The sequence below is a fragment of the Ornithorhynchus anatinus genome, chromosome 2, assembly GCF_004115215.2.
Source record: "Ornithorhynchus anatinus isolate Pmale09 chromosome 2, mOrnAna1.pri.v4, whole genome shotgun sequence".
Classification (NCBI taxonomy): domain Eukaryota; kingdom Metazoa; phylum Chordata; class Mammalia; order Monotremata; family Ornithorhynchidae; genus Ornithorhynchus; species Ornithorhynchus anatinus.
This window is the reverse complement of record NC_041729.1, coordinates 6,586,625-6,645,277: the sequence shown is the minus strand read 5'-3', so window position 1 is coordinate 6,645,277 and position 58,653 is coordinate 6,586,625. Positions and strand designations below refer to the sequence as shown.

The following is a 58,653-nucleotide window of genomic DNA, read 5'->3' as shown; positions in this document are numbered from 1 at the left end:
AGACAGTCCCTACCCTAGGAAAAGCAGTATGGGAGAAGTGGATAGAGCACGGGCCTGGGAGTCAGAACGTCATCATCTCAATAATAATAATTATGGTATTTGTTAAGCGCTTACTATGTGCCAAGCTCTGTTCTAAGTGCTTGGGAAAGGACAATTCAGCGACAGAGATAATCCCTACCCTACGAGAAGCAGCATGGCGGACTGGATGGGGCACAGGCCTGGGAGTCAGGAGGTCATCATCTCAACTGCATATATCTTCATTACCCTATTTATTTTGCTAATGAGGTGTTCATCACCCTGATTCTATTTATTTGCTATTGTTTTAATGAGATGTTCTTCCCCTTGATTCTATTTATTGCCATTGTTCTTGTCTGTCTCCCCCAATTCGACTGTAAGCCCGTCAAAGGGCAGGGACTGTCTCTATCTGTTACCGATTTGTACATTCCAAGCGCTTAGTACAGTGCTCTGCACATAGCATTCAATAAATACTATTGAATGAATAACAATTATGGTATTTGTTAAGCGCTTACTATGTGCCAAGCACTGTTCTAAGCACTTGAGAAAGGACAATTCAGCGACAGAGATAATAGAGACAATCCCTACCCTACGAGAAGCAGCATGGATAGTGGATAGAGCACAGGCCTGGGAGTCAGATGGTCATAATAATAATAATAATTATGGTATTTGTTAATTGCTTTCTATGTGCCAAGGACTGGGGTAGATACAAGGTTATCAGATTGTCCCACGTGGGGCTCGCAGTCTTTATCCCCATTTTACAGATGAGGTCACTGAGGCCCAGAGAAGTGAAGTGACTTACCCAAGGTCACAAAGCTGACAAAAGGCAGAGCGGGGATTAGAACCCATGACCTCTGACTCCCAAGCCCGGGCTCTTTCCACTAAGCCACGCTGCTTCTAAACCAAGCACTTAGTATAGCATTAATACTCATTAGCGTAGTGCTTTGCACACAGTAAATGCGCAATAAATATGATCAAATAAACCAAATAAGGATGAGGAAGAACAGGTAATTCCCATTTTACAGATGGGGAAACTGGCACTTTTGTTGAATTCATTCATTCGATCGTATTTATTGACCGCTGAACAAGTGCAAAGCACTGTACTAAGCACTTGAGAGAGTTCATCAACAGGCACATTCCCTGCCCACAAGGAGCTGAGTCTAGAGGGGGAAAGAGACATTAGTATACACTAATTAATTTCAGATATACACATAAGTGCTAAGGGGCTGGAAGGGAGGATGAATGAAGGGGGCAAGTCAGGGCAATATAGGAGTGGGAGAAGAGGAAGATTAAGTCACGGAAGGCTTCTTGGAGGAGGTGGGCCTTCAGTAAGGCTTTGAAGTGGGGGGAGAGCAATTATCTGTCTGATATGAAGAGGGAGGGCGTTCCAGACCAGAGGCAGGATGTGGGCCTGAGGTCGGCGGGGAGATAGACGAGATGGCGAGCTAGATGAGATGACTGAGGTACAGCGAGGAGGTTAGCATTAGAGGAACAAAGCGTGCGGGCTGGGTAGCGGTAGGAAAAGTAGGGAGGTGAGGTAAGAGGGGGCAAGGTGAACTGACTGCTTTAAAGCCAATGGGGAGGAGTTTTTCTGTTTGATGCGGAGGTGGGAGGGCAACCGCTGGAGTTTTTTTGAAGAGTGGGGAAACGTGGTCTGAAAGAAAATGATTCCGGCAGCAGAGTGGAGCGTGGTCTGGAGTGGTGAGAGACAGGAGGCGGGGTGGTCAGCCAGGAGGCTGACGGAGTAATCAAGGCGTGATAGGCTAGACACAGAGAAATGAAGTGACTTGCTCAAGGTCACTCAGGACTTTAGAAGCAGGAACCCACGTTCTCTGTATCCCAGGCCTAGAGTCTTTCCTTTAGGTCACGCTGGCTCTCTTTTTCATGGTTGACTCGTTCTGCAAAATACGCCCTCGAACATATGTCTGATCGTGTGATCAGCTTCACATTTCCATGTAGATTTTTTTAAATGGGTCACTGCGTGACCTTGGGCAAGTCACTCAACTTCTCTGGGCCTCAGCTACCTCATCTGTAAAATGGGGAATGATGCTGTGAGTCCCAGGTGGGACATGGACTGTGTCCACCGTGATTAGCTTGTATCTCCCCCAGCGGTTAGAACAGTGCTTGACACATAGTTAAGCGCATAACAAATACCATCCTCATCATTATTATTAAAGTAATAATAATAATGTTGGTATTTGTTAAGCGCTTACTATGTGCAGAGCACTGTTCTAAGCGCTGGGGTAGATACAGAGTAGTCAGGTTGTCCCACATGAGGCTCACAGTTAATCCCCATTTTACAGATGAGGGAACTGAGGCACAGAGAAGTGAAGTGACTTGCCCACAGTCACACAGCTGACAAGTGGCAGAGCCGGGAGTCGAACCCATGACCTCTGACTCCGAAACCCAGGCTCTTTTCCACTGAGCCACGCTGCTTCCCATGTGCTTACTATGTGCCAGGCACTGTAATAATAATGTTGGTATTTGTTAAGCACTATGTGCCGAGCACTGTTCTAAGCGCCGGGGTAGATAAGGGGTAATCAGGTTGTCCCACGTGAGGCTCAGAGTTAATCCCCATTTTACAGATGGGGTAACTGAGGCACAGAAGTGACTTGCCCACAGTCATACAGCTGACAAGTGGCAGAACTGGGATTCAAACTCACGACCTCTGACTCCCAAGCCCGGGCTCTTTTCACTGAGCCACACTGCTTCTCTACTAAGCACTGGGGTAGATACAAGCCAATCAGTCCATGTCCCATCCGGGACTCACAGTCAATCTAAATTTTACAGATGAGGGAACTGAGACCCAGAGGAGTTAAGTGATTTGCCCAAGGCCACACAGCAGACAAGTGGTGGAGCCAGGATTAGAACCCAGGTCCTTCTGACTCCCCGGCCCAGGATCTATCCACGCCACTTAAGTATGTTGAGAAGTCAGAGAAGATGTTTGCCTTTGGTTTCCATTTCACCAACATCCTTCAGAGAGTTTGAGAAGCAATGAAATAAGAGTAAAATCAAAAGAGTTTTACACTCTCTCCCACCATCAAAAGTGAAATTCACCATCTTGGAGAGATTCCTGTTAATGCGTATTTCCTAATGGAATTCCTGCAGTAAGATGATGCACTCCTGGTGAATATAAACTGAGAATCAACACAACAAAAAATGCGGAAATAGCAGATCAGACACTCCCCGAGGAATGATGATAAATAATAAGGAAGAGGGAAGATACAAGCACTTTCATCCTTCCTAAATTTACCTTCTTCAAGGTTATAAACATGGATGCCCAGCAGTGTATCCTACTCTGAGATAAACACAAAAATCAGCAATTTAGTTAGAGCTAGAGTGACTTGAACAATAGACTTCTGGGTTTTCCCGGTTTAGATAATCCACATGAATTGTATGATGAGTCGATAAAATCTCACTTTACCTCACACAAATGCATTTCCATAAAGCACTGAAATAAGGTAGAGCATGACTACTGCCCCGGGGCCTTGTTTGAAGCCCCAGAGGAACTGAGGTCCTTTCCAATCCATTCCCTTCCTCATATAGATTTTTTCTCAGCCTGCATAGGTGACACAGAAGAGTCAAGTGCATCCTTACCCCTCCAACCAGCTGGGCTCCTTTTCCTTTAAACAAAGGATGAGAATTGTTATTGAGGGAATTAAGCAGTCCTTTCTTCACTTGCCAAGATAATTCTTAGAACTCTTTTTCAAATCACTTCCCCAAGCTGGGTGGGAAACACATCCCTCATTTTCTGTCACATTCAATTTCTGATTCCTGAAACCACTAATTCCAACAAAGGAGATGAGGAGAGGGCAAAATACCTGGTCATAGCAAATTCTTCCATTTCAGGAATGGTTCTTGGGGTCCAGGGATTTTTTCCTTACAAAGATGTGAAGCTCCCAGGGTGGATAAACCTAAATCAAGGTGGAAACACATGGGAAACCAAGGAAAACTCTCCACCCTCTTCCTTTCTGCTCAAGATGGCTTACACTAAATCTTCCGTAACCGCAGAGATTAAAGCAGCAGCATGGTGAGAAGCAGCAGCAGAGAAGCAACACGGTGTAGTAGACAGAGCCCACGCCTGGGAATCAGAGGGTGGTGACTTCTAATTATGACTCCGCCACTTGTCTGCTGTGTGACACTGGGCAAGTCACTTCACTTCTCTAGGCCTGTAAAATGGGGGTTGAGAATGTGAGCCCCACGTGGGACAGGGACTGTGTCCAACTCAATTTGCTTGTATTCACCCGAGTGCCTAGTACAGTGCCTGGCACATAGTAAGCGCTTAATATGCATTCATTCATTCGTATTTATTGAGCGCTTACTGTGTGCAGAGCACCAAGTCCTTGGAAAGTACAATTCGGCAACAGATAGAGACAATCCTTACCCAACAACGGGCTCACAGCCTAGAAGCGGGGAAACAGACAACAAAGCAGAACAAGTAAAAGGCATCAGTAGCATAATACCATAATAGTACCATTATATTATTATTAATAATACATAAAATGCCTTCCCTGTGTTAGGGTGAGCTGGAAATGTGATCTTGTGAAAGCTGGAGGGGATGAAAAATGGGTGCAAACAGGTCCCGATTTATTGGAAGGGAACATGAGCAGCTGGACCTTAGCACAGGAGAACCCAACTTACCCCATTAAATTTCAAAATGTATATAGGGAGGTGGCACTTAATAACACATAAGGCCAACAAGTGGCAGCTTTTCTCTGGAGTTTTTCCTGACATCTGATCCAGCAGTGGTACTGAAATCCAATTTCTCCCATTGTACTTTAGCTAGCAGACTCGGGGGAATAGCCATCACAGAAAGGTTCATGGCCTAGCGTCTAGAGCCCAGGCCTGGGAGTCAGGAGGTCATGGGTTCTAATCCTGGCTCCACCACTTGTTTGCTGTGTGACCTTGGGCAAATCACTTCTCTGGGCCTCAGTTACCTCATCTGTAAAATGGGGATGAAGACCATGAGCTCCATGTTGGACACGAACTGGATCCAACCCAACTTGCTTGTATCCACACCAGCCCTTAATAGAGAGAAGCAGCATGCATGGCTTAGTGGAAAGAGCCCGGGCTTGAGAGTCAGAGGACATGGGTTCTAATCCCGGCTCCGCCACTTGTCTGCTGTGTGACCTTGGGCAAGCCACCAACTTCTCGGTGCCTCAGTGACCTCATCTGTAAAATGGGGATGAAGACTGTGAGCCCCATGTGGGACAACCTGCTTATCTTTTATCTACCCCCAGTGCTTAGAATAGTGCATGGCACATAGTAAGCGCTTAACAGATACTATCATTATTATACAGTACCTGGTACATAGAAAGCGCTTACGCTCATTGTGGACAGGGAATGTCACTGTTTATTGTTATACTGTACCTTTCCCAAGCTTTCAGTAAAGTGCTCTGCACACAAAGTGCTCAATAAATAACAAATGAATGAAAGAAATACCACAATATTATTACTATTAGAAGCAAAGACAATGGGACCTTTACCCTCTTTAAGTGAATCCTTTACCATAGTCCAAGAGAAGCTAAAGAGCACCTTAAATTATAATCACTCACAATTTTATGGTACATGACCTCACCTCCTTACTAGCTCTTGAATCAGAACAGCCCAAAGGTCCAAATAAACACAGAAAAAGACATGAGACCCAATCGAAATATATTAAAAACTCAAGACAATTTTGGAGGAAGGAAGGGGGGAAAGGGTTCAATCCCCCATCGTTTCACCTTCACAGGAAAGTGTTGCCTGAAGTAGCGAAACTAAACAGTTGGACAAATAAAATAACCACTAGAAAGAAGAGGAGAAAGAGCAACTCCTCCATCCAGGAAGCAGTGAGCAAATCTATCTCTGAAACAGGGTAACTCAACAGATTGGATAAATAAAATAAAAACCAGTAGAGAGAAAAGGAGAAAAATCAACTCCCCCCTTCAAGAAGTAAGCAAATCCATCCCTGAAACAGGGTAACTCAACAGGGTGGATAACGAAAATAAAAACTAGTAGAGCAAAAAGAAGAAAGGAGAAGCTCCCCCTCCAGGAAGCATTGAGCAAATCTATCCCTGAAACAGGGTAAACTGAACAGGTTGGGTAACCAAAATAAAAACTAGTAGAGAGAAAAGGAAAAAAATCAACTCCCCCTTCAGGAAGCAGTGAGCAAATCTATCCCTGAAACAGGGTAACTCAACAGGTTGGATAACTAACATAAAAGCTAGTAGAGAGAAAAAGAAAAAAGATCCACTCTTCCTTCCAGGAAGCAGTGGGCAAATCTACCCCTGAAAAAGGGTAACTCTACAGGTTGGATAACTAAATAAAAACCAGTAGAGAGAAAAGGAAAAAAATCAACTCCCCTCCTTCAAGATGAGATAAGCAAATCTACCCGTGAAACAGGGTAACTCAACAGGGTGGATAATAATAATAATAATGTTGGTATTTGTGAAGCGCTTACTATGCGCAGAGTACTGTTCTAAGTGCTGGGGTAGATACAGGGCAATCAGGTTGTCCCACGTGAGGCTCACAATCTTCATCCCCATTTTACAGATGAGGGAACTGAGGCACAGAGAAGTTAAGTGACTCGCCCACACTCACACAGCTGACAAGTGGCAGAGTCGGCATTCGAACCCATGACCTCTGACTCACAAGCCCGGGCTCTTTCCACTGAGCCACGTTGGATAACTAAAATAAAAACTATTAGAGCACAAGGAGAAAGGAGAAGCTCCCCACTCCAGGAAGCAGTGAGCAAATCTATCCCTGAAACAGGGTAAACTGAACAGGTTGGGTAACTAAAAGCAGTGAGCAAATCTATCCCTGAAACAGGGTAAGTCAACAGGTTGGATAACTAAAATAAAAACTAGCAGAGAGAAAAAGAAACAGATCAACTCCTCCCTCCAGGAAGCAGTGAGCGAATCTATCCCTGAAACTGGGTAACAACATGTTGGATAACTAAAATAAAAGCTAGAAGAGAGAAAAAGAAAAAGATCAACTCTTCCTTCCAGGAAGCAGTGAGTAAATCTATCCCTGAAACAGGGTAACTCAACAGGTTGGATAACTAAAACAAAAGCTAATAGAGAGAAAAAGAAAAAGATCAACTCTTCCTTCCAGGAAGCAGTGAGCAAATCTACCCCTGAAATATGGTAAAACTAAACAGGTTGGGTAACTAAAATCAAAGCTAGTAAAGAGAAAAAGATCAACTCTTCCTTCCAGGAAGCAGTGAGTAAATCTACCCCTGAAATAGGGTAAAACTGCACAGGTTGGGTAATTAAAATCAAAGCTAGTGGAAAGGCTCAGTGGAAAGAGCCCGGGCTTTGGAGTCAGAGGTCATGAGTTCAAATCCCGGCTCTGCCACTTGCCAGCTGTGTGACTGTGGGCAAGTCGCTTCACTTCTCTGTGCCTCAGTTACCTCATCTGTAAAATGGGGATGAAGACTGTGAGCCCCACGTGGGGCAACCTGATTCCCCTGTGTCTACCCCAGTGCTTAGAACAGTGCTCTGCACATAGTAAGCGCTTAACAAATACCATCATTATTAAAAAGATCAACTCTTCCTTCCAGGAAGCAGTTGAGCAGACCTGCCTCTGCAACAGGCCCTCACCAAAAGCTCTCTCAAAAATGGAGGAAAAAACCACCTCCTATCAACCTGCCCTCATCACGCCCCGCCCGCCCCATCATCCTCACGTCACTTCCGGCCCGATGAGGTTCTGGCCGAGGCGAAGATGGCTTCTGATTGGTTGAGAGCTAACACGTGACCCTTCCCCGCCGGGCCCTCGCGCCGCCGCGGGCTGGGCCTCGGGGTCGTCAAGATGGCGGCCCCTGAGAGCGGTGGAGTGTGCGGCCTCCTCAGGCGGGGATGGCGGCTGGCGGGCTCCCGCCTCGGCTTCTTGCCTCCTGGGCGCGGAGGGAACCGGGCCGCGCCGGCAGGACGGCTTTTCTCCACCGAGAAGCGGGAGGCGGACACTCACTTCGGGTTCCAGACGGTCTCCGAGGCGGAGAAGGGGGGCAAAGGTGAAGGGGAAAGCGGGGAGGGAGGGAGGCCTGCAGACCACGGCTCCTCAGGCACTGCACTAAGCGCTGGGCTTGCAAAACAATGAGTTGGACCCAGCCCCTATCCTCCATCAGCCCGCAGCCTTCACCCCCATTTTGCAGATGAGGTGACTGAGGCCCACGGAAGAAACGACTTGCCCAAGGTCAGGCAGCAGACAAGTGAAGGCGCCGGGATTAGTCGAGGATAGACAATGAGGGGCACACCCCTTCATTCAGTCGTATTTATTGAGCGCTTACTGTGTGCAGATCATAAGGTTGGTATTTGTTAAGCGCTTACTAGGTGCAGAGCACTGTTCTAAGCGCTGGGGGAGATACAGGGTCATCAGGTTGTCCCACCTGGGGCTCCCAGTCTTCATCCCCGTTTGACAGATGAGGGAACTGAGGCCCAGAGAAGTGAAGTGACTCGCCCAAAGTCACACAGCTGAGCCGGGATTCGAACCCATGACCTCTGACTCCCAAGCCCGGGCTCTTGCCAGTAAGCCACGCTGCAGAGCACTGTGCTAAGCGCTTGGAATGGACGCTTGGGCAACAGAGACAATCCCTGCCCAACAGTGGGCTTACAGTCTAAACGGGGGAGACAGGCAACAAAACAATAATGTTGGTATTTGTTAAGCGCTTACTATGTGCAGAGCACTGTTCGAAGTGCTGGGGGAGGTACAGGGTCATCAGGTTGTCCCACGTGAGGCTCACAGTTAATCCCCATTTTACAGATGAGGTAACTGAGGCACAGAGAAGTTAAGTGACCTGCCTGCAAGTAAGTAGGCATCAATACCATCAAAATAAATAGAATCATAGATATATACACACCCACCCCTTCACCCTTTGGGGTTGGACTGAAGCCTTTAATAATAATGATGTTGGTATTTGTTAAGCGCTTACTATGTGCCAAGCACTGTTCTGAGCACTGGGGGAAGATACAAGGTAATTAGATTGTCCCACACAGGGCTCACAGTCTTAAATCCCCATTTGACAGATGAGGATTACAGATGATGTCAGCTGTGCCTCTTTGGGCAAGTCACTTCACTTCTCTGTGCCTCAGTTTGCCCATGAGAAGCAGTGTGGCTCAGTGGAAAGAGCCCGGGCTTTAGAGTCAGAGGTCATGAGTTCGAATCCCAGCTCTGCCACTTGTCAGCTGTGTGACTGTGGGCAAGTCACTTCACTTCTCTGTGCCTCAGTTACCTCATCTGTAGAATGGGGATTAAGACTGTGAGCCCCATGTGGGACAACCTGATGACCCTGTGTCTACCCCAGCGCTTAGAACAGTGCTCTGCACGTAGTAAGCGCTTAACAAATACCAACATTATTTTACAGATGAGGGAACTGAGGCACAGAGAAGTGAACCGACTTGCCCAAAGAGGCACAGCTGACAAGGGGCAGAGCCGGGATTAGAACCCACGACCTCTAACTCCCAAGCCTGAGCTCTTTCCACAAAGCCATGTTACTTCTCATGTGTAACTGTTAAAAATGTGACTTTCTATTTCCATCCCGTGAGCCTGACAACAAGGAATGTGGCTGTTTGTTATTCTGTTGTACTCTCCCAAGTGCTTAGCGCAGTGCTCTGCACAGAGTAATAGTAATTCATAATTATAGTACTTGTTAAGCACTTACAATGTGCCAAGCACTTACCAAGCACTAGGATAGGTACAGGTTAGGTTGGACACAGTCCCTGTCCCACATGGGACTCAGTCTCTCTCAATCCCCATTTTGCAAATGAGGTAACTGAGGCCCAGAGAAGTGAAGTGATTTGCCCCAGGTCACACAGCAGACAAGGGGCAGAGTTAGGATGAGAACCCAGGACCTTCTGACTCCCAGGCCTGTGCTCTTTCCACTTGGCCATGCTGCTTCTGTGTGCATGTCTATGTGTAATTTATTTGTGAACATTAATGTCCGTCTTCCCCTCTAGACTGAGCTCATTGTGTGCAGGGAACATGTCTACCAACTCTGTTATATTGTACTCTTTTGAATGTTCAGTACAGTGCTCTTCACATAGTAAGCGCTCAATAAGTACGATTGATTGAGATTCCCCCTCCTTCTGCAAGGCAGGAATCATCCCGGAGTTCTGGACAGGGGAAAATCCTGGGCTTGGGGAGCCTGCCATACTGGAAGTTCTTTGCAGGCAGGGGACGTGTCTGCCAACTCTGTTGTATTGTACTCTCCCCAGTGCATGGTATAGTGTTCTGCACACAGTAATTGCTCAATAGATACCACTGATTGATTGAGTCTCATTTGGATTGTGCCATGGCAAGATCAGAACTGAGGAGCGGCCTAGTCATCAGGTTGCAGGTGGACACTTCCTTGCCCAGGCAGGTGGTGTAGGAGAATTGAAAGGACTTAGGGTTTCCCGCATTGAAAACAAGGGTTTGTGGTGCTGGTCGAGGTGGCTTTAGTAATTGTGGGCACTTGGTTCCCAGCAAATAACGATACGTTGAACGTATAAAGTATGTGTCTCCTGAAGGGCTTAAAATGTGTCACATTCATTGATGGTAAGCCGTAAAGTAACCCTGGGAGGGAAATCAACTGGGGAAAACTAAGACACAGAGAGGTTAAGGGTGATATGCAGTTTGAAGTCACCAGCTTGCCTAGGCTGGGATCTTCACTGGTCTTTGTTTTAGCCCTCATTCATTCAGTCGTATTTATTGAGCGCTTACTGTGGGCAGAACCCCTTTAATACACCCTAGTTTTGGGTGTTTTTTTAATGGTATTTGTTAAGCACTTACTATGTGTCAGGCAGTGTACTAAGTGGTGGGGTAGGTAGAAGATAATCAGGTTGGACACAGTCCATGTCCCACATAGGGCTCACAGTCTTAATCCCCATTTTCCAGATGAGGTGACCGAGGCCCAGGGAAGTCTTCTTGTCTGTGAGCCCACTGTCAGGTAGGTATTGTCTCTCTCTGTTGCCGAATTGTACTTTGCAAGTGTTTAGTACAATGCTCTGCACACAGTAAGCGCTCAATAAATACGATTGAATGAAGTGACTTGTCCAAGGTCACATGGTAGACAAGTGGTGCAGCCGGGATTAGTTGAGGATAGGGAATGAGGGGCACAACCACCCTTCCACCCCTTGGGGAAGGACTGAAGCCTTTACAGATGTGACTTTCATCTGTGCATTTCCCTGTCATCCCCAGGTCCTATACCTTACTCACTAGCTCCTACTTCCAGCTTGGAGAGAGCTGAACTAAAGTTGCAGCTAGTTAGAAATGATCCCCAAGCCATTTGCAATAGATTTTAAAAAATTGGATTCCAGGTCCTCTACTTCCATCTCATGGGTCGGAAAAGGTGAATCTAGATATTGTTAGAGGGTTTTTAAAAATTCTAATTGCGAATACCACGGACTGCCTGAAAAACAAACAAATGGGTTTTGGAGCAAATTAAGCCAAAATGGTCTTTGGAAGGCCAAGTGACTCAACTTAGATTAGCATATTTTGAACACATAATCAGGAGGACTAATTTTCTAGAGAAGACACTAATGCTACGAAAAGTCCAGGGAAAAGATAGAAGAGGCAGACGGGCAGCTAGATGGATAGAGATCATAACAGCGTGAAGCAGTGTGGCTCAGTGGGGAGAGTATGGACCTGGGAGTCAGCGGTCATGGGTTTGAATTCCGGATCTGCCACTTGTCAGCTGTGTGACTGTAGGCAAGTCACTTAACTTCTCTGTGTCTGTTCCCTCATCTGTAAAATGGGGATTAAGACTGTGAGCCCCACGTGGGACATCCTGATTCCCCTGTGTCTACCCCAGCGCTTAGAACAGTGCTCGGCACATAGTAAGCGCTTGACAAATACCAACATTAATTAATAACGATAACGGAAGAACCGGTAGAAAGGTTTTGGATTATGGCAGAAGACGGGACGTTCTGGAAAAAATATATCCGTAGTCACTATGAATCGGAAATGACTCAACGACACTTGAAAATAATAATCATTCTGATATTCCTTAGCAATGGGCTACTACTTGGCCTAATGGCGAGAGCATGGGCCTGGGAGTCAGAGGACCTGAATTCCAATTCCACTGCACCATTTTGTCTGCTCAGGCAAGTCACTTAACTTCTCTGTGCCTCAGTTTCCTCAGCTGTAAAGTGGGGAATAAATGCCTGTTCTCTCTCCCCTTAGTCTGTGAACCCTATATGAGATTGTTGATTTTCTCCTAAACCTCTGCTCTGGCTTCTGTACTGGAACTTGGAAAGTTGTGGCTATTTAATGGTTCCATAAGTAGAAAAAAAACCAGACCATCCAGACTGGAAGCTTGTTGTGGGCAGGGAATGTCACTCTTTCTTGTTGTATTGTACTTTCCCAAGTGCTTAGTACAATGATCTGCACATAGTAAGTCCTCAATGATACAGTAGAATGAATGATTGAAGAAAGTTGATCCCTACCTGTTAGACTGAGCAAATGCAACACATGGGTAATATATGATGTGCCCCGTCAAATGCAGTTAAATAAATGGAAAAAAAAATGGGCCCAAGAGACCTGGGATGAGAACTGTTGAATGTGATCTGCTTCCAGGCATGAATTATTTTAAAAAGTTGCAACAGACAGATTGGTCACTGGGTAGGGTACGGTCCTATCTGCTCCTCTGGGGCAGATCCTGTCCTCATAGAGCCCTAAGTGGACTCAGTGTAGAGGGAGTCATCAGCCTGCCAAGCTGTCGCTGGATCAATCCATCAATCCTATTTGTTGAGCGCCTACTGTGTGCAGAGCAGTATACCGAGTGCCTAGAAGAATCTAGGAGAGCTACTAGACAGGATCCCTACCCACAAGGAGCATAAAAATCTAGTGGGCAAGGAATGAGTTTAGGCTGGATGTGCAAGGAAGTTCCCGATTGCCACACCGAAAGTTCGTGTGGGCCGGGCATGGACTCCAGAACTCCTCGGGCTTGGGTCAGATCTGTGGCCCCTTCCGAATTCTACCTGCAAACCCATCCCCCAGATTTCCCGTCCCGATAGCGCTAGGCTCCCCGACTGGCTCCCCTAACCAGTGACAAATGCGGGCAGCCCTGTGGCCACGCTGCTGACCTGGCTCAGCCTCGCCTTCAGGGAATAGAGGTGTTTGGAGAGGCAGGTTTCCCTCGACCTTTCCAAAGGGACCCCTCCGGGATAACAGTTGTGACCAACTTGGCGGTTTGGCTCGCCGTCCTCAGTGTACCAGGTGTTTGAGAGCGTGGCTAAGAAGTATGACGTGATGAACGACTCGATGAGCCTGGGAATCCACCGGATCTGGAAGGACCTGCTGCTGCAGCAAATGAGGCCTCATCCAGGGACCCAGCTGCTCGATGTGGCTGGGGGCACAGGTAAGAGACCCTCTCTCATTCTGCCTGTTCGGGGTTGAAACTGCAGAACCTCACCGGGAGGGTGCCGGTTCTGGCTTTGAGGTGGTAGCTCGGAGTACAAGAATCCTTGCCATTTTCATAGTATTCATTCAGTTGTATTTCTTGAGCACTTAACTGTGTGCAAAGCACCGAACTAAGTGCTTGGGGAAGAGTAGAATAGAACAATAAACAGACACATTCCCTGCCCACAATGAGTTTACAGTACCATGCCCTGCACACAGTAAGCACTCAGTAAATACAATCGATTGATTTGGAGTTAGTAATTCTGGTTCAAAGAGAGGTGGAGTCTCATCTGCCCATCTTTTTTTTTTTTTTAAGGTCTTGTTAAGCACGTATTATGTGCCAGGCACTAAGGTAGGTACAAGCTAATCCAGTTGGACACAATCCCTAGCCCACATGGGGCTCACAGTCTTAATACCCATTTTACAGATGAGGGAACTGAAGGACCGGTAAAGTGATTTGCCAAGGCCCCACAGCAGAAAGATGGTGGAGCCGGGATTAGAACCCAAGTGCTTCTGACTCCCAGGCCCAGGTTCTAGTCACTAGGCAATGCTGCTTCTCAGTACCTAAACATATTTATTCTGTCAGTCATTCAGTCATATTTATTGAGCACTTAACTGTGTGCAGAGCACTGTACTAAATGCTTGGGAGAGTACAATATAAAAGTAAATGAACACATTCTTCACCTACAGAGTAAAGGACTTTTAAACTACTTTTTTAAAGGACTTTTAAACCTTTACAGAGTAAAGATTTTTAAAGTACTTTTAGCACAAGGAAAACAAAAGCACATTTTAGGGTCGAGGCCTTCCCCGACAAAGCCCTCATTTCCCCAGCTTGCTGTCCCTTCTGGGTCCATACGCTTGGATCCTGCCCTTTGGGCATTTGATATTTGCCCCACTCCCAACCCCTTGGCATTTATGGACAGATCTCTAAGATATGTATTATACATGACTTATATTAACATCTGTCTCCGCCTCGTTATGGGCAGGGAAAGTATCTGCTAATTCTGTTCATTGTACTCTCTTAGTACAGTGCTCTGAACATAGCAAATGCTCAGTAAAAATTGATTGAGGTTATTTCAGGAATTTCAAGTACCCTCATCTGCTGTCCTAAACTACTTCCTTCTTGTACCTCTCCCATCCTGGTTGACAGCATCACCTTCCTGTCTGTCCCGCAACCTCACAACCTTGAGGTCGTCTTTGACACATCTCTGACTTTCGTCACCCAAATGGAGTCCATCTCTAAAACCTCTTGGCTTTTTTCTCCCCAGTATTTCCTGGATTTGCCCTTCCCTCTCCATCCTTTCTGGCCACCACCCTGGTTTTAAACCTTTGTCACCTCCCAGCTGGATGACTCTATCAATCTCCTTTTCCATCTCCCTGCTCCAGGCTTCTCCCCTTTCCCATCTGTTGTCCCCCCGGCCGCTGCCTGGATCATCTTTCCGGAGTGCCTCTTACTGCATCACCCCTGCCTCAAACACTTCCAATGACTCCTCGCCTCTTTGCGCATCAAAACAAATTCCCGACATTGGAGCCAAGCCTCTCAACTTCCTTACCTTTTCATTCTCACCTGTTGGTCAATCGGTAATATTTATCGCACTCCTCATAAGTCCGCAGCACAAGCACCTGGGAGATTTGGAAGACACACTCCCTTCAAGGAGCTTACAGTCAAGCAAGGGATAATAGTTGCCAAAAGGAGGAAGAAGGAATTGGAAAGATTGATATGTGGATGAATTAAGTGCTTAACACAGTAGAGCCTTTAAGTGTATGGTCTCGAACATATGTGGGACAGGAGTGCTACAGGTGGTTGGGAATGCAGAAGAGCATAGTTGGGAAGATGCGACCTGGGGGAAAGAAGCAGCACTGTGTGTGTGTTTTTATGGTATTTCTAAGTGCTTACTATGTGCCATGCACTGTACTAAGCGCTGGATTAGATACAAGTTAATCAGTTTGGACACAGTCCCTGTCCCGCATGGGGCTCCCGGTCTTAATCTCCATTTTACAGAAGAGGTAACTGAGCCCCAGAGAAGTGAAGTGACTTGCTCAAGGTCATACCGCAGACAAGCGTAGGAGCCAGTCCTTCTGTCTCCTAGGCCCGTGCTCTTGCCGCTAGTCCATGCCGCTTCTTACTAAATGTGTCTGACACAGAGTAAGCACTAAATTGAACCATCAATAGTATTATCCCCCTCTGGACTGTAAGCTCATTGTGCATAGGGAATGTGTCTACCAACTATTATTTTGTACTCTCCCAAGAGCTTAATACAGTGCTCTGCACACTGTAAATGATCAATAAATACAATATATTATTGAGTGCTTGTTGTGTACTAAGCACTTGGGCGAATACAGTAGAGTTGGTGGACGCTATTCCTAGCCTCAAGGGCTTACAAAATATTATTTGGAGACAGAGTGGACAGCAGCCTTGTCAAGCAGCGTGGCTTACTGGAAAGAGCACGGGCTTTGGAGTCAGAGGTCATGGGTTCGAATCCCAGCTCTGCCACTTGCCAGCTGTGTGACTTTGGGCAAGTCACTTAACTTCTCGGTGCCTCAGTTCCCTCATCTGTAAAATGGGGATTAAGACTGTGAGCCCCCCGTGGGACAACCTGATTCTCCTGTGTCTACCCCAGCACTTAGAACAGTGCTCGGCACATAGTAAGCGCTTAACAAATACCCACATTATTATTATTATTATTATCTTATTTTGCATTCTTCACACCTCTCTAGCTAACCTCCTGAATGTATCCCACTCTCAACTCTTCAATCTCTGCTCCAGACCACAGTGCCTTTCCTCCTGCATGGAACTCCTTTCTTCCTTCCTCCCATAACCACCAAACCAGGTCCTTCCCCACCTTTAAAGTCCTCCTAAAAACTCCTCTACCAGAAGTTATTCCCAGTTCCCTATTCGTATCATCCGAGTAGGACAGAGACTTAGCAACCATAGTTTAGAGGCTTTAATAGTAATTGCAGAACTGTACTAAACACTGGGGTGGATACGAGCAAATCAGGTTGGACACAGTCCCTGTCCCGCATGGGGCTCACAGTCTCCATACATGAGACTCACAGGCTTTAAACCTGTGATGAATTTGTTTTAGGGTTCAGTAGATACTCACAATTTTGATTCCTTCCCCTTCCTTTTGCTTTTCCAGGAGACATTGCCTTTCGATTCATTAATTATATTCGCTCTCAGCAACGGCAGCAGCAGCGAGAGAAACTGAAGGCCCAGCAAAACTTATCCTGGGCAGAAATTGCCAAGAGTTACCAGGGTGTGGCCCATGACCCTCTGGGGGGCTCCCAAGTGGTGGTCTGCGACATTAACAAGGAAATGCTAAAGGTTGGCAAGGAGAAAGCCCAGACCCTGGGCTACGGAAAAGGTAGGTCCCAGGGGAGGTGAATGATCGGCAAAAGAACCGGACAGAATGAAAGGAGAATGTTGGATTTCGTGTGTTCATTGTCCCCAAATGGCTGTCCTTGGAGTTTCGGGTAGGGAAGGAATCAATCGATCAGTGGTATTTATCGAATGCTTACTATGTGCAGAGCACTGTGCCGAGTACTTGGGAGAGGAGAAGAGAATTCGCACACAGGTCCCCCGCCCGAAATGAGTTTAGCAGGGCCAAAGAGTGGTCGACACTGCCCCCTGTAGGTCTCATAAGGAAGCGTGGTTCCCAGGGATGGTCCCCTGGGAATTCATTCGATCATATTTATTATGCACTTACTGTGTGTAGAGCCCTGTATTAAGCACTTGGGAAAGTACAGTACAAAAGTCATCAGTGGTAAGCTCTGCCCACAACGAACTCACCATCTAGAGGGGACTCCAACCTATCACTGGGCTGATTTCAGGCCATCCAAAATCCAGGACTGTGTCCTCTCCCCCTGATTCGGCCTGGAGATTCCAGCTTGCAGGTAGTGTGGAAGCAGCCTGGCCTAGTGGACAGAGCACAGGCCTGGGAATCAGAAGGACCCAGGTTCCAGTCCCGGCTCCTCCACTCGTCTGCTGGGTGACCTTGAGTAAGTCACTTCACTTCTCTTGGCTCAGTTACGTCATCTGTAGAACGGACATGAAGACCGTGAGCCCCATGTGGGATGGGGACTGTGTCCAACCTAATTAGCTTGTATCTACCCAGCTGAGGACAGTGCTTGGCACGTAATAAGCGCTTAACAGATACCGTCATTATTATTATTATTATTAAGGGGATGAGACTTCTAGGTTCGATGTCTCACGGCATTTCCTGCTTGTGGTTCCCATCACTTTGCAGCCGGTTTTGTCACCCCCATCTTTCCTCTGCCTACCCTCCCTCCCTGCCCTTTCCTGTGGGTGAAGCTGCCTGGGCAAACCTCTAGACCCGGCGCCTCACTTTAGCCTTAGCCAGCCCACTTGAACCCCAAGATGAGGGACTCTTTTGTTACCCATCAGCACGGATCCAAAGACAGCCACCAGTGTATGTAGACAAAGAAACAGTGTTTCTTTGCTCCTATTTAGTAGTCATGGTTTTCCTGATTGAAAAGCTCAACTGCAAGGAATGAGATTCCTGCCAGACTCGTCCCTTCCCAAATATCCAGAGTGTTGGTATCACTGATCACATGCCACTTCTGTATTCTCACCGGAGCCAAGGACTCTTCCTTTTGGCACCAAGCTGCTCGCAGCTCTCTCCTCAGTTTCTCTTGTGAATCTGCCTCAGATCTATGGATTTAATCCTGCCCAGCCGCCATCTCAAACCTCCACTGTGGGCCCATGTCAAGCTTCTACCCCCAGCCCACCACAACAGTGAATGGATTGAGGGGAACCAGTGAACAATAGAGAAGAGGTTGGCCTAGTCGATAGAGTCAGAAGGATCTGCGTTCTAAAATCTGAGGACTTGATCTCCTTTCTGTGCTTTGCAGAATCCGTAGAACACTGGGTACCTTAAAAAAAAAAAAAAAAAGGAAAATTCAAGCTCTTTTTTTGATTGTATTAAGTGTTTACTATGTTCCAAGCACTGTGCTAAATGCTGGGGTAGTTACAATGTGATCAGGTTGGACACAGTCCCTGTCCCACAGTGTAAGTGCAAGGAAGAACGGGTGTTGAATCCCCATTTTACTGATGAGGAATAGAGGAGTGAAGTGACTTGCCCAAGGGCACACAACAGGCAAGTGGCGGATCCAGGATTCGAACACAGTTCTGACTTCTGGGCCCGCGCCCTTTCCTCGGTCTTGTCTATCTCCCGGCCGATCCCTTGCCCACATCCTGCCTCTGGCCTGGAACTCCCTCCCTCCTCAAATCTAACAGACAATGACTCCCCCCCTCTTCAAAGCCATATTGAAGGCCCATCTCCTCCAAGAGGCCTTCCCTGACTCAGCCCCTCCTTTCTTCTTCTCTCACTCCCTTCTGCGGCTCCCTGACTTACTTATTCATCCCCACCCTCAGCCCCACAGCACTTACGTCCATATCTGACTTCATTAATTTCTCTTAATGTCTGTCTCCCCTTCTAAACTCATTATGGGTAGAGAGTATGTTCTGCTTATTATTGTGTCGTACTTTCCCAAGCACTTAGTTCAGTGCTCTGCACACAGTAAGCGCTCAGTAAATACAATTGAATGAATTTCCAGGGGAGCATGCTGCTTTTGGGCGGAGAAGCTATGAGCCGTCCCATAGGGAGGTGTTTCCCAAGTCACGGCAGTGGACGAGGCTTTGGATATGTGGGTTCTGTTGGATTGATGAGCATCACAGGCAGGAGAGGCGCTTCCCCAAGGGGTCTGAGACAGGGACCTCTGCCCCTGAGGCTGGACTGTATGTGGGAGGACCAGCCGCTGTACTTGACCTGCAAGAGGCCCGAGTTGGACCTTTCTTGAGGGGAGGAAAAATGCTTTGGCAACAGCCGGCTCGACCCCTGGCAGGCGGAAACAGCATGGCTAGCGGGTAGAACCCGGGCCTGGGAGTTGGAAGGTCATGGGTTCTCATCCGGGCTCCGCCACTTGTCTGATTTGTGACCTTGGACAAGTCACTTCACTTCTCTGGGCAATGGGGATTGAGACTATGAGCCCCACAGTCTGAATGAAACGGCACGCAGGGCTTTCGGAGCGGAGCCAGGAACGGTTGTGTTCCCTTTCAGGCCTAGCTTGGGTAGTAGGCGACGCTGAAGAACTGCCCTTCGATGATGACAAGTTCGATGTTTACACCATCGCCTTTGGAATCCGGAACGTCACCCACATGGACCGGGTGAGGAGGGAAGGTTGGCTTCGGAGCAGCTCGCGGGCTGGGAGGCCGTGCTGTCTTAGGTTTCAAGGGCTTCGAAGCCTCGGACTGAGAAGGGGGACAAGCATTTCCTGGAGGCTTGATCCTGATAGGTGGGGAGGAGGTGAAAAATGGACAGCAAAGCTCTCCGCAGCCGGACAGCCCAAGGACAGTCATCAAGTTTCGATTTTGAGGCATTCTCCTAGCTCCTGCTGCCGCTGGGTCTTTGTGTCTGTAGAAGTCATTGGTCTCCATCCCTGCTTCCCCCTTTAAACTGTGAGTCGGTCGGCCAGTCTTTTTTTGGATCACTTACTGTGTGTAGAGCACTGTACTAAGCACTTGGGAGAGTCCAAACTCCTGTATCCAACCCTATTCGCTTGTATCCACCCCAGTACTTAGTACTGTGCCTGGCACATAGTAAGCACTCAACAAACGCCATTATTATTATTATTGTAGTGTCTGTCTCCCCTCTAGAATGTAAGCTCCCTGTGGGCAGGGAACCTTTCTGCCAACTCTGTTGTACTCTCCCAAATGCTTAGTACAGTTCTCCAAATCCAGTAAATGTTCATTGATTTAGAGGTGGGTGAGGATTAGCTTCAAAGAGCTAGTTGGTCAGGAAGCTGCCATTTTGGGGCTTTGAAGCTTGAATGATGACTGAGAGAGTTTTGTGTGTGGTATTAAGTACTTACTCTGTGTCAAGCACTGTTCTAAGCGCTGGGATAGATGCAAGTTTGTTAGATGGGACACAATCCCTGTCCCCCATGCGGCTCAAAGTCTAAGTAGGAGGGAAGAGGATTTAGTTCCCATTTTATAGTAGAGGGAATTGAGGGCCAGAGGAGTGAAGCGACTTGTTCAGGGTCACACAGCAAGCCATTGGCAGAGCCAGGATTAGAACCCAGGTCTTCGAACTCCCGAGCCTGTGCTCTTTCAACTAGGCCTCACTGCTTTGCCGATTACCGCGATGGATGGGTCACCTAGGGACGGGCTGTGGAGCTGCATCCAGAGCTCCGTGCAGGCCCACTGAAGGACCGTCTAGTTCCACCCTCTCGGAAGTAGACGGGAAGCTCGTCGTGGGCTGGGAATGTATCTGCTAATTCTCTTGCATTGTACTCTCCCAAGCACTTAGTATGGTTCTCTGCACACAGTGAGCACTCGATAATATGCCACCTGGGTTGTCGATGATGATGGGGCATGAGGGTATCTACTTGACAATGTCTTCTTACCTTCCCTTTCTCCCAGGCACTGGAGGAAGCCTATCGGGTCTTGAGACCAGGAGGAAGGTTCCTTTGCCTGGAGTTTAGCCAAGTCACCAACCCCCTCGTTGCCAGGTTAGCTGCCAATTTCTAATCGGGCTTTGTCCCTCGTTGTCCTGTTAGAGAAGCATTCATTCATTCAGTCTTATTCAGCGCCTACTGTGTGCAGAGCACTGTACTAAGCGCTTAAACAGCACCGTTCTGCTTCCCATACTGCTCTCTTACTGGTTCTGTCTGTCCTTCCATTCAGGCTCTACGACCTATATAGCTTCCAGGTCATTCCAGTTCTGGGGGAAGTCATTGCCGGGGACTGGAAGTCCTATCAGTACCTCGTGGAGAGCATCCGGCGTTTCCCGGCTCAGGTAAGTAACTTTCCCCTCCTGAGGAGAAACGAGGCCCGGGTTTAGCTCGGCTCTTCTAACGCTGTCTCCTCCACCTCAGGAAGAGTTCAAGGAGATGATCGAAGATGCCGGTTTTCGGAAGGTGACGTACCGGAGCCTCACGTCCGGCATCGTGGCCATTCACTCGGGCTTCAAACTGTGATCCTTCCCGGCCCTTACAGATGCAGCCCACCTCTCCTTTTGGAAAATCAGCACCCGTGGGAGGACCAGGCAGTTTCAGGAGAGCCCAGCGGGATTTTCTCCCTCTATGGAATTTGGGCTACGGAACTCGGGTGGGAAGGGGTGGAGGAGCTGAGGGTGTTCTCTCCTCCCCACGGCTTCAGGCAATGAACGACTGAAGGCAGTTGGCCTTTGGTCCCACAGGAGACTTATTTTGTATGGAACCTTCTGTCAGTTAATCTCCCTTGAAAGGCGCCCCATGAGAGGGTGGGGAAGCCACCGGAGGAGGACAGATAAGGACTCGATATGGAAGGAGAAAGGGAAGGGAAGCCCAAGGATACAATTTTAGGAGTTAATTTGGGGCCCCAGCGACCTTCTCTTTCTTGGCTCAAGGGATGGTTGCTGGCTTTTGTTGTTTTTAATAGAATTAAATATACTGAATATTTGTCTTTGTCTTTATATTTGAAAAAAATCCTATATTCCTCCTGCCCTTCTTCCCTTTGCATTGAGTGAAAAAAGTGCTTTCACGTATGGCCTAGTTGATAGAGCCTGGGCATGGGAGTCAGAAGGACCTGGGTTCTAATCCCGGATCTACCACTTTTCTGCTGGGTGACCTCACAAGTCACTTTCCCTCTCTGTGCCTCAGTGACATCATCTGTAAAATGGGGATTAAGACTGTGGGGCCCATGTGGGACAGGGACCATATCCAACTCGATTAGCTTGCTTAATAGAGTACCTGACATGTAGCTGCTCATTGCGGACAGGGACTGCAGATCTACCCCAGTGCTTAGTACGGTGCCTGGTACAGAGTAAGCACTCGGCAAATACTATTAAAAACCAAAACCAAAAAAATCCTTCTTAGCTCCTGGACCCCTGGCGAACAGGGCTGCGCATGTTTTTTCCCAGTGGGCCACCCTTTCTCCTCAGACATTTTGTCCCTGGGCTCCTGGGCAGGAAGGAGTCAGGGTTCTGGTCCTCTACTGGACCAGAAGCAGCGTGGCTCAATGGAAAGAGCCCTGGCTTGAGAGTCAGAGGTCGTGCATTCAAATCCTGGCTCCGCCACTTGTCAGCTGTGTGACTTTGGGTAAGTCACTTCACTTCTCTGTGCCTCAGTTACCCCATCTGTAAAATAGGGATTAAGACTATGAGCCCCACCTGGGACAACCTGATCACCTTGTATCCTCCCCAGTGCTTAGAACAGTGCTTTGCACGTAGTAAGCACTTAACAAATGCCATCATTATTATTATTATTATTACTGGCTTTTGATTCCATCCATTTGAAGGTTTACCTCACAGGTGTGCTGTGGAATCAGCTGTGAAGTTGTATTGTGCACACAGTAAGCGCTCAATAAATATGATTGAATGAATGAAGTTCTGTGGAATGGGGCAGGGCTAATGTGGTTGTAAATTATCCTTACTTTATTAAGGGCTTATTTTAAAAGCCCTTCCCTCCTCAGCAGAGAACTGAGCAAAATAGTTGCAGACGTGACTTGTCTTGCAGTGGTCGGGTTGGTTGCTTGTGGGAAGCAGCCCGGCCTAGTGAGCGCGGGCCTGGGAGTCAGGATCTGGGTTTGAATTCTGCTCTGCCACATACCTGCTGTAATTTTGGGCAAGTCACTTGGCTGTAAAATGGAGATCAAGAATGTGAGCCCCAAGTGGGACATGGACTGTGTTAACCTGATTAGCTTGTATCTATCCCAGTTTTAGCATAGTAGCTCGTGGTGGGCAGGGAATATGTCTGTTGATTGATGTATTGTACTCTCCCAAGTGCTTAATACAGTACTCTGCCCAGAGGAAGCGCTCATTAAATACGATTGAATGAATACTTAAACTTAAATACCATTAAAAGAAACCCAGTAGAATAATAATAGTATTTAAGCGCTTACTATGTGCCAAGCACTGTACGAACTGCAGGAGTAGATACTTTATAATAAATTTATATTAATGTCTGTCTCCCCCTCTAGACTGTAAGCTTGTTGTGGGCAGGAACGTTGGCTAACTCTGTTGTACTCTCCCAAGCGCTTAGCACAGTGCCCTGCACATAGTACATGCTCAGTATATTTTTTACATTTCAAGGGCCGCTTGCCTTCACACCTCTTCAGGCCCTGCTTTCTCCTATGTTCACACCAATCCAGTCTGTTTACTTGTAATCACTGTAAACACTGGTCTCCTCACTCTCAAGGACCCAAGGACAATTCAACCATCTCTTCAGGGTTCTCCTCAACACTGGCAGCGTGGCCGAATGGATAGAGCCGAGGCCTGGGAGTCAGAAGGAACTGGGTTCTAATCCTGGCTCTGCCACTTGACTGCTGGATGTCCTTGGGCAAGTCACTTCACTTCTCTGTACCTCAGTTACCTCATCTGTAAAATGGGGATTAAGACTGTGCGCCCCATGTGGGACGGGGACTGTGTCCAACCTGATTAACCTTGTATCTACCCCAGTGCTTAATGCAGTGCTTGGCATATAGTAAGTGCTTAACAAGTACTGTAATTATGATTTTTCTCTCTCGTGGACCCAAGGACAATTCAAACATCTCCTCGGGGTTCTCCTAATCGTAGGCCTCTCCACTCTCAATGACCCAAGGACAAGTCAGCCACCTCCTCAGGTTATCACCTGATAGTTATTGCTTTTACCTCAACTATAACACTTAAACGATACACCCTACCATGACCTTTCAATTCCCTCCTACCCCCAGGCAGCCCAACCCCTCCTCCCCGCCCCATCCCTGTCCTCCTGTCCCAACACCACCCCTTGACCCCCTCCCCCGGCGTTGGGGTTGGCGTCAACTCACTTCCATCCAAACCCTCCTCACCTCCCACACCGATTCCACCCCCCACATCCTTCCACCCCTTGTAACCCCTTTCCCACAGCCTCAACCAAGTGCAGCCTGCAGAACCCCCACTCCATCATGGGGAAGCTTCCCTTTGTCCTTGACCTGTTCCTGACCCAATCATTCCTCCTCCTCACCGTCACTGAAAGCTGACTCTCCCCAGATGACACAGTCTTCTCCCACTCCCCCAGACTTACTGGGAAAGGAGGAGGTGTTGGCTTCCTTCCCATGCCCCAAAGCCACTCCCGCACCATTCTGCCTCCCCCATCCCTTTCCCTTCCTTAAAAACCTATATCATCCACCTCTACTACCCTCTCCAGATTCTAGTAAAAGTTGTCTACCACCTCCTAGGTCCCACTTCCAACTCTTTTAATCATTTTGTTCCCTCTCTCACATTCCTTCTCTCCTTCTCCATGTCTACATTGATCTTTGGAGACTTCACTATCCACATAGATGTTCCTGATGACCCTTCTTCTGCCCGCCTTCTATCACTCCTGAACTTCACTGACCTGCTCCACCGCTCAATCTCTACCGTCGCCAACTCCGAAATCACCCTATCCAACCACAACTTCCTCACTTGCCTTCTCTCCCACACACCTCCTCCCCGAAAACCTGTACTGTTCCTAGAGACCTCCGATTTTTAAACCCCATCTTATTTTCTCAACTCGTCACGCCCCATTTAGCCTCCATACCCACACTACCTTCCCTTGGTGACCAAAGTGACTCAATACCACCAGCTCAATTCACTCGTTCCCTTATCCCTTCGTCGATTACGTACCACTCACCCACAGCCCTGGATCCACCTGCACAGTCCGCCTCCTTCGCTCTTGTGCACGAGCCACGGTGCGCTGCTGGCGGAAATCTAAATATCAGGTGGACTTGGTCCCCTTCAAGTTTATCCTTGTGTGCTTTAACACGGCCCTCCCCTCTGCCCTGCAAAAATATTTCTCCACCCTTATTGACACCCACGCCCATCATCCTTGCCAGTTGTTCCAAACGTTTAACTCCCTCCTCAGAACCTCTATCCCCCTCGTCTCTTCCATCCTTTGTCCCCAATGACCTGGCTACTTACTTTATTAAGATAATTGATACTATCAGGCATGACCTCCCTAAAATCTCCCCTGTCCTTACACAGTCCCTCCCCCAACCTGACCCCTGCTCAACTCTCCCATCTCTTCCAGGAGTATCTGTATTTGAGATCTCCCGCCTTCTCTCAAAATCCACCCTTCCATCAGCACAACCAACCCCATTCCTCCGCACCTTATTGAAACAACTTGCCCACTCTCTAACAACCGTTTTCAACTGTTGGCTCTCCAATGGTTTCTTCCCTACTGCTTTCAAACATGCCTATGTCTTCCTTGTATTAAAAGCCCTCCCTGGACCCCACGGCTCCCTCCAGATATCGCCCCATCTCCCTCCTACCATTCCTCTCCAAACTCCTTGAGTGAGTTGTCTACACCCGCTGTCTCAAATTCCTGTCCTCCAATTCTCTCCTTCACCCCCTCCAATCTGGCTTCCGTCCCCTTCATTCCACAAGAAACCGCTCTCTCCAAGGTCACCAGTGATCACCTTTTTGCCAAATCCAACAGCCTCTCTTCCATCCTAATCCTCTATCAGTCTACTTGTCAACCTCACAGCCTCCTGTCTTTTCCCCACTCCAATCCATACTTCATTCTGCTGCCCGGGTCATTTTTCTGCAAAAGCGTTCAGGACACGTTTCTCCAATCCTCAAAAAACTCCAGTTGTTGCCCTTCACATCCGCCACAAACGAAAACTGCTCACCATTGACTTCAAAGCACTCAATCACCTTGTCCCCTCCTACCTCACCTCACTACTTTTTTCCTACTACAACCCAACCCGCCCACTTGGTTCCTCTAATGCTACCATTCTCACTGTGCCTCAGTCTCATCTATCTCAATGTTGACCCCTCACCCACATCCTGCCTCTGGCCTGGAAGGCCCTCCCTCAAATCCAACAGACAATTACTCCCCCCTACCTCAACTTCAAAGCCTTACTGAAGGCACATCTCCTCCAAGAAGCCTTCCCTGACTAAGCCCCGCTTTCCTCTTCTCCCTCTCCCTTCTGCATCGCACTGACTTGCTCCCTTTATTCATCCCCCTTCCCAGCCCTGTAGCACTTAGGTACAGATCTGTCATGTATTTATATTTCTGTCTTCCCCCCATCTAGACTGTAAGCTCACTGTGGGCAGGGAATAGGTCTGTTATTGTGTTGTACTCTCCCAGACACATAGTACAGTGCTCTGCACACAGTAAGCGCTCAATAAATATGAATGAATGAATAAATACCATTGATACCAGATAATCAGGTTGGACACAGTCCCCGTCCCATGGGAGGCTCACTGCCTGGGGAGGTAATTGAAAGTGTCTTTAGAGAGATGCCCAGGCCTGCTGGTTTCTAGGTAAGGGTTCTTGGAAGATCTATGGAGAAGCAGCATGGCATAGTGGATAAAACATGGGCCTGGGAATCAGAAGGTCATGAGTTCTAATCCCGGCTCCATCGCTTGTCTGCTGTGTGAACTTGGAAAGTCACTTCTCTGGGCCTCAGTTCCCTCATCTGTACAATGGGGATTGAGACTGTGAGCCCCAGGTGGGACAGGGACTGTGTCCAACCCCATTTGCTTGTATTCACCTCAGTGCTTAGTACATTGCCCGGCACATAGTAAAAGCATAACAAATGCCATAATTATTATTATTATTATTACTATTGTACTTGAAGCCCAAGTCATTTAACTGACCACTGCTAAAGGATCACAACAAGCTTAACCCTTGGTTTAAGGTGTCATGGTGTTACGGGAATCAGTGTGGCTCAATGGAAAGAGCACGGGCTTGGGAGTCAGAGGTCGTGGGTTCTAATCCAGGCTCCGCCACTTTCATTCATTCAATAGTATTTATTGAGCGCTTACTATGTGCAGAGCACTGTGCTAAGTGCTTGGAATGTACAGTTCGGCAACAGAGAGAGAGAATCCCTGCCCACTGACGGGCTCACTGTCTAACCAGGGGAGACAGCAAAGCAAAACAGAACAAAACAACATCATCAAGATGAGTGGAATCATAGAGATGTACACATCAACAACAAAATAAATAAGGTAATAATATGTATAAATATGCACAGTGGTGAGGGGAAGGGGGAAATGGGGAGGGGAGGAGGGGCAGAGGGAAAGGGGGGTTCAGTCTGGGAAGGTCTCCTGGAGGACGTGAGCCACTTAGCTGTGTGACTTTGGGCAAGTCACTTCACTTCTCTGTGCCTCAGTTCCCTCATCTGAAAAATGGGGATTAAGACTGTGAGCCCCATCGTGGGACAACCTGATTACCTTGTAACCCCCCCATCCCAGTGCTTGGCACATAGTAAATGCTTAACAACTACCATCATCATTATTATTATTATTATTATTATTATTAAGGTTGATTTTTGTGTGTGTGTGTGTGTGTGTATGTACTATACATACCCCAAGAGAACAACAGTTTAAGATCACTGCATCAAATGCTAAATCCTAGGTGTGAGGTTTTTGAAAGCCCCAGGAGCTCTGCTACTGTTTTATTTTCAGCAGCTGGAGTCAGTTTGCCTCGTCAACTTCAGAGGCCTGGAAAGAACCTGCCGCCGCTGCCAGCCCAATCCCATCTCCATGGAAACATGTTTCCCTCACATCTGAATCAAAAATAGATGTAATCTGCATTCACTCGCTCTGACAATAGGCCGAGACCCGGGGCCTCACTATAAACATTCACCGCTTGGGCTTCTAAGGTAGGGAGATCTTAGGGGCACTGGGAGATTTATGCTGAGAGAATATGAGGTCACCGCTATTTATTGCCATGGTGGATTGGGTCGTCGCAGGTATAATATGTGGCGGTTTAATGGGCCGCCAGGCAAAGGGGCCTGTGGAACTGCTTCATACAGAAGCATTGAAGAGAACTTCGCTAACAAGCCACGGCGATTGAGAGAGGGAACTATTTTCATCGCCAGTAGAGGTCTGCCTATAGAGAGAGAGGTGTAACAAGTCGACCCACTTGTGTTACACAGCAACAACCCATTTTTAGCACAGAATGAGCAGCGTCCTCTCTGGCCCCGCTGGTACTAAAGGGATCCATTTAACAAAGGCTTCTCAAGTCCCGACCCAGAACTGACAACAGAAGGAAAGAATGTTGTTTTAATAGACTGTCCCTTCAGGCTAAATAACCGTCGTTTGTTTTTTATGGTATTTGTGATGCGTCTACTATGTGCCAAGCACCATACTAAGCACTGGGGAAGATATAAGTTGGTGAGTTTGCTGCAGTAAAAAAGAAGAGTCACAAACACCCTGTGTTATATTTGTAAATGTTTTTAGGGCTTTTCCCCCCCTCCAAAGAATTAATAGGCTCAGCGGAAAAAGCCCGGGCTCGGGAGTCAGAGGTCGTGAGTTCTTATCCCAGCTCCGCCACGGCTCAGCTGTGTGACTTTGGGAGTCACTTCACTTCTCTGTGCCTCAGTAACCTCTTCTGTAAAATGAGGATTAAGACTGTGAGCCCCAGGTGGGACAAACTGATTACCTTATATTTACCCCAGGGCTTAGAACAGTGCTTTGCACATAGTAAGCGCTTAACAAATACCATCATCATCATCCCACACAGGGCTGAGTTTTAATTCCCATTTCATAGATGAGGTAACTGAAGCACAGAGAAGTTTAGTGACTCACCCAAGATCACCTAGCAGACAATTAGTATGATTACTATTATACTATTGGTATTTGTAAAGCACTTACTATGTGCCAAGCACTGTTCTAAGCGCTGGGTGAAGATACAAGGTGACCAGGTTGTCCCACATGGGGCTCATAGTCTTCATCCCCATTTTACAGATGAGGTCACTGAGGCACGGAGAAGCGACTTGCCTGAGGTCACACAGCGGACAAGTAGCGGAGCGGGGATTAGAACCCAGGTCCTGACTCCCACACCCGTGCTCTATCCACTAGGCAACTCTGCTTCTCAAGTCTGAATCCACCATTTCCTTTTTCCTTTCACACACTCGCTAGTAACACGAAGCTTCAGTCACACATTGGTGAACCGCCATTCACAATTACGTGAGCCCCCCACGTCCGTCTTGTCAAGACGGCAGCTGTTCCGATTCTAGCCTTCTGTTCGATAAACCCCGAGAAGCCGGCGCTCCGGTGAAATCGCAATGTGGGGGAAGGCCAGAAAGTCCATCCCCTGTGCCATTTCACCAACGTGGGCTGTGGTCTCTGTTCATTCTGTTACAGGTCTGTTCCCACACTTCTGCCTTGGCCACATGGTTAGGAAGCAAAGGGAACACTGCCGTTCATCGCTCCCAGCCAAAGCTGTTCCTCGGAGGGAGACGGAGAGGGAGGGGTCCAAGTGCCAGAGGGAAGTTGGCGGGGAAGGTTATTCATCCCCCTGCAAGGGTTAGAGAAGTGACTCCACTCCAACTTGGGTTCCCATTTGATCGTGGAAAATCTCCCTTCGCAGCTCCGCCTTACAGCACAGCAGCAGGCTACCGAGTTTTAAATTCCTGCCAGGACTGTACTTCCATCAAAAGGAAGACACACATTAAACGGAAGCCTTTTAAGAGCTTAGAGGGAAACAATACCACCTGGAGACCTCAAAGCACATTAGCTACCCTCTCATCCTCAGAGGTTTAGGAACAAAGTATGCTGTGAATGAAGAAAAGAAGTCGAATGGTTTTGCCCGTTAGTGGAGGCCTGCACTTTCAAGACTCTGCCCCTAGAAATTTCGGTCTAACACATCAGTCCTTTTTTTTAAAAAAAAAAAAACAAAACAGGCTGTCCCTTTACCCCTTCTCACGTTTGACACTCACCCACCCAAGCCGGCATTTGTCCTAGACAAATGTTTGGGATGTAAACTTCTAAAGTTTGTGCAAAACCTGCAGTGAGACAGGCTCATGTGCTGTGGCTGAAGGGAAAGGAAACCCCCACCCCCCCACCCCCAAATCTATTAACAGGGCTCACCTTCAACTAGCCTCATCCTGAAAAGGCATCCATCGAGCCTACCCCTCAACTCTGCCTAGAGGATTATTGAACAAAGTCTTAGTTAAACACACATACATCTCCAACAGGTTTATTTTTAAAAGAGGGTGGGATTCTTTGGAGGAAAAAAAAGAGGGAGGGGTCGTTTAGAATAGAAAATAAATACAAATGTAAAGTTGTTTTGCTAATTATTTTATAGCCACGATGAACAGACTAGTACACAGGAGACCCCTGTACATTAACAACAACAACAACAGCACAATAAAGGCTTCGAGAGCAAGGTGTTCCCTTGGCAAGGCTGAAGATTTCAGTCTCTGGTATTTGGAATTTCGGCTGCAGTCCTTTTTTGGATGGATCGGTGGATCTCATAGTCCATGCTTTAACCGGATTTGAACAGAAGAATGGCAACTTGGCCCAGGTAGAAGTAGATGAAGTGTTTAGTCTCGTGTGTCACATAGCTACCGAAGTTCCTCCCCACAATGCAGTGCCAGGTGGGATTGTACTTCTTGTCAAACTCCTGGGGAGGAGGAGAAGAGAAAAAATAAAATAAAATAAAGACACTCATTTTAGTTTCACGTCGGACATCATAACCGGCCTTCTTCCCTAGCCAGTCTAGACAGAGGAGACTTCGGGAGGGAGGTTAGCATCTGCAGATTCTTGGAATGCAAGAATGTCCCTCGGCTCCAAGTCGCCTACGTACTGCATTAAAGCAAACATACTTGTATTCTGAGTTAAGTGGAACTGGGGAGCAGAGAGCCCAGTAGGATAAAAACAGCTGCAGCACAGAGCTCTCTTGTATCCAAGCATCCCCCTTCTCATCGTTCTCCTCCTACGTTATTGTTCTTTAAGAAGTGGTAGATCCGAGTTGAGGGAGAGCAGTACTAAGAACTCGAACTGGGAAGGGCTGCAGGAAGTCACTTCCCTCTACCTTTCCACTAGGAGTCTTTTTCAAAATGCTTTTTGCTAAGTGCTTACTACGTGCCAAGCACTGTACTAACTACGGGGTAGATACAAGCTAATCAGGTTGGATGCAGTCCTGGGGCTGATGGCCACTTACAGATCAGGTGACAGGCACAAAAGTGGCCCAAGGTCACACAGGCAGACAAGTGGCAGAGCCCCAGGCCTGTGCTCTAACCGCTAGGCCATGCTGCTTCTCTTCTTTACCAAGTGCCGGGTCTCTGACACTAGGCAAGCAATCAAGAGAAATTAGCAGAAATTAACTTAAAATAGTTCCATCGCACTCCAGACACGTTTGCAAAGCTCTTACCGGAACAGGGGGTGTATCGAGTAGTCTCTTAAAACACACACAACTTGTCACCTTGGGCAAGACCATCAATCATTTTTAAATACAAGCAAAGTATAGGAACAACCAATGTCAATTTTAAAGAAAGATTTTTTTTTTTTAATAATTTGGGAAGCCCTCTTTCCCGAACGCCCTTCATATCAAGAGTACATTTTGAGTTTCAAGAAGGAAATGGGGCCAGGGGAGAGAGAGGGACAGAAACCCAGGACCACCTGTATGAATTTCAGATTTCGACGTACCACAGTATGTTTACATTGTGTTGAGGGCCGAGTTCAAGTATAATTTTTGATAGGCCCTCAAGAACAGCGCTACGCGCCCTGGGGGAGCTCAGTAAATATCTGTTGACTGCAGCTACTTAAGACCTATTAAAAAGGAAGTAGCTGTTCTTGTTTGACTACATGAAAGCTCACATGGACAGCATTGTGGTGCTTGTCACAAGCGGTATTTATTTCTCTTCCAACAATCTCTGGAGCCTCGGCCTAACCCACCCACTCCCGAGACTGCCGGCTTCCTTCCCTTCAAGCAACATAGTTTCTGTCTGAGAGCTGGCACTTTTATTAGATTTGTTCAGAGGGCTATTCACCAACCCTCCTCCTCCCCCCCACTTTCCCCTTGGCAAAACCGGAGGCTAACCCTCGCCCCTGGAGTCTCCCAGGGCCCCTCTGGGAACACCCCCCCTTTTTCAGCACACCCCAATGGATCCCGCTTGGCAGAAATACCAGGGGACGAGGTGGGTGGGCTTCACCCCTATAACTACAAGTCTACCGTTCACATTTACTGAGCGCTTGGGGGTGCAGAACACTCTATTGAGCGCTTGGCAGGGGACAATACAGAAACAGTGACCAGGTGGCATACCACTGGGTGTCATTTCGAAGTTCCACCTCATTTTGGGGTCTTTTTATGACTCCGCTTGGCCATTTAACCACTTTTTGGGGGGGGTCCTGACAGGGAGGCTGTTTGGCCAACCCCTTGGGGTTACATAATGCAGTCTCGGACACCGTCAAGCCCATCACTTTGGGGAGGGGCAGTTTCCAATCGAAATGTTACGACAGGTCACGGACCCAAAAAAAGCCCCCTTCCCTAAACACCCCCAGCCCCTCTACGGGGTGGGTGGGGGGTGTCTCCGTTGCAAAGACTTCCTCCTACCTTCTTGATATGAGCTGCTATGTCCTTCTCTATATTGTATTTCTCCAGGGCCTGAGTGGCACATTCCACCGAGTCCTGCTGCATCTCCTCCGACATATCCGCATTTTTGATCACGGCTTTTCGGTCGCACATGGTTACCTGGTGCAAGTAGAGGGAAAGGGGTGGGGGGTGGGGGGAGAAAACGGGAGAGGTGGGAGAAGCAAAGAAGAAGTTGAGTGGGCTTTGGGCCGTTCGTGGGAGAAATCTGCAGAATTTCACTTACAACGGGCTTTGAAGTTTGCAGACTTAAAACGGTCGGAGGAATTTGCGGGGCTTCACTTGAAACGGTCGTAGAAATTTGGGGGATGAAAACGGGCGTGGAAATCTGCGGGATTTTGTTAAAACGGGCGTGGAAATTTGCACGACTTCGCTTAAAGCGGTCGCAGAAATTTGCGGGATTGCGCTTCAAAGCGGTCGTAGAAATTGGCAGGATTGCGTTTCAAGCGGTCGTAGAAATTGGCAGGATTGCGCTTCAAACGGTGGTAGAAATTGGCAGGATTGCGCTTCAAGCGGTCGTAGAAATTGGCAGGATTGCGCTTCAAACGGTGGTAAAAATTAGCAGGATCGGCGCTTAAAAGGGCCGTAGAAATTGGCAGGATCGCGTTTCAGACGGTGGTAGAACTCTGCGGGATTTCGCTTTAAAGCGGGTGGTAGAAATGTGCGGGATCGCACTGCAAACGGTGGTGGAAATTTGCGGGATTTCGCTAGAAAGGGGTGGTAGAAATGTGGGGGGTGGCATTTAGGGGCGCCTGACCCCCCCCCCGTAGGCGGCCGTTTGCCCGCGGGGGTGGGGGTGGGGGCGGGGGGGGGCCCGGGCTGCCGGCGGGGCAGAGGGTGGCGGCGCGGGGGGAACGGGGAGGAGAGGGGCCGCGGGGCCGGGGCCGGGGCCGGTCCTTACCGCGGGGCGCTGGGCGGCGACGGGCGACGAGGGCGGCAGGTGCGAGCAGCGCTGAAGCCGTTGCGCATCTAACCCACCCCACGCCAGCCGCCGCCGCCTAGTGCCTCGGCCCCGCCCCCCCGCCCTTCCGACCCCGCCCCCCTAGGCCGTCGCCATTGGCCGCCCCGGCTCCGGGGCGCGGCCCCCATTGGCTCGGCGCCTCAATGGTTCCCCCAGGAACCTTCGGCCGCCTTTTGTTGCGGGCCACAATGCACCGCGCGCGGCGTCGGTCTCCATGGCGACGGGGCGCGCCCGGCGGCACGAGGGCCGAGGCGGCGGGGCCCCGGGCCAATGGGCGGCCGAGGAGCGGCGCGAGGAGCCGGCCGAGGCGGGAGAGGCCCACCTCTGTTCCTAGGCGGCAGGGCGGGGGGGAGGGGCCGGCAAGCGCCCACGCATGCGCCCTGCCCTGCGTTGGGGGGGGGGGTGGCCCGGGGCGGCCCCTTCACCCCGACCTGTTTCCCTCCTTTTTCCATTCGATCCTACTTATTCATCATCATCAATCCTAATGATGGTCTTTGTTAAGCGCTGACTATGTGCAGAGCACTGGTCTAACAGGGTCATCAGGTTGTGAAGGCTCCCAGTCTTCCATTTTCCAGATGAGGGAACTGAGGCCCAAAGAATAATCGTCATAATGATGGCATTTGTTAAGCGCTGACTGTGTGCAGAGCACTGTTCCAAGCGCTGGGGGAGATTCAGGGTCATCAGGTTGTGAAGGCTCCCAGTCTTCATCCCCATTTTCCAGATGAGGGAACTGAGGCCCAGAGAATAATCATAATAATGATGGTATTTGTTAAGCGCTGACTGTGTGCAGAGCACTGTTCTAAGCGCTGGGGGAGATACAGGGTCATCAGGTTGTCCCACACGAGGCTCACAGTTAATCCCCATTTTACAGATGAGGTCACTGAGGCCCAGAGAAGTTAAGTGACTCGCCCACAGTCACACAGCTGACAAGCGGTAGCGCCGGGAGTCGAACCCATGACCTCTCCGAAGCCCAGGCTCTTTCCACTGAGCCACGCTGCTTCTCATGGGAACTGAGGCACAGGGAATAATCGTAATAATGATGGTATCTGTTAAGCGCTGACTATGTGCAGAGCACTGTTCTAAGCACTGGGGGAGAGATACAAGGTCATCGGGTTGTGAAGGCTCCCAGTCTACAGATGAGGTCACTGAGGCCCAGAGAAGTGACTTACCCACCGTCACACAGCTGGCAAGTGGCCTAGCCAGGATTCGAATCCATGACCTCTGACTCCCAAGCCCAGGCTCTTGCCACCAAGCCACGATGCATCATCATAAAAAATAAAAAATAAATAAATGATGGTATTTGTTAAGCACTTACTATGTGCAAAGCACTGTTTTAAGCGCCGGGGGATACAAGGTGATCAGGTTGTCCCACGTGGGGCTCACAGTTTTAATCCCCATTTTACAGATGAGGTAACAGGCACAGAGAAGTTAGGTAACTTGCCCAAAGTCACACAGCTGGCAAGCGGCCGACCCGGGATTAGAACCCATGACCTCTGACTTCCAAGCCCGGGCTCTTTCACCTGAGCCATGCTGCTTCTCATCATCGTAATCATAATGACGGTATTCATTAAATACTTGTGGTGCGCAAAGCACCCCACTAAGCACTTGGGAGAGTCCGGTACAACAACACAACAACTCCCTGCCCAAGGAGCTCTCTTTCTAGAGGACCCTCTTCTAATCATTAATAATAATAATAATAATAATAATAATAATAACGGTGGTGTTTATTAAGCAGTGGGGCTTAGTGGAAAGAGGCCGGGCTGGGGAGGCAAAGGTCATGGGTTCTAATCCTGGCTCCGCCACTTGTCAGCTGGGTGACCTTGGGCAACTCACTTCTCTGGGCCTCAGTGTCCTCATCTGGAAAATGGGGATTGAGACTGTGAGTACTACTTGGTACAGGAACTGTGTCCAACCTAATTTGCTTGTATCCATTCCAGTGCTTAGTACAGTGGCTGGCACATAGTAAGCACTTAACAAATACCACAATTATTATAATTATTGACATTCCCCCCCGGCCTGATCTTGCTATGCGCCAAATATTGTTCTAAGTGCTGGGGGAAATGCAAGTTAATAATAATAATAATAATAATAATAATAATGTTGGTATTTGTTAAGCGCTTACTATGTGCAGAGCACTGTTCTAAGCGCTGGGGTAGATACAGGGTAATCGGGTTGTCCCACATGAGGCTCACAGTCTTCATCCCCATTTTACAGATGAGGTAACTGAGGCACAGAGAAGTTAAGTGACTTAATAATAATAATAATAATGTTGGTATTTATTAAGCGCTTACTATGTGCAGAACACTGTTCTAAGCGCTGGGGTATACAGGGTAATTAGGTTGCCCCACATGAGGCTCACAGTGTTCATCCCCATTTTACAGATGAGGGAACTGAGGCAGAGAGAAGTGAAGTGGCTTGCCCACAGTCACACAGCTGACAAGCGGCGGAGCCAGGATTCGAATGCATGACCTCTGGCTCCCAAGCCCGGGCTCTTTCCACTGAACCACGTTGCTTCTCTAATCAGGTTGGACCCAGTCCCTGTCCCCCATGGGGCTCACAGTCTCAATCCCCATTTTACAGTTGAGGGAACTGAAGCCCAGGAGCAGTGAAGTGATTCGTCCAAGGTCAAACGGCAGGCATAAATAAAAATAAAAATAAATGGTGGTATTTGTTAAGCGCTTATTATGTGCCAAGCACTGTTCTAAGTGCTGGGGGATACAAGGTGATCAGGTTGTCCCACGTGGGGCTTACAGTTTTAATCCCCATTTTACAGATGAGGTAACTGAGGCCCAGAGAAGTGAAGTGACTTATCCAAAATCACACAGCTGGCAAGCGGCGGAGCCGGGATTAGAACCCACGACCTCCGACTCCCAAGCTCATGCTCTTTCCACTGAACCACGCTGCTTCTCATAGCCATGCTGCTTCTCATGTGAAGGAGTCATGATTAGAACCCAGGTCCTTCTGCTTTCCAGGCCCGTGCCCTATCCACTAAGCCACGCTTCTTCTCTGCACACAGTAAGGGCTCAATAAATCAGATTGATTGATTGTGGGAGTGAACCATTGAGGTGAGGGGTGTTGCCAGGCTGGTGGTGAATCCCCCCCGGGGGGAAGAGGTAATAATAATAATAATAATGTTGGTATTTGTTAAGCGCTTACTATGTGCAGAGCACTGTTCTAAGCGCTGGGGTAGACACAGGGGAATCAGGTCGTCCCACATGGGGCTCACAGTCTTCATCCCCATTTTACAGATGAGGTAACTGAGGCACAGAGAAGTGAAGTGACTTGCCCACAGTCACACAGCTGACAAGTGGCCGAGCCGGCATTCGAACCCATGACCTCTGACTCCAAAGCCCCTGCTCTTTCAACTGAGCCACGCTGCTTCTCTGAGGCTACTTCCCTCATCCGTCAAATGGGGATGAAGACTGAGAGCCCCACATGGGACGTCCTGATTTCCTTGTATCTCCCCCAGCGCTTAGAACAGTGGTCGGCACACAGTAAGCGCTTAACAAATACCATCATTATTATTAATATTACTTCTCTTGGGTGAGAATGAGGGGTCCAAATGGACCTCAGAGTTGAGGCATGAGCTCCGTTGGTGGGCCAGAGTGAAGCGGAAGTGGGAGTAAAGGATCTCTGCTGTTCAGTAAATTGCCTAGCTCACGGCCTCTCCACTAGAAAGTTCCCAAGGGATACAACCAGAAGTCTGAAATACATTAGTTAGGAAACCAGGAACCGGCTCAGGTACGTACACCATGCAGGATACAAAGAAGCAGCAAGGCCTAGTGGGAGGAGCATGGGCCTGGGAGTCAGAAGGACCTGGTTTCTAATCCCGGCTCTGCCACTTGTCTGCTCTATGACCTTGGGTGAGTCACTTCACTTCTTTGTGCCTCAGTTACCTCATCTGTAAATTGGGGATTATGACTGTAAACCCCATGTGGGACATGGACTGTGTCCAACCTGATTAGCCTGTATCTACCCCAGGGCTTAAAACAAGAGAAGCAGCGTGGCTCTGTGGAAAGAGCATGGGCTTTGGAGTCAGGGCTCATGAGTTCGAACCCCAGCTCTGCCACTTGTCGGCTGTGTGACTGTGGGCAAGTCACTTAACTTCTCTGTGCCTCAGTTCCCTCATCTGTAAAATGGGGATTAAGACTGTGAGCCCCACGTGGGACAACCTGATTCCCCTATGTCTACCCCAGCGCTTAGAACAGTGCTCGGCACATAGTAAGCACTTAACAAATACCAACATTATTATTAACAGTGCCTGGCACATAGTAAGGGCTTAACAGATTCCATTTAAAAAGCATATTTGCCCATAGAGACTGCACAGTGAATTTCCAGACAACTTTTTAAATTAAAATCTTAAATTTGACTCCTTTTTAGGATGTAAATTTTTTTCTCTAATCCTTCTCACATCCATTATTCTTGAACCAGATCCCCACACCAAAGTGTATGTAATAATAATGATCATCATAATAATAATAATGGTATTTCATTCATTCATTCATTCGATCATACTTAATGAGCACTTACAATATGCAGGGCACTTGTTCTCTATTTGTTAGACACTTACTATGGCTCAAGCACTGTTCTAAGCACTTGGGGTAGGTACAAGTTCATCAGTGTATGTGAGGGAAGGAAGGAAAGAAGGAAGGAAGGAAGGAAGGAAGGAAGGAAGGAAGGAAGGAAGGAAGGAAGGAAGGAAGGAAGGAAGGAAGGAAGGAAGGAAGGAAGGAAGGAAGGAAGGAAGGAAGGGAGGGAGGGAGGGAGGGAGGGAGGAACAGACAAGCCTGCTCGTTTCTTTTTTTCTTAATGGTATTTGTTAAGCCCTTACTATGTCCCAGGCACTCTCCTCTTGTCATTATTATTAAATACACTTTGATGTGGGGATCTGGTTCGAGAATAATGGATGTGAGAGGAATAAGAGAAAAAAAATTTAAATCCTAAAAAAGAGTCAAACTTAAGATTTTAATTTAAAAAATTGTCTGGAAATTAAGGTATTTAATCTGGAGGAAGGAAGGAAGGGAAGGAAGGAAGGAAAGGAAGGGAAGGAGGGAGCGGAGAAGGAGAGAGGGAGGGAAGGAAGGAAGGAAGGGAAGGAGGGAAGGAAGAAGGGAGGGAAGGAAGGAAGGAAAGGAATAATAATGTTGGTATTTATTAAGCGCTTACTATGTGCAGAGCACTGTACTAAGCGCTGGGGTAGATGCAGGGTAATCAGGTTGTCCCACGTGAGGCTCACAGTTAATCCCCATTTTACAGATGAGGTAACTGAGGCACAGAGAAGTTAAGTGACTTGCCCACAGTCACACAACTGACAAGTGGCAGAGCTGGGAGTCGAACCCATGACCTCTGACCCTGAAGCCCAGGCTCTTTCCACTGAGCCACGCTGCTTCCCACTAAGCCACACAGCTTCCCACTGAGCCAAGGAAAGAAAGAAATACCAAGCCAAGAGAAGATGAGAGTTTGGACCACCCGAAATTCCTGCCAGGATACAGCATGGAAATCCTGGTTTGGAAGAACAATAGCATTTACCCCGTGGGCTCTGGGTAATGAGTATTAATCAAATAAGGCTGTCTCTCAGGAGGGTGGGGACAGGTGTCCTTGGGGTTAAAGTGCCTCTTCTTATATGGGTGGAACTCTTCTTGCCAATTAGACGAGTCAGGAAGTGGTGTGGCAGAGACAAGCCTGCTCCTTTCTTTCTTTATTTCTTTCTTAATGGTATTTGTTAAGCCCTTACTATGGCCCAGGCACTCTCCCAAGATCTGGATTAAATACAAGGTGATCAGGTTGGACCAACTCTTGGTCTAGTGTGCTCTCCCGAGTGCTTAGCAGAGCGCTCTGCAATAATAATGCTAATTAGTAATAATTACGGTTATGGTACTTGTTAAATGCTTACTCTGTGCCAGACTGTTCTAATCGCTGGGGGAGACACAAGTTAATTAGGTTGGACCTAGTCCCTGTCCCACGAAGGGCTCACAGTCTTCATCCCCCTTTTACAGAGGAGGTAACTGAGGCCCAGAGAAGTGAAGTGACTTGCCCAAAGTCACATGGCGGACAAGTGGCGGAGCCGGAAATAGAATCTCCTCTGACTCCCTCGACCCGTGCTCTGCACACTAGGCCACACTGCTTTTCGATGAACCTTTCATGGCTTCCACTCTCAGAAAGCTGAATTTCCTCAAAGGCCCCACCTCCCTCTTTCTTTGTGACATCTTCAGAGTAAGGTCAAGAACCATGAGGCTCACCAGTCTGCTCCACCCTTAGCCCCCAAGTCCTTTTTTTAAAAATGGTATTTGTTAAGCGCTTACCATGTGTCAAACGTGTGTCAGTTCCCTCACCTGTAAAATGGGGCTTAAGAGCGTGAGCCCCATGTCAGACAGGGACTGTGTCCAACCTGACAGCCTTATATCTACCTAGCGCTTAGAACACTGCACTGCCGTGTTTAAGTAAGTGTTTAAAGAGTGCCATTAATTATTATTAAACACTGTTCTAAGCTCTGTGGTAGGTACAAGTTAATTAAGTCGGACAGTCACTGTCCCTCCTGGCGCTCACAGTCTAAGCAGGAGAGACAGCAGGTATCCCTATTTTACAGTTGAGGAAACAGAGGCACAGAGAAGAGAAGTGACTTGTCCAAAGTCAGACAGCAGGCAGTTGGCAGAGCGGGGATTAGAATCCAGGTCCTTCTGATTCCCGGGCCTGTGCTCTCTCCACTAGGCCATGCTGTTTCTCTTATGTCACATCTCTAAATTATAGATTATCAACTACTTATTTCTATCAATGTCTGTCTTCCAATTGTTATATTGGACTCTCCCAAGCACTTAGCACAGTGCTCTGCACATACTAAGTGCTGAGTGAATGCCATTGATGATGATGATGGTAAAGGGAATGGAGGGAGTGGGAGAAGCATTTTCTTCAACAACAGAGACAGCCTTACTAGGGTGCAAAACTGAGGATAACTCACCATAATGGTAATAATTGTATTTATTAGGCATTTACAATGTGCCAAGTACTGGAGCAGAGGCAAGATAATCACAACAATAATTGGGATATTCGTTAAGCCCTTACTTGAGTATTTATTGAATGCTTATTGTGTGCAAAGCACTGTACTAAGCACTTGAGAGAGTGCGATCTGACAATAAACTGACAATGCCCCCGAGTAGCTTACAGTCTAGAAGGGGAGACAGGTGAAAAAGACTGTACAAAGCACTGAGGTAGATACAGTGATAAGCACATCAGATGCAGTCCCTGTCCCTCATGGAACTCCAGAGGTATTTAATCTGATTTTAGAAATGAGGAAATTGAAGCACAGAGAAGTGAAGTCATTTGCCAAAGTCACACAGCAAGCAAGTGGCAGAGTTGGGATTAGAACCCCGGCCTCGAGATTTTCAGGCCTGGGCTCTTTCCACTAGATCACACTGTTTCTCAGTCATGGTTCCCGTCTCACAAGGATTTCACAGCTTAACAGGGAGGAAAAACAGGTATTCTACTCCTATTGTACATATGAGGAAACTGAGGTAGGAAGAGGTTAAGAGACTCGCCCAGGAGCACAGCTGAGGTAAGTGGAGAGAGCAGGAATTGGAACCCAGGTCTTCTGACTCCCGGACTCGTGTTCTCTCCCCTAGGCCACACTGCTTCTTCGACACGGTCAGTCAGTCGTATTTATTGAGCGCTTACTGTCTCAGATGACTTGTCCAGGACATGGTCATTCAGACAGTCATATTTATTGAGCGCTTACTGTCTTAAATGACTTGTCCAGGGACCGGCTCATCTTCCTGCAGAAACGATCTGGGCATGTCACTCCCCTTCTTAAACAACTCCAGTGGTTGCCTATCGACCTCCGCTCCAAACAAAAACTCCTCACTCTAGGCTTCAAGGCTCTCCATCACCTTGCCCCTTCCTACCTCTCCTCCCTTCTCTCTTTCTACCGCCCACCCCGCACGCTCCGCTCCTCCGCCGCCCACCTCCTCGCCGTCCCTCGGTCTCGCCTATCCCGCCGTCGACCCCTGGGTCACGTCCTCCCGCGGTCCCGGAACGCCCTCCCTCCTCACCTCCGCCAAACTGATTCTCTTTCCCTCTTCAAAACCTTACTTAAAAATCACCTCCTCCAAGAGGCCTTCCCAGACTGAGCTCCTCTTCCCCCTCTACTCCCTCTGCCATCCCCCCTTTACGTCTCCGCAGCTAAAGCCTCATTTTCCCCTTTTCCCTCTGCTCCTCCACCTCTCCCTTCCCATCCCCACAGCACTGTACCCGTCCGCTCAACTGTATATATTTTCGTTACCCTATTTATTTTGTTAATGAATTGTACATCGCCTCGATTCTATTTAGTTGCCATCGGTTTTTACGAGATGTTCTTCCCCTCGACGCTGTTTAGTGCCATTGTTCTTGTCTGTCCGTCTCCCCCGATTAGACCGTAAGCCCGTCAAACGGCAGGGACTGTCTCTATCTGTTGCCGACTTGTTCATCCCAAGCGCTTAGTACAGTGCTCTGCACATAGTAAGCGCTCAATAAATACTATTGAATGAATGAATGAATGAACACACGTCGGGCAGGTGGCAAAGCTGGGGCTGTTACCCAGTTTCTTGGCTCCCAGTCCAGTGCCTTTCCCACCACCGTGGAGAGCACCACTGGGAAGAATCTAGGCCCCAGGACCCACTTCAGCCACTTCAAATTCAGCTTTGCGGGCTAGAACTCTGCCCTCTCTTCCGCTCCGTAATTTTACTTGGCATCCTTGGTTCCACCCTCTCTTTCGAACCCTATATTCAATCTGTTGTCTGTTGGTTTTTCCTCCTCAACACTTCCAAAATCCACCTCTTCCTCTCCTTCCAAACAGCCACCGCATTATTCCAGGCCTTGACCTATTCCCTGCCTGACTACTCATTCATTCATTCAATCGTATTTATTGAGCGCTTACTATGGGCAGAGCACTGCACTAAGCACTTGGAATGTACAATTAGGCAACAGAGAGACAATCCCTGCCCAATGATGGCTCACAGTTTAAACGAGGGAGAGGCTGACTCCATCAGCCTCCTTCAATCTCTTCCTTCTCCAGTACATCTTTCACTCTGCTGCCCAGATCATTTTTCAAAATTGCTCTAAATTGTTCTTCAAATAATAATTATTATTATTGTGGTTTTTTTGGTTATGGCTAAATCCTCCTTTCCCCTGCTTCCTCTCACTTCGGCACTGGGTACAAATTTGCATCCGCACCCTTTCGATATTCACCACCCCTCCTCAGCCCCACAGCACTTAGGTCCATCTCCGTAATGTATTTCTTTAAATTCATGTCCGTCTCACCCTCTAGACTCCCTTGTGGGCAGGGAACGTGTCTACCAACTCTGTTGCATCATTGTGAGATCACAAGCCTCATTGCGGGCACATCCAGGGCTTAGAACAGTGCTTGGCATGTAGTAAGGGCTTGACAAATTCTGTTATTATTATTATTAATAATATTATTAAGAGGCCTTTCCTCTTGGAAAGGCCTTGGCTTCTCTTCTCTCTTGGAAGAGAAGCAGCGTGGCTCAGTGACACAGTGTGGCCCAGTGGATAGAGCACCATCTTGAAAGTCAGGAGGCCCTGCATACTGATTCCGGCTCTATGCTTGTGCTGGGTGACCTTGGGCAAGTCACTTCACTTCTCTGTGCCTCAGTTACCTCATCTGTAAAATGGGGATTAAAACTCAGCCCTGTATGGGATCGGGATTGTGTCCAACCTGATGCACTTGTATCTACCCCAGTGCTTAGAACTGCTTGGCAAATAGTAAGTGCTTAAGAAGTACCATAATTATTATTATAATTACTACCCCCGATTAAGCTCTCTTTGAGAAGCAGCATGGCTTAGTGGAAAGAGCCCGGGCTTGGGAGTCAAAGGACGTGGGTTCTAATCCCACTCAGCCACTTGTCTGCTGTGTGATCTTGGGCAAGTCACTTAGCCTCTTTGTGCCTCAGTTACCTCATCTGTAAAATGGAGATTAAAAGTGTGAGCCCCACCTGGGACAACCTGATCACCCTCTATCTACCCCTGTGCTTAGAATAGTGCTTGGCACATAGAAAGTGCTTAACAAACACCACAATTATTATTATTATTATTTTCCCCAGCTCCCTCTCCCTTCTGCATCACCTATGCCCTTGGATCTGTGCCCTTTGGGCATTTGGTATCTGTCCCACCCTCAGACCCCCAGGACATCTGTTCATATCCATACATCATTTATTAAAATTAATGTCTATCTCATCTTCTAGATAGTAAGCTCTTTGAGGACAGGGAACTTGTTTACCAGATCTGTTGTACTGTACTCTCTGTTGGCTTAGTTCCATACTCCGCCTTCAGTAAGCACTCAGAAACATCGATTGATTGATATTGTGCTCTCCCAAGTGCTTAGTACAGTGTTCTGCACAGAGCGAGTACTCAATTAATATGATCGAATGAATGAATGAATTGAGCACTTACTGTGCGCAGATCCCTCTACTCAGCCCCTGGGAGAGTATGATAGAACATTTAAACACATTCCCTGCCTAGGATGAGCTTATGAATCACTAATTGATTGATTGATTAATTCTGGTATGCATACAGTGCTTATTATGTGTCGAGCACTGTTCTAAGTGCTGGGCTAGATACAAGTCAATCAGGTGGGACATAGTGTCTGTCCCACATGGGGCTCACAGACTAAATAGAAAAGAAGTGCGGGCACTGAATCCCCACTTTACAGAAGAAGAAACTAAAGTCAAAAGAAGTGAAGTGACTTGCCCAAAGTCACCCTGCAGGCAAGTGACAGAGCCGTTATTAGAACCCAGGTCTTCTGACTCCCAGGCCCGGGCCTGGAAACTTCTGGGGAATCATGTCCTTCTGCTCCTGGCCAGTGTGGTGACGAATATAGGTTTTGAAGCAGCATGGCCTAGTTGTTTGAGCATGGACCTGGGATTCAGGAGGTCATGGGTTCTAATCCCAGCTCCGCCACTTGCCTGCTCTGTGAGCTTGGGCAAGTCACTTCATTGTGCCTCAGTTTCCTCCCTGCAAAATGGGGATTGAAACTGCGAGTCCCATGTGGGACAGAGATGGTGTCTAACCCAATTGGCTAGTATCCCTCCCAGTGCTTAGTACAGTGCTTGGCACAGAGAAAGTGCTTATCAGATTCCACAGTTATTATTATTATTGACATTTTTCCCCCCGATGACTTCCATGTCATACCACTTGTCTGCTCTGAGACCTTGGGCAAGTCACTTTGCTTCTCTGGGCCAGTTACCTCATCTGTAAAATGGGGATCGAAACTGTTAGCCCCACATGGGACAGGGACTGTGTCCCACTCGATTTGCTTGTTCTTAGTGCCCAGTGCTTAGTACAGTGCTTGGTGCAAACAAAGTGCTTAACAAATACCACAGTTATTATTATTATTATTATTGACATTTTTCTCCCGATCACTTCCATGTCTGCTGTGTGACCTTGGACAGGTCATTTATTTTTTCTGTTTCTCAGTTACCTCTTGTGTCTGTTAATTGTTATACTGTACTCTCCCAAGCGCTTAGTACATCATTGAGGTAGCTGAGGCACAGAAAAGTGAAGTGACTCACCCAAGGCCACAGCAGACAAGTGAAGGAGCAAGGATTAGAACCCCTGACCTTCTGGCTCCCAGGCCCGGGCTCCATCCACTCTGCCATGCAAGGAGAAGGGATAGTCTACAGTGTTGAAGGCGGTTGAGAGACCTAGGAGGATTAGGTCGAGAAGCAGCATGGCTCAGTGGAAAGAGCAAGGGCTTGAGTGTCAGCTGTGTGACTCTGGGCAAGTCATTTAACTTCTCTGTGCCTCAGTTCCCTCATCTGTAAAATGGGGATGAAGACTGTGAGCCTCACGTGGGACAACCTGATGACCCTGTATCTTCCCCAGCGCTTAGAACAGTGCTCTGCACATAGTAAGCACTTAACAAATACCAACATTATTATTATTAATAGGGTAGAGTAGAGGCCGTCAGATCTGGTGAGAAGGTCACTGGTTACCTTAGAGAGGGCTGTTCCTGTGGAGTGAAGGGGGTAGAAGCCAGATTGGAAGGGATCTAGGAGAGAAGTAGAAGAGAAAAAGTGGAGACAGTGGATGTAAACAACTCTCAAGAAGTTTGGAGAGAAACGGTATGAGGGAGATGCAGTCATAACTGGAGGGAGCCATGGGGTCAAGGGAGGGGTTTTATTTTTTAGGATGGGAGCTACATAAGTAGCGTGGCTTAGTGGAAAGAGCCCGGGCTTGGGAGACAGAGGTTGTGCGTTCTAATCCCAGCTCTGCCACTTGTCAGCTGTATGACTTTGGGCAAGTCACTTCACTTCTCTCTGCCTCAGTTCCCTCATCTGTAAAATGGGGATTAAGACTGTGAGCCCAATGTGGAACAACCTGATTACCTTGTATAATAATGATGGCATTTGTTAAGCGCTTACTATGTGCAAAGCATTGTTCTAAGCACTGGGGGGGGAGACAAGGTGATCAGGGCGCTTTCCACTGAGACACACTGCTTCTCTGTATCTACCCCAGCGCTTAGAACAGTGCTTGGCACAAATACCAACATTATTCTTATAAGCATGTTTGAAAGCAGTGGGAAAGAAAGAAGCCATTGGAAAGTGAACTGTTGAAGATGGCAGTCAAGAAGGGAAGAAGGGAGAGAGCCAGTGTTTTAAAAAGGAAAGGATGGGATCAGAAGCACAGGCAGAGAGGGGAGATTCAGAGAGTGAGAGATTTCGTCTAGAATTAAGGCAGAGAATATAGACCACACTACTTAATGCTTAAATTCTTCGTCTCCCTTCTGTCCCCACTGTTCCCAAATGTTCATCTGTCCCCTTTCCTTCATTAGAGTGAAAGCTCTTTGAAGGCAGGAAACACATGTGTCACTTCTGTTTTATTTTCCCTAGGGTTTACTGTAGAATTTGGCACTCACTCCATAGGCCTTCAATCAATCACTCAATCAATTGTATCGAGTGCTTACTGTGTGCAGAGCACTGTAGTAAGCGCTTGGGAGAGTCCAACACAACAGAGTTGGTAGACATGTTCCCAGCCCACAACAAGCTTACAATCTAGAGGGGGAGACAGACCTTCATATAAATAAATACACTGATTGAGTGATTGATTTCAGAAGTCAATGTGTTACCCAGTTGGAGGTAATGATAACAATAATAATAATAAGGGTATTTGTTAAGCGCTTACTACATTCATTTATTCATTCAGTAGTATTTATTGAGTGCTCACTGTGTGCAGAGCACTGTACTAAGTGCTTGGAAAGTACAATTCAGCAATAAAGAGAGACAATCCCTGCCCACAGTGGGCTTACAGCCTAGAAGGGGGAAGACAGACATCAGAACAAGTAGACAGGCATCAATATAAATAAATAGAATTATAGATATATACATATCAAAACAAGTAAACAGGCATCGATATAAATAAGTAGAATTATAGATATATACATACATGCATAAGTACTATGGGGCGGTGGGGAGGAGGAAGAGCAAAGGGAGTGAGTCGAGGTGATGTGGAAGGGAGGGAGAGCTGAGGGAAAAGGGAGCTTAATCCGGGAAGGCCTCTTGGAGGAGGTGCACCTTCAGTAGGGCACTGATGGGGGGAAGATTGATTGTTTGGTGGATTTGAGGTGGGAGGGCGTTCCAGGTCAGAGGTAGGACTTGGGCCAGGGGTCGACGGCGGGACAGGCGAGAACGAGGCCCAGTGAGAAGGTGAGCGGTGGCAGAGGAGTGAAGTGTGCGGGCTGAGCTGGAAGGAGAGAAGGGAGGTGAGGTAGGAGGGGGCAAGGGGATGGACGGCTTCAAATCCAATAGTGAAGAGTTCTGTTTGCAGACACTGTTCTAAGCACTGGGGTAGATACAAGATAATCAGGTTTGACACAGTCCCTAGTGGAGGAATAGAAGCCAGGTCCTTCTGACTCCTAGGCCCATGCTCTATCCACTAGACCCTGCTGCTTCTCTAATTAATAATAATAATAATAATATATCCCAAAGATTTGATAGTGGAAACCCTGTGAGCTGGTGAGCTCCCTGAAAGAGTGAGCATAAAGCGAGAAGAATAGGGAAGCCCAGAATTAAGCACTAAGTGCCGGGGTACCTGAGTGGATAGAGCCAGGGCCTGGAAGTCAAAAGATCATGGGTTCTAATCCCGGCTCTGCCATTTGTCTGCTGTGTGACCTTGGGCAAGTCACTTCTCTCTTGCTCAGTTGCCTCATCTGAAAAATGGGGAGATAGACATTAATATAAATAAATAAATGACGGATCTGGACATAAATGCTGTGGGGCTGAGGAAGGGGTAAAAAAAGGGAGCAAATCCAAGTGCGAGACGTTGCAGCTGCATCCCATTCCACCTTTCCACTGCTGGAATTTATCCCTTTCATTCTTCTCATGTTAGGACCCTAATCATTTTAATTAAGGCTGAAGAGGAGCTCCTCAGGATTCTCTAGGCCTTACTGACCTCAATCGATGGTATTTATTGAGCATTTCCTGTGTGCAGACCACAGTATTTAGTGCTTTGGAGAGGACATCGCAAAAGTCGGTAGACAAGTTATCTTCCCACAAGGAACTGACAATCCCAGCCAGGCCTGAAACCTTGGGCCAACCAAACAGTCCTAACTACCGGCTCTTGGTCATTCTTTCATTCTGTTGCTTTTATTGAGCGCTTACTCAGAGCACTGCACTGAGGACTTGGGAGAAAACAATACAACAATAAACAGTCATGTTCCCTGCCCATAGCAAGCTAACAGTATAGAGTATAGAGATCAATACAAATAAATAAAATTACAGATATGTATATAAGTGCTCTGTACACAAAAATACAGTCAACTCTATGGTATTTCCAGTGACAACGTATGGATCCAAAAGCTGGACAGTGAAAAAACAGGATAGAAAGAACATCGATTCTTTTTGAAATGTGGTATCGGAGAAGGCTTTTGCAAATACCATGGACTGCCCAAAAGACAAACAAATGGATTTTAGAGCAAATTAAAACAAAGCGGTCTTTGAAAGGCCAAATGAGTCGACTTAGATTAGCAGATTTTGGACACATAATCAGGAGGACTGATTCTCTGGAGAAGACACTGATGCTAGGAAAAGTCCGGGGAAAACATGGAAGGGGCAGAGCGGCAGCTAGATGAATAGAAACCATAACAACGATAACGGAAGAACCATTAGGTTGCAGATTATGGCAGAGGACAGGACATTCTGGAGAAAGAATATCCATGGAGTTGCTTTGAATCGGGAACGACTCCACGGCAGTTAATAATAATAAACATAAATGCTGTGGTGCTGGGAAAGGGAGCAAGTCAGGGCGATGTGGAAAGGAATGGGAGATGAGGAAAAGTGGGGCTTAGTCTGGGAAGGCCTCTTGGAGGAGGTGGGCCTTGAGGAGGGATTTGAAGCGAGGGAGAATGGTTGTCAGTCGGATTTGAGGAGGGAGGGCGTTCGGGCCAGAGGCAGGACGGGGCGAGACAGTCGAGACCGAGGTGCAGTGAGAAGGTTAGCATTAGAGGAGCAAAGCGTGCCAGCTGGGTTGTAGACGGAGAGAGGCGAGGTGAGGTAAGAGGGCACAAGGTGGTGGATTGCTTTAAAGCCAATGGTGAGGATTTTCTGTTTGATGCAGAGCTGGATAGGCAACCGCTGGAGTTTCTTGAGGAGTGGGGTGACATGTCCTGATCATTTTTGTAGAAAAATTATCCGGGCAGCAGAGTGAAGTATGAACCGGAGTGGGGAGAGGCAGGAGGCTGGGTGGTCAGCAAGGAGGCTGATGCAGTAATTCAGGTGGGATACAGTGAGTGATTTTATTAACATGGTAGTGGTTTGGAGGGAGAGGAAAGGGCAGATCTTAGTGATGTTGTGAAGGTGGGACGAATAGGATTTAGAGATTTAGGATTCAAAGTTCAGCGGGGTAGAGGGATAAATTTTCAGGGAGAAAGGGAAAGCTGGATGAAAAGATGATTTTCCTCCTCACTGAGTTGGGTAGATAAATTAAAAATATTTACAGAGCCCTTATTGTGCGCAGAGCCCTGTACCAAGTTTTTGGGAGAGCGCCATAGAATTAGCAGACACAGTCTCTGCCCTCAAGGAGATTCTCATCTAGCTGGGGCGATAGGCACAAAATAGATGGCAAATTGGAGGAAGAAGAGGTTGGAAAGGTGAATCTGTTGATGAGTAAGGGCTTAATTAACCAATTAGTGGCATTTATTGAGCGCTTTCTGTGTGCAGAGTACTGTACTAAGCACTTGGGAGAGTACAACAGAGTTGGTTGTCAGAGGATACGTACAGAAGAGCTAAGGCTGTGGGGGTTGTGTCCGTCCTTACGTGATGCAAGCTGCTGTGGTGATAATTGGGAGGTCCTAAGGTGTGGAGAAGAAAAATCAATCCAAGGAGGCCTCCCGGAAGAGGAAGGATTTCTGAAGAGCTCTGAAGATGGGGAGAGCTTCGTCTGGCAGATTTTAAGGAGGAGGAAAGTTTTCCGGATCTGCAAGGAGAAGTGGGTGGCATCGGGGCCTGAAGATACCAGCAGGCGGATCGAGCCACCCTGGAGCGGTGCCACCTAGCTCTCCTGGCTGGGAGCCTCCCTCGGAAGAGCGGGACGGTGCCAGGCAGAGCCTGACTGCGAGCCTCGCTCAGAAGAGCGGGACGGTGCCGGGCAGAGCCTGACCTGAGGCCTCCCTCGGAAGAGCGGGACGGTGCCAGGCCGAGGCCGGCGGAGAGCGGCCAGACGGCAGAGCCCAGAGTGCCGCAGTGCGGGGGAACCAGGCACCAGACCATCTGTGAGAACAGGGGGATGAGAAATCGCCCCTTGGGCCAGAAGCGACTATTTATCCTCCTGAGCAGAGGATAGACCTCCCCTCTCCGGCCCTCCCTGCCCGGGGGCCGCACCCAGAGCAAGGCCCTCCTAGAGGTCTGCTCCCAATACCCGACCGAGGGGCAGACACTAGCCATCTCACTTCGGTCACCCACTAGGAGTGTGGGCATTGCTTATTGGGCGTTGTGTGGTCTAATGGCTAGGGCCTGGGCCTGGGAGTCTGAAGGACCTGGGTTCTAATCCCAGCTCCTCCACCTGTCTGCTGTGTGACCTCAGGCAAGTCACTTCACTTCTCTGGGCCTCCGTGACCTCATCTGTAAAATAGGGATGAAGACAGTGAGTCAGACTCATGCGGGACGGGGAGTCTGTCCAACCTGATTAGCTTGTAACTACCCCAGCACTTAGAACAGTCCTTGACACACAGTAAGCACTTAACAAATAGCATCATTATTATTATTATTATTGTTATTATCCCATATAAGAGGCCAAACGCCCCTCCCCAAAGACCACCAAGTCACTTCATTCAAGCATTAGAACAGTGCTTGACACATAGTAAGCACTTAACAAATAGCATTATTATTATTATTATTATCCCATATAGGAGCCAAACGTCCCTCCCCAGAGATCACCAAGCCACTTCATTAATCAATAAATGGTACTTATTGAGCACTTACTATGTGCAGAGCAGTGTACTACTACTACTACTACTAATGGTATTTGATAAGCACTATGTGCAAAGCACTGTTCTAAGTGCTGGGGTTGACACAAGGTAAGTAGGTTGTCCCACGTGGGGCTCAGTCTTAATCCCCATTTTCCAGATGAGGGAACTGAGGCACAGAGAAGTGAAGTGACTTGCCCAAAGTCACACAGCTGACAAGTGGAGGGGCCAGGATTAGAACCCAGGACCTCTGACTCCCAAGCCTGTGCTCTTTTCACCAGTACAATACAACAGAGTTAGCAGACATGTTCTCTGCTCACTTCATTAATAATAATATATTAGTATTATATTGACTTGTCAGATTGTACTCTAGTACAATCCAATAGAGCATGGGTTTAGGAGTCAGAGGACCTGGGTTCTAGTCCTGGCTCTGCCACTTGTAATAATAATAGTAATAATGTTGGTATTTGTTTAGTGTTTACTATGTGCACAGCACTGTTCTAAGTGCTGAGGTAGACACAGGGGAATCAGGTTGTCCCACGTGGGGCTCACAGTCTTAATCCCCATTTTGCAGATGAGGTAACTGAGGCACAGAGAAGTTAAGTGACTTGCCCACAGTCACACAGCTGACAGGTGGCAGAACTGGGATTCAAACCCATGCCCTCTGACTCCAAAGCCCATGCTCTTTCCACTGAGCCACGCTGCTTGTCTGCTTGGTGATCTCGGGCAAGTTGCTTCACTTTGCCATGTCTCAATTAGCTCATCTGTAAAATGGGGATTAAAACCATGAGCCCCACATGGGACATGGCCCATGAACAACCTGACTATTCTGTATCTATAGAAGCTGGTGGCTTAGTGGAAAGAGCCTGGGCTTGGGAGTCAGAGGTCGTGGGTTCTAATCCCTGCTCTGCCACTTGTCAGCTGGGTGACTTTGGGCAAGTCATTTCACTTCTCTGTGCCTCAGTTCCCTCATCTGGAAAATGGGGATTAAGACTGTGAGCCCCACGTGGGGCAACCTGATCACCTTGTATCTACCCCAGAGCATAGAACAGTGCTCGGCATATAGTAAGTGCTGAACAAATACCATCATTATTACTATTATTGATGATGATGATGATGAAGATGGTGCCTAGGAGTTCTTCCTTTCACCAGGATGGGTCAGGGTAGATGAGCACATGTCCAATCGGACTCTCATTTCTCCTAATATGGACGAGGATTAAATGGATTGGCTTAAATATCCGTTATGTGCTTCATGTGTGTAATCCTTTTGGTATTAGGTTTGAAAACAATTGCACTGGATTCCTCTGAATCATTAATTTTAGTTCGCACACTCATCGTGAAGGGCTTGTGAAGTCAGCCTGCCAGCTGATGCAAACTGAAATGGAAATTAATGTTTGGATTCAAGTTCCCTGGGAACTTTTTCAAATCGGGCCATGTCATGGCCACAGAGCTACTGTTTTTGAAGGGTTGGAGATCCTTTCGTGACCTTGTGGAAAGAACACGGCTTGGAGTCAGAAGACCTGGGTTCTAATCCTGCCTTTTCCACTTTCCTGCTGGGTGACCTCAGGCGAGTCACTTCATGTCTCTGAGCCTCAGTGCCCTCATCTGAAAAATGAGGATTCAGTACCTGTTCTCCTTCCTAGTGTGTGAACTCCTGTGGGACCTGATTATCTTGTCTCTAACCCAGTGCTCAGAAGGATAGTAATAATAATAATTACTATTATGGTATTTGTTAAGTGCTTACTATGTGCCAGGCACTGTACTAAGCCCTGGGGTGGATATAAGCAAATCGGACACGGTCCCTATCCCGCATAAGGCTCACAGTCTTCTTCCTCATTTTACAGATGAGGCAACTGAGGCACAGAGAAGTGAAGTGACTTGCCTAAGGTCACACAGCAGACAAGTGGCAGAGCCGGGATTAGAACCCATGACTTTCTGACGCCCAGGCCCATGCTCTATCCACTCTACCATCGGGCACATAGTAAGTGCTTAACAAATACCACTGTTATTATTAATTATTATTAGCTTATTTGAGTGGAGAGGACTTCCTTGACCTATTGGTACTAGGCACCGCTCCTTCCTCCTTATACCATTATCAGATCTCAGTTTGTTGACAGGGCACAGTAATCTGGTTCCCCTCCTCACCCCCGTGACCACTCCTCAGTTTCGTCCTCTGGCTCCTCTTTCGTCTCTCATCCGTTAACTGTCGGTGTCCCACAGGCCACTGTTCTGGGTTCCCTACTCTTCTCTTTTTTGTTTTTTTTAAATGATATTTAAGCACCTACTATGTGCCAGGTACTTTTTTCAATTCTGGGGTAGATACCAGATAATCAGATTGGAACAGTCCCCATCCTACATAGGGCTCACAGTTTTAATCTCCAGGTTACAGATGAGGGAACTGAAGCACAGAGAAGTGAAGAGCCTTGCCTAAAGTCACACAGCAGACAAATAGCAGAGCTGGGATTAGAACCCAGGTCCTGGCGCTACACCTTCTATACAATTTGGGCGGGGGGGTTTCATCCATTCATATGGCTTCAGCTAGTAAATCATCAATCTAGACAATAAGTTCTTCCTCTGACTATAAACTCCCTGTGGGCAAGGAATCTATCTACTAACTCCGCTGAATTGTACTCTCCTATGGAGAAGCAGCATGGCCTAGTGGAAAGAGCATGGGCCCTAGAGTCAGAGGATTTGGACTCTAATCCTACCTCTACTTCTTGTCTGCTAAGTGACCTTGGACAAGTCACTTCACTTTTCTGAGGCTCACTTCCCTCATCTGCAAAACCACCAGTGGTATTTATTAATAATAATAATAATGATGATATCTGTTAAGCGTTTACTATGTGCCAAACACTGTTCTATGTGCTGGGGAGGATACAAGGTAATTAGGTTGTCCCATGTGGGGCTCCCAGTCTTCATCCCCATTTTCCAGATGAGGTCCCTGAGGCACAGAGAAATTAAGTGACTCGCCCAAAGTCACACAACTGACAAGTGGCGGAGCGGGGATTAGAACCCACGACCTCTGACTCCCAAGCCGGGCCTCTTTCCACTGAGCCACGCTGCCGCTGTATATATTTTTCTATCTGTTTTCCCCTTTAGAGCTAACTCCTTCTGGGCAAGGCCTGGGTGACTTGCTCATTCTGTATTTCCCAAGTGCTTAATGCACTGCATTATGCCTAGTGGGAGTTCAATAAATCTTACTGCTTGGCATATAGTAAGCGCTTAAGAAATACCATCATTATTATTATTACTATTATTATTACTGTGTTATTCGTTGTGTGTCAAGCACGGTTTTAAGTGCTGGGGAATTTACAAGCTATTCAGGTCGGCTACAGTCCCTGTCCCACATGGGGCTCGCAGCCTAAATAAGAGGGCAAAGCAGCATGGCCTATTGGATAGAGCATAGGCCTGGGAGTCAGAAGGACCTGGGTTCTAATCCTGGTCTAAGCAGCGTGGCTCAGTGGAAAGAGCCCGGGCTTGGGAGTCAGAGGTTCTAATCCCAGCTCCCCCACTTGTCGGCTGTGTGACTTGCCCAAGTGACTTAACTTCTTTTGGCCTCAGTGACCTCATCTGGAAAATGGGGATTAAGACTGTGAGCCCCACGTGGGACAATCTGATCACCTTGTATCCCCCCCAGCGCTTAGAAGAGTGCTTTGCACATAGGAAGCGCTTAACAAAAAGCATTATTAAGAAATCACTTGACTTCTCTGTGCCTCATGAACTCATCTGTGAAATGGGGATTAAGATTGTGAGCCCCACTTGGGACAGGGATCATGTCCGTCCTGATTACCTTGAATCTACCCCAGTGCTTAGAACAGTACCTGGTACATAGTAAATGGCCAAGAATTATTATTAAAAAGAGAGTGAGAGAGAACAGGCATCGAATCCCCATTTTACAACTGGATATCCAGTTTACCCATTCCAGTTGATGACACATCCAATCCTCCCCCTATTCCAGAAGGCTGTAATTCTGGTATCATTGTTGACGCCTCTCTGGGTTGCTAAATACTGCTGGGTCTTCCTCCATAATATTTCCTGGATCCGCCTGCCCATCTAGTAGGAACAGCAGGGACTGGGAAGGCAGAAGACCTGGGTTCTAATTCCACCTCTGGCACTTGCCTGCTGTGTGTCCTTAAGCAAGTCATTTCATTCATTCAATATTCATTCAATAGTATTTATTGAGCACTTACTATGTGCAGAGCACTGTACTAAGTGCTTGGAATGGACAATTTGGCAACAGATAGAGACAATCCCTACCCCGTGATGGGCTCACAGTCTAATCGGGGGAGACAGATGGCAGAGCAAAACAGAATGAAACAAAAACAAGACAACATTATCACGATAAGTAGAATCACGGGGATGTAAACCTCATTAACAAAATTAATAGGGTAATAAATAACATGTACTTCATGTCTCTGGGCCTCTGTTTCTTCAACTGTAAAATAGGGATTCAATGCCTATTTCCCCTCCTACTTAGGCAGCTCCCCAATTCCAGCGACTCCAGGCCAAAAACTCCCTGAAATCAGGCCCCTGGGACGGGGACTTGTGGCCAACCTGATTAACTGTAAATACCCCAAGCGCTTAGAATGGTATTTGACACATAATAAGCGCTTAGACTGTAAGCTCACTGTGAGCAGAGAATGTGTCCATTCTATTGTTATACTTTCCCCAGCATAAAGTACAGTGCTCTGCACACCTTATGTGTTCAGTAAATACGACTGATTGACCACCCCACAGCATTTATGTCCATACCTGTAATTTATTTATTTATAATAGTATCTGTCTCCCCCTCTAGACTGTAAGCTCTTTGTGGGCAGGGAATGCCTCTGTTTACTGTTACGTTGTACACTTCCAAGTGCTTAATACGGAGCTGTGCACACAATAAGCGCTCAATAAATACCACTGAATGAATGAATGAATAAAAATGGGTTTAGGAGGGAAGATGAAACGTTCAGTCAGTTCTGCCATACAGGTCGGGACGTGGGACGAATTAGCCCCGGATGACTGAGAGTGGAAGGCCCGGCTCCTCTGCTCCCCAGTGACCCCCTGCCTCCCTGAGGAGGAGCTGGTGACTGGACCGGCCTCTAGAGAAAACATTTCAACTGAGCCACCAAAGGAAACTGATGTCACAGGGAAAGTGAGAGAACCAGAAAAGCCGGTTGGTCAGCTGTTATTCCCCAGGCTTTAATTATTTTATTTTTACTGGATCCGATCCTATCCAGGAACCAGGAGGAAATGGCTCCCTTTGCCAGGGATGAATTAATTCCGGCAGGTTTATCGATCAGTGGAATCTATTGAGAGCTTACTGCGCGCAGAGTGCTGTACCGAGCTCTTGGGAGAGGACAATACAATAGAGTTGGTAAGCATGATCCTGGTCCTCAAGGAGCTTCCAATCACCACTGCAGGATCCAGTTAATGATGGGATTATTGTCGTTTTTGTTCCTACAGTTATCAACGTTATTAACAGACCTCACTGCATATAGTGAAGTGCAGTGTGAGAAGGAATGGCGGTGTGTGATTGTGCATCATCCGACGCCGGGTGAGCTCTCCAATAATCGTAATCATTTTGGTATTTCTTAGGTGTTACTAGGTGCCAGGTCCTGGGGCAGAGTCAAGATAAGCAGATCAGACAGCATCTCTGTCCCTCACAGCCTAAAGGGGAGGAGAACAGGTATTTAATCCCCATTTTACAGAGGAGGAAACTGAGGCACAGAGAAGTTAAGAGCCTTGCCCGAAGCCTCACAGCAGACAAGTGATGGAGGGTGGGATTCATCCTGGGCTATTTCCATTAGGCCTCGCTGCTTCTCAACACGTGTCTACCTTAACACTGGGTCTCGCAAGAACACGACCCCAAGTTATCGGAGAATTGGGTGAATAGATGATTTTCGTAATCAAAGATTCTACCACCGATAAGAAATTACACCCAGGTCTGTCACGTACTTCACTCCTCTAATGCCAACCTACTCACTATCCCTCGATCTCGTCTGTCTTGCCGCCGACCCTATCGCCCATGTCCTGCCTCTGGCCTGGAACTCCTTCCCCTTTATATCCAACAGACGATGACTCTCCCCACCTTCAAAGCCTTATTAAAAGCACATCTTCTGCAATAGGCCTTCCAAGACTAAGCCCTCACCTCCTCTTCTCCTACTCCCTCTGCGTCATTTCTGTCAGTCAGTCATTCGTATTTATTGAGCACTTATTAGCACAGAGCAGTGTACTAAGCACGTGGGAGAATACAATATAAAAATATAAGACACATTCCCTGCCCACAACCAGCTTGCAGTCTAAAAGGGGAGACAGAAATTTTCCCACTTGGATTTGTGCCTTTATTCTCGCCACCCTCCGCCCCACAGCACTTCAGTTCATAGCCATAATTGCTTTATTTATATCAATGTCTGTCTCCCCTTCTAGACTGTGAGCTCCTTGAGGGCAGTCAGCCAGTCAGTCAAGTCAGTCACTCATATTTATTGAGCACCTACTATGTGCAAAGCAACGTTCTAAGCACTGGAAAGATCAGCGTGGCTTAGTGGAAAGAACCCGGCTTGGGAGTCAGAGGTCATGGGTTCTAATCCCAGCTCTGCCACTTGTCAACTGTTTGACTTTGGGCAAGTCACTTAACTTCTCTGTGCCTCAGTTACCTCATCTGGAAAATGGGGATGAAGACTGTGTGCCCCAACTGGGATAACCTGATAATCTTGTATCTCCCCCAGAGCTTAGGGGAGTGCTTGGCACATAGTTGGCATTTAACAAATACCATTATTACTATTATTACACTATAGCTGAGTTGGTAGACATGTTTCTGCCCACAGTGAGCTTACTGTCTAGAGTCTATAAACTAAACCTGACATAATAGAAAAACTCTCTATATATCCACGCAAGCTAGTGTGATTGAAGAGACTATTTACCACCAACAGTCCTTTTTACCCTTGACATCCATAAAGATTGCTCTGTATTGGGCCATTTGGGATACCTGCTGCTGTTCTGACTGATAATTTATCATCACAGAACAGTGCTTGGCACATAGTAAGAACTTAACAAATAATAATGATGTTGGTATTTGTTAAGCACTTACTATGTGCAGAGCACTGTTCTAAGCGCTGGGGTAGATACAGGGTCATCAGCTTGTCCCACGTGAGGCTCACAGTTAATCCCCATTTGACAGATGAGGGAACTGAGGCCCAGTGAAGTTAAGTGACTTGCCCACAGTCACACAGCTGACAAGTGGCAGAGCTGGGATACCAACATTATTATTACTATTACAGTCTTCCATGGCTCGTGCTCAAAATCTCCTGATTTCTGCTCTTACAATACCTTGAACTGGTAGGGTGCTCTTATTTTGTCCAAAGTGCGTCACATTAATTATCCCATTTTATCCTCAATGACATCCCCATAAGGTAAGGAGAGGCAGGTATTATTATCCCCATTTTACAGATGAGGAAACTGAATCACAGAGAGGTTAAGTGACTTGCCTGAGGTCACACAGCAGGCCAGGGAGGGGCAGAAGGGGTATTTAGGATGGCCAGTCATCTGGTTTTAAACCGGACAGGCCGGTTTA

At 47.7% G+C, this 58,653-nt stretch overlaps 2 protein-coding genes across 4 annotated transcripts; one reads left to right on the top strand and one right to left on the bottom strand.

Moving 5' to 3' along the window:
• The first annotated feature begins 7,783 nt into the window (after positions 1-7,783).
• On the top strand, positions 7,784-21,832 carry LOC100089054 (2-methoxy-6-polyprenyl-1,4-benzoquinol methylase, mitochondrial). 2 transcript variants are annotated; one of them, XM_001518518.5, is made up of 7 exons: positions 7,784-8,005; positions 13,181-13,330; positions 16,512-16,736; positions 19,452-19,558; positions 20,813-20,901; positions 21,077-21,188; positions 21,268-21,832. In XM_001518518.5, the coding sequence occupies exons 1-7, from the start codon at positions 7,804-7,806 to the stop codon at positions 21,367-21,369; spliced, it is 987 nt and encodes a 328-aa protein (XP_001518568.2). In that variant the 5' UTR covers positions 7,784-7,803; the 3' UTR covers positions 21,370-21,832. The 2 variants fall into 2 exon arrangements, with proteins under 2 accessions (XP_001518568.2, XP_028914218.1); XM_029058385.1 differs by lacking the exon at positions 7,784-8,005 and adding an exon at positions 11,982-12,074.
• Positions 21,833-30,385: 8,553 nt separating this feature from the next.
• Positions 30,386-33,699, bottom strand: LOC100079619 (dynein light chain 1, cytoplasmic). 2 transcript variants are annotated; one of them, XM_029058741.2, is made up of 3 exons: positions 33,596-33,699; positions 32,659-32,796; positions 30,386-30,726 (listed from the first exon to the last, which is right to left on the bottom strand). In XM_029058741.2, exons 2-3 carry the CDS (start codon positions 32,788-32,790, stop codon positions 30,589-30,591), a joined length of 270 nt encoding a protein of 89 aa, XP_028914574.1. In that variant the 5' UTR covers positions 32,791-32,796; positions 33,596-33,699; the 3' UTR covers positions 30,386-30,588. The 2 variants fall into 2 exon arrangements, with proteins under 2 accessions (XP_028914574.1, XP_001506020.1); XM_001505970.6 differs by lacking the exon at positions 33,596-33,699 and adding an exon at positions 32,921-33,391.
• Positions 33,700-58,653: the final 24,954 nt, after the last annotated feature.

Bases quoted from the DNA above. Each gene is read 5' to 3' on its own strand.
- LOC100089054 (XM_001518518.5), top strand. From the start codon at position 7,804: ATGGCGGCCCCTGAGAGCGGTGGAGTGTGCGGCCTCCTCAGGCGGGGA. The intron at 8,006-13,180 runs GTGAAGGGGAAA...CGCCGTCCTCAG, and splicing joins GGCGGAGAAGGGGGGCAAAG to TGTACCAGGTGTTTGAGAGC. The intron at 16,737-19,451 runs GTAGGTCCCAGG...GTTCCCTTTCAG, and splicing joins GACCCTGGGCTACGGAAAAG to GCCTAGCTTGGGTAGTAGGC.
- LOC100079619 (XM_029058741.2), bottom strand. From the start codon at position 32,790: ATGTGCGACCGAAAAGCCGTGATCAAAAATGCGGATATGTCGGAGGAG. The intron at 30,727-32,658 runs GTAGGAGGAAGT...CCTCCTCCCCAG, and splicing joins TAGCAGCTCATATCAAGAAG to GAGTTTGACAAGAAGTACAA.